Source organism: Lepisma saccharinum, chromosome 2 (assembly GCF_977018435.1).
Source record: "Lepisma saccharinum chromosome 2, izLepSacc3.1, whole genome shotgun sequence".
In the NCBI taxonomy this organism is placed as follows: Eukaryota; Metazoa; Arthropoda; class Insecta; order Zygentoma; family Lepismatidae; genus Lepisma; species Lepisma saccharinum.
In genome coordinates, this window is record NC_139230.1 from 98446976 (window position 1) to 98519064 (window position 72089).

At 38.2% G+C, this 72089-nt stretch overlaps 1 protein-coding gene across 1 annotated transcript; it reads right to left on the reverse strand.

The window, feature by feature from the left end:
* Positions 1 to 29810: 29810 nt before the first annotated feature.
* Positions 29811 to 32155, reverse strand: LOC145983352 (uncharacterized). Its single transcript, XM_083116493.1, has 2 exons — positions 32081 to 32155; positions 29811 to 30368 (listed from the first exon to the last, which is right to left on the reverse strand). Exons 1-2 carry the CDS (start codon positions 32153 to 32155, stop codon positions 29811 to 29813), a joined length of 633 nt encoding a protein of 210 aa, XP_082972619.1.
* Between the last annotated feature and the right edge of the window lie 39934 nt (positions 32156 to 72089).

A 72089-nucleotide genomic window follows, 5' to 3' on the forward strand; every position in this document is an offset into this window, starting at 1 on the left:
TCCAAATCAGGACTTGAAATTAATTAGGCGGAAGGGTGTATACCCATATGACTATGTTACAGATTTTTCTAAATTTAATGAGTGTTCTCTGCCACCACAACAAGAGTTCTACAGTAAACTCAGGGCATCTGGAATTACTGATGATGATTATCACCATGCCCAGTTGATGTGGAACAATTTAAAATGCCAGACATTTGGTGATTATCATAAGGCATATTTAAAACTTGATGTGACTCTCTTAGCTGATATACTTCAGGCATTTAGAAAATCATCGATGGAAAATTATAAACTGGATCCAATGTATTTCTACAGTGCACCAGGCCTAGCATGGTCTGCAATGTTTTTAAACACTAAAATGCAGTTGGATCTGATCCAAGATCAAGATATGTATCTGTTTATGGAACAATGTATAAGAGGAGGCATGGTGCAATGTTCTCAGAGATATGCCAGAGCCAACAACAAATATATTCCTGATTATGATCCAGCCCTGCCATCAAATTATATACTGTATGTAGATGCCACCCGCCTGTATGGTTATGCTATGATGGATAATTTGCCATATGCAGGGCTTGAGTGGGTTGAAGATTTCAATATTGAAGATCTTCAGACTTTTGATGACAGTAACTACGGCCTGTTCTTAGAGGTTGATCTGACAATTCCTGATGATTTACACAACACATTTTCTGATCTGCCCCCAATTCCTGAGGTTGAGTGTTCACCTGGCTCTAAACAGAAGAAGCTAATGATGACTCTAGAGCCAAAAAAAGGCTATGTCATATATTACAAAAACCTCCAGTTCCTAATGAATCATGGTGTTCAAGTGACCAAAGTTGGCAAAGTCTTAAGGTTCAGGCACTCAAGATGGTTGAAGCCATATATTGATACAAACACAGAGCTTCGAACATCTGCAATGAGCCAATTTGAGAAAACTTTGTTTAAATTGATGGTCAATTCAGTGTATGGCAAAACCATAGAAAATGTCAGAAAACATACTGATGTTAAATTAATTACTGACCCCAGCTTGAGCAAAAAATTGATTGCAAAGCCTAATTTCAATTATAGAAGAATTTATGATGAAAATATGGCACTTTTCAACATGAAAAAAACAAAGATTAAGTTTGATAAGCCTATTTATGTAGGGGCTGTGATATTGGAATTGGCCAAATTACACATGTTAAAGCTATATTATGATGTATTGAAGCCTTTTTATGATGATCGTGTAAAACTGATGTACATGGACACAGATAGTTTTATCCTTGATATTCAGACAGAAGATGTTTATCAAGATATGTCCCAGCCTGCATTGCTTGAATATTTTGATACCAGTGAACATACAAAGATTCAACCCCACAACAAAAAGGTGCCTGGCAAGTTAAAAGATGAGACACTTGGTGATGTTATTGTGGCATTTGCTGGGTTAAGGGCCAAGATGTACAGTTTTCAAACATGTAGTGGTGTTGTTGCCAAAAAGGCCAAGGGCATTGGCAGAGTAACTGTAGACAAAAAGCTTGAATTTGAAGATTACAAAAATTGTCTCAAAACCCAGAGTTTAATAAGAACATCAGAATGCAGAATTCAGAGTGAGGATCACTTGTTGACTACAAATGTTGTAAGAAAAGTGGCTCTGGACCCACATGATGATAAGAGATGCATTTTATCATGTGGCATACATACTCTACCATGGGGTCATTGTGATTTGAAAAGTGGCAAACAATGCCCAATTACAGAACATGATTTGAAATAAATAAACATGCCTATGAACTTATTTGGGTTCAAAAAACAGGCTATTATGGACCTCCCAACACCAGCAACCCCTTCTGATATACAATCTATAATAACTAAACTAAGTGCTTTGTTAATTATTCATCTGAACAGCATACTTACAGATGTTGATGATGAAACAGGTAAAACATTGTACATATTTAACAATAATTTAAATCATTACCAATTACCTGTAGGTGGTCAATTACAATTTATTACAACCCCCGAGGGTAATGTCAAGATTTCAATAGGGAGAAATATTTATAGAATTAAGCACTCAAACATGATTTCTGGCACAGTATATACTGTTTCTGCTGGTGACTGCTTATATATTGAGGTCCCGGGATCCTATGATAAGCTTATACCTTTTTATATAGAATTAAGAATTAGATATTCAATAATAAATAACCACTAAATCAAAATGCCTAATGATATATTTGGCCATACAAGGCATGAAGATCACAGTGATGAGATTCTGATGCTTGATGTCAGAGTTAATAAATTAAGAAGTGATTTACAAGCTTTACAAACCACACTCAATGCCAGTCTTCAACTAGAAATTACAAATTTACAATCACAATGCATGGACCTTCTTCTTAAAATTGATTCAGAACTCAAATTGCTGCTTCAAAAATATACTGACTTGGCAACATTAGATAATTTTCAAAATTTAGAGGAAGCTGTGGCAGATCTTCAAGCCAAATTTTAGACTCAGGCTACCAACTCGGAGCAATTGAAACAACAATTGGAAGAGCAGATTAATAATGTTCAGGCACAGCTCCAAACAATTGTCAAAAGCATAAAGTCACAAGAAGATTTTGATCTAGTGATTTCCACTCTAAAGGAACAGATTCAATCACTACAGATACCTAATCTGGACCCTCTGAACAATACCATAGCCGAGGTTAAAGAAAAAATTGAGACACTTGAAAATTTTATGAACAACTTGCCATCTTCTGATGCTCTGAGTGCTATAACTCGGAGTGTTGCCAACATCAAGCTGCAACTTGAGACATATGAAGATTTTGGAAAAATTCAAAGTACCATAACCCATCTTGAAGGTACCATAGCAGCAGTACAAAGTGATCTCACAAATGTACAAGAATCTCTAGAATCCCGCTTGCCTGGTATTGTAGACACCCTTGTCAGTGCCCAGCAACAGATCACAAAACTTGAAAACCTCAACACTGAATCTGAGCTATCTCATTTTCATCACTTGATCGATGATATCCAAACAAAGCTTGAAATTTTACAACAATCAACACCTACTCAGGCAGACATAACCCTGCTCCAAGATGCTATGCAAAGTGTGGCTGATGCTTCTGAATTAAATAATGTGAAATTGGCACTTGAATCTTTGCAGAATACTGTATCAAATCTGCCTACATCACAGGAACTTAAAAATATTAAGAGAGCTGTGAATCGTATATTGATATCAGAAGATATCAAGAATATCCAGACAGAGATCAAACAACTTACTCAGACAGTAGCCACTCTACCAACTAATCAACATATTAATGAACTGCATGCCTTGTTTGAGGATATCAGAAGACAAGTTCATGATCTTACAGCTCAAAATTCAAAATTGGCAGTTGTTGAAAATTTACAGCAAATTGTAGCTAATATCAAGCAACAGCTAGGAAGCATGGAATCCAACCAAGCAAATGCTTTGTCTGCTTTTGCCACCCAGCTACAAGAAATTGTGCAACAATACAAAAATCTTGTTGTGGACATAAAGATCAAGCAAGGCCATGATGATGTTGTTAGGACTATCAATGAGCACCTTGAATCTGTAACAAGTAGATTGCTTACAGCAGAAAAAGAAATAACTGGCCTAATCGAGAATCCTAAACATACAGTAATTCTTGAATTGTACAGTATCCCCAACAAAGAATATGATTCACCGTTTACACCAGGTGGAAAAATATATATGCTCTACCCTGCACAATTTAATTACCAGTTTTTTGTTGGGGGCACACTTAGACCAATCAAGATCAAATATTGGCTACAACCACAGGCACACCACTACCCTACCTTATCAATAACAAATGCTGACAACAAACCAAAAATCACCAGTGCAGAGTTAGAGGATTTTACAGACCCCGATACATTAGAAACATCTTATGTTCTCTGGAATTTAATATACAAATAGGGGACAAATTATATTTAGAAAATCCTCTAGTATCAGCTGCTGAACACTCTATAGTTGCAATATTCTTGTTTACATACTATGTCTAGACAAATTATTGTTGATGAATTACACAGACAAGCCAGACATAATTATAAGAGACTGCCAGTGGTTACAAAAGGCATAGATGATTTATGGCAGTGTGACTTGGTTGAGATGGCAAGTGGAGAGCTGAAAAACTTAGACAAGATCAACAAGGGCTACAAGTATCTACTCACTGTCATAGATACATTTTCAAAATTTGCCTGGGCTGTGCCACTCAAATCCAAGACTGGAAAATGTGTTACAGAAGCCTTCAGGACAATCATCAATCAGAGTGGAAGATCACCGTGCTATCTACAAACAGATAATGGCAAAGAATTCTATAATTCGGTGTTCCAACAATTTATTAAAAGCCAGTCAATACAACATTACTCGAGTTACAGTGATCTCAAGGCCTCTATTGTGGAAAGATTCAACAAAACCCTAAAAAATCATATGTATAAACAATTCACACTTCAAGGTAATTATAAATGACTCAGTATTCTACCAGAACTTCTACATCAATATAACAACTCGGTCCATTCCACAATCAACATGAAGCCCTCTGAGGTAACTTCATCTGATGAGCAAAAATTGATCAGTACTGTTTATTATCCTAGATACCAGCCAACAACAAGAAAGGCCAAATACAAGGTAGGTGATCAAGTAAGAATCAGCAAATATAAGCACTTATTCAAAAGAGGCTTTACCAGAAACTGGAGCACTGAATTATTTACAGTGGTTCAAGTTAAACCTGGGACCCGATACACATATATAACAAAAGACCACCGAGGAGAAATTCTCAAAGGCAGGTTTCATGAAGAAGAACTCAGCAAAACTAAGTAGCCTGACACATATCTCATAGAAAAAATCATCCGCAGAAAAGGCAACAAGATACTTGTGAAATGGCTAGGTCTCCCAGAACAGAGCTGGATCGAGGCAGACAAAGTGATACTATGAACACCTGGGATGTTATAAAGAGACTGCCAGAGCCTGAACAGCAGAATAAGAGAAATGGAAAGCTGCTGCCTGATAATATTAGATGTCTTATTGTTGGGCCATTGGCTTGTGGTAAAACTACACTAATGATTGATAATTTTTTATTGGCACCCAACTGGTTAGACTGCAAAAACAGGCACTTGTATGTCTTCTCTAAGAGCTTGGAACAATTAAAATATCAGCAGCTGATGAAGCTATATGATGGACTGGATATAGCCACTTTTGAACCAGATGTTAAGCCACTACATGAATGTCTTGATAACTCTGTTGTTGTGTTTGATGACATTATACTGGATAATCAAAACAAGGTTAGAATTTTTTTTACACAGGGGCGGCACAAAAACATAGATTGCTTCTACCTGGCACAGACTTTTTCTAAAATACCGAAGCAGCTGATCCGAGAACACAGCAATTTTATATGTGTGTTTCATCAAGATCATACCAACCTCCAACACATACATGATGAATATGTAGATGGGGACTTGAGCTACAATCATTTTTCCAAGTTTTCCAGTAGGTGCTGGAACCAGGACAGCTATGGGTTTGTCACAATTGATATGACAAGGAAACCCAATAGTGGCAAATACAGAAATAAAATCAACAATTTTCTAGACATTGAAACATATATAAATAACCATGAAAAGGCCAATCATTGATGATCTTAAATTAAGAGATTATCTTGTAAAAAGATTTAAGGGATGGAAATCAGAGAACCGAGGAATCTATGAACAACACAAGCAAACAGAACAACCTATTATTGATGCTATTAGTGAATTAGGTAAAAATATCAAAACTGTTACAGAGCAAAATCAAAATTTGATCACAGAGCTTGTACCTGTAGCTGCTAGGAACATATTAGATTATCAAATCACCCCACTTTCTAGTATTCATACACCTAGTCCTGTTGCTCCTCGAAGAATTGAAGCTACTCAGGATCCTATTGAATTGGGTCTTCTTGCTCAAAAATATTTAAGCACACCTAAAGACAAAAAAAGATGAGGTCTTTGGTTTATATGCTGACACAGAGCGTGATGGTAGAATCATACATAGAATTGGCAATTTCAGAGTAACATTTATGGGAGATGATCTGATTGTATATTCAGAATCTCATCTTGGAGAAAGAGGTGCTTTTGTTAAGTACCCTGGCACACCAGGATTGTGGGAACTGATGACTAGGAAGAGACCTGGCAGCTATAGAGATCAAGATTATGAGCATTACAAAGAAATATTAATAAAATCAGATGCTCTATACCAGAACAATGATCCCACACAAAAAAGAGTCAAGTCTAGCAGTGGAGCAAAATACAACTTAATCAAGCCCATTTGGTCACAGATCAAGACAGGTAGTGGAATCAAACAATACAACACCCTGCCTAAAGAATTTGTGTGGGTTGATGATGTCAGGAAACTTGTAGATAGGTTGCTGGTCATAGCTGGGGAAGAAAATGCTGGCAACCACAAATTTTTACAATGAAAAGGTTGGAATTATCGACATGATAAGCACCAAATTGTCTAATTTTATAGTGAATGACACTAAGGGGATTGGATATCTTATAAAAATTATTAATGCTCTACCACCTAAATTTTTGAATATCTCTGAGAGTCGGGGGCTGCTTAATGACACCATAAACAAGCTGCCATTTGAACTACACATTCCAGGCTATCAGTATTGTGGTCCCGGTACAAAATTGGACCATAGATTAAACAGAGGTGATCCTGGTGTTAATCCTCTAGATGCTGCTTGTAGAGACCATGACATAGCATACAACACACATTCTGATCTTGATAGGCGACATGTTGCAGACAAGAAATTAGAAGAGGCTGCATTTGGTAGATTTGTAAGCAAAGATGCTTCTTTAAGTGACACAATAGCAGCATTGGGGACCACCATAGCTATGAACACCAAACAAAAACTGGGGTGGGGGTTGTGATAGATTAAATAAATTTAAGCCACTTAATTAAACTATGTAATCCCAGAATATGTATATAATAAACCTAGGATGAAGGCCAAGGGTGTTATGTATCAGATACCTTATGCAGGTCTTAAATCTCTTAAAACTATTGATAGTCTTTTAACCAAAAGCAGCGCAAGAAAAAAAATTCTTGTCTTGCCAAGGGCCATGGTATGAAATTATTACTTAGTACCCCTCAATTAAAAAAATTACAGCAATCTAGAAAAAAATTGCATACAGGTGGCTTCATATTTACTATCCCGGCCATCTTAGCAGCTTTGGGGGCTGTTGGGAGCTTGGCTGGGGGATCAGCTGCTATAGCAAAAACAGTAATAGATGCTAAGAATAATAATGCAGAATTAGATGAATTGAAGCGCCATAATCTGGCTATGGAAAAACAAGGCAAAGGTGTTAAGAGAACCATGAATAAGTTTAAAAAAAACAAGAGCCGCTTACAAACCAAGATATTGAAGCTTTAATCAAGCCACTGGGCATCAAAAATTTTAGAGGTGTGTACATGTCTGATTCTTTACCAGAACAACCACTCAACAAAGAGTGTGGCATAGTTAATTTGGATAAGTACACAAATCAGGGCACTCACTGGATCTGTTATCTTAAATATTTAAAAGATGAGGCATTTGTGTTTGATTCATTTGGAGGTATTCCACCTGAAAATTTAGTAAAATATCTAAAATCAACTAATCTTTATTACAATAATGCCCGTGTTCATAACTTCAAAGATGTTAATTGTGGACATCTGTGTTTATCTGTTCTTAGATATCTGTCTCAAATAAATAAACCATCAATTGAAGATTTTCAAAAGGCCCTGTGGTATTTAAAACATAATGGGGGTATTCCATCTCACCAACCAAAATTCAATATTCAAACTCAGATTACATGATGATATAGTGTATCCCAAAACAATAGCTCTCAGAGCATTTTATGGCATGTACTTGGTCCCTAATATTACACACCACAACAACAAGATTGCAGTTGGTGATCAAAAAATGGTTATCACTCCAGGGCAATATAATCTGTCTACTCTAAATGCTCAGTTACCCAGAGGTATAGTGTTAACTCAAAATTCTGTCACTCACAGAGTAGAGATTGTGTCTGCTACAGAAACAGTGGATCTGGGTACTATAGGAGAGCTGTTAGGCTTTGAGAACAACACAAAACTTGAACCAGCCATTAAACACACTGCTATTAATATACCTAAATTCTTAGCCATACAAACTCTGAATATTCACTGTAATGTGGCCGAGGGTATGATCACCAAATCAAATGGCATAGGCACTCACAAACAAACTGGCATCATTGCAACATTCAAACCTAACTCTGAATTTATGGAGCCAATCATCTACACTCCATCCCCAACATTATATTTTCCTGTGTGCCATAATAGAATAGATAATGTTGAGTTGATGGTCACTAATGAAAAAGAAGAATTAGTTGATTTTGCTGGAGCCACAACAACTGTAATCATAGAAATTAATATTTAAATAAAAATACATACAAAAAAATGGAAAATATTGAGAGTTAAGAGCTACAATCATTCCCCCCAAACAGGAGGACATTTGTAAATTTAAATCAACCCAACACAGAGATTGAGGTTGATCTTGATGTAGGGGATGGCTTTATACACCCCCACAGAGCAGATCTATACATCAAATTTGATGTTGTATAGCTCGATGGTACAGATTATCCGGCAAATTCAAATATAAGATTGGTAGACAATTTTGTGCCACATCTGTTCTCTGAAATGGAGATCAGAAAACATGGTGTTGTTATAAACATAGTGGATTACCCTGGTATTACCTCTACAGCTTTGGCCACACTAAAATTATCCAAAACCGAGGCATCATACTACAAAATAGGTGGATTTGAGGCTGGTGATAAAATATTATCCAAGAGCCACACAGTATTGTTCTCCATGCGCCTGTTGCCAGGATTCTTCTCAGATTACAAAGATATTATGTGGAAGGGTGGTTTAAGAATCACATTTAGAAGAGCTGCCAATGATAATAATGCTTTGATGAGGTACAGTACATTAAACTCTACAGGGGAAGCTCTGCCTAATACGCTACCTGATGAGGGCAAGTGCCTTATTCAGACTATGGAGCTAAGAATGCCAGTAGTTGAATATGAAGCCAGCTATGCTCTTAAATACAAAGCAGATATCCTAAAAAATCCACAGGTGCCTTTACAATTTTATACATATCAATGTGTGCAGAAGCCTGCCACTGGAAGCTATTATGAATTTGATGCTACAAACTCATTCTCCAGTATACAATATGACATGCCAGATTTTGTGGTGGTACTGTTTCAGACTGGAAGACACAATAATCAAGAAAAAATTCAAGTAAATTTGATAACTGCAACATCAAGAACATATATCTTAAAAATGGCAGAAATGAGGTGTTCCCTAGAGAAAATTATAATTTAAACATGTCCAAGGATGATTTTCTCAAATTATATGAAGCATTTACAGCATACAAAAGGGTCACCACTGGCAATAGTGACATGTATTACTCACCAGATGAATTCCAAGCACAGAGACCCATGTTTGTAATCAACACCTCAAAAAGGAAACAAGTTGTGGTTAATGACAGGACAAACATTAAAATTATCTGTGAATTCCATGATACACTCCCTGATGACACTATATGTAGTGTTATTCTTATAGGTGAAAAATCATATGTTTATGATGTAAGAAATGAGAGAGTCACAGAGCAATGCTAGAAGGCCTCTGCACAATGCATTGTCTTAGTACTAGATAAGAAATTTGGGCCTGGTGTCCAATTAAAATATTGAGCATATTCCAGGTAACAAGTATTTAAGCATATATTACATTATACTACTGTGTAAGCAAAAGCTCTTATGAGCATTTTTGGCTTAGTTTTAAGTGTAGCCATAACAATATCAAGAGAGGCATATTTTTAACAAGCTTATGGACAACAATCTCACAGATGTAGCTTTTGTACACATGGCCAAATCAATCTGTTGAGGCTTCTTCATTTGTACACTAGGATTCAGGATTCTTGGGATTGAGAGCATATCACACTTGAGCAATTGGGGCATATGGGCATCTTGGCATAGTTTTAAGTGTAGCCAAATCGGGCTGTTTAATCAAATGACCTCTTCATTTGTACACTATGTGTGCGCCAATAATAGTACCAAATACACTACTCTTACTAGCTGACGACTGTGTAGGTGAGAGATTATTAATATTTGCAAGTTCCAGAGGGAAAGAAATGTTAAAACAACAAAAAAATATTTTTTTGGATGGAATATTTAAATGTTAGCAAACAGTTTGCTCAGTTGTATACAGTTCACGTAGATTTAGGAAACACTAGAGAAGAGACAAATGTTACGCCTGCAGTTTTTGCGTTGCTTCCTGACAAGAAAAGAGTTACCTACATTCGCCTATTTCAAGCTATCCTTAAAGTACACAGTCATTCAAGAAGAATACACGTATTACAAACCAGTATGCTGTTGAAACTACTTATCGGATTACAGTCCAGCGGCTCTGAACGGAAGGTAACATAGCGTAGTTTCGTTCCATTGCTGCTAGATTGCTGCCGAGTGCGGTAATTCTATGGAGCTGTTAAGCATTTTAAACATTCTAAATACAACTTAAAATATCCATGGATTATCCGTGCGGGTCCATGGGTCACTTATGACCCCCTGTCGTGCATGCCAAGTGCGAGGCTATACGGCAGGCCTACCTCTATTTTCATAGAGATGGACATGGACCTTATCTCACTGTAAACCTAAGCAATGAACAATAGGTTTTAATGCTTCATTAAACACTATTAGGATGATAGCCCTCGAACGAAACGCTACTCGGTCAGGTACCGTAAGCTACCTGTTCCTGGAATTCAGACGAAAGGCAACTCAGACGATACGCTACTCGGACGAAACGCTACGCCACGAAACTGTTGCGTGTAAATGGAAATTTCCTGAAAAAATGTCAGAAATGTGACACCATTTACAGCATCACTTGTGACAAGGTAAGTCCTTACTTTGATTGTAGTATTTGTAATTGTAATTGACTGTAACAGTATTTGTTCCAGGCATGAATTTGCAATAATTATCATAACATAGTAGGCCATTTACAGCAAAAATTGGCATCTCTGCGAATCCGATCTGCAACCTTCCAAAATCATTTTTTCTTTTCAATTATTATGGGTCGTGCCCTCCCGTCCCTACGCTATCCGGTAACTCTTTATGTCTTTCTCGATTTTATTTATGAGCGCCATTTGTTCTTGTTTGTAGAACGGTTGGCGCGTCCGCATGAATAGTTTCCATATCTTATTGCGAGGTCGAATGTTCTCTTTTCTGGGGGTCGGGAGCGGCGAATCAGGCCTCGCCGGCCTCAGAAGCGGGATGTGCTTGACCAGTGCACCTTTGACTTTTGACGTGATTGTGGCCACACGTTTCTCGGCTTGGGCTGCACTCGTTATTGGAGCTTGACGTTGTTCGTTCACATTTTGTTTCGAGATCTGTGTGTAGGGCTTCCCAGTTGGCTTTTCTGTAATCGTAGCGTTTCATCTGTGCCCTTCGCACCGGCTTGTTGAATAGCATAGCATGACCAATACCGGGTTGTGGTCAGACGAAAGAGCTGAGATCGATTCCTGGTCGGTAACTATTCGCGGTCCTTTTAGGATTACGATGTCGAATACGTCCGGTAGCTGATTAGGGTTATCAGTGTAGTAGTTAAGTGTTGTAGGCGCGTACAACAGTATTGGCTTGTTTTGGATATACTTGAGTAAAACGTTGCCACTGGGATTATGTACGCAACTGTACCACGCCGGATGTTTAGCATTGAGATCAGGCGCGTATATTCTAGGCTACCTAGGCTATCGCCGAAGCCCAGATTAAATACAGAAAATAATCTACTATCAAATGTGACTGATGCTTCACTCTCAAACAACGACCTTGGGGAAAAAATTATAACGGGTGTCCCACTAGCTTTCGAACCCGAAAAAAACCGTTATAATTTCCGAACAAACATACATAGGAAAATGTCACAATACACGTACCTTGTTTCATGCTGAACACGAGGCAGGGTTGAATATAAGCGCGCGCGTCAAAACAAAGACGGTAGGTGGCGCCAGGTGAAGTGCTGCTTGGAGTGGTGCGTGTGGGTTATTGCAGTGTTGCCACATGAAGGGAAATTTCCCTTTTTGAAGGGAAATTTGGAGCTAATTTTAAGGGAAAAGGGGAAATTCGATGAAAAATAGCTAATTTTCAGGGAAATTTTAAGACAGACTCAACATTAATTATATTAAACATTATAAGGGATTTCAGTTTTGAAAGTGAGAACTTCTTCTTTTTTTTATTTTGTCGTATAATTTGTTCTGAGAGGAAGGGTGGAATTTGGGTTGGTCCACATGTGGCTACAGTTTGGAGCCGGAGGTCATTGACCATTCACCCTTTGGGAGTGGGAGTCTGAGGGTATTGTTTATGTAAAGATTTGCGCGGTTCTCTGAAATTTGCCTCAAACACTGCACGTGCAAACCATAATGTTCCCTTTGTCGCAAACTATCTTTACTTCAGTCTGCATTGGAGTTGGTTTGATTTGGTTTGAGTTGCTGTTTTAAGTCCACTTTATGCACAGTAAGGCTAATCGGGACTGGACCTACAGTTTAAAGTGGGATCCGAACCACTTGTGCCTCCACCGGGTATCGAACCCGGGACCCTTGATTACAAGGCAATGACGCTACCACTGCGCCATGGGGGAGGCATAGTCTGCATTGGACACTGGGTTATTCGTGTGCGAGTGTTTGGTGGAAGGTTGTTCCCGTCTTGGACGATGGAAGATCAAGGGAAGCAAAGGAAACGATCTGCAGCTCCAGAATACGTTAGAAAACGTCGTGGGGAATTATCGGAAGAAAAAAAAACACCGCGGAAACAAGTTTAAAAATTCCGTGCGGAGTGGCAAGAAGATCCGCAATTCAAAGGTTGGCTTCAACCAGTGAAAAACGATGACTGCAAGTGTAAGTGCGTAGCATGTAATGTTGTGCTAAATTGTGAGAAAAGCGAATTACAAAAGCATGCTAAAGGACAGAAACATAGCAACAACGTGAAAATGTTCCGAAGTACACCCTCCATGAAATCTTTTGTAATAAAATCTAAGACTAGTGACCACGATAACGCGGTAAAGGAAGCGGAAATAAAAATTGCTACTTTTTTTGCCGAACATAACGTAGCGTTTCATGTTGTTGATCACTTAGTTCTGGTCTTGAAAGACGTGTTTCGCGACTCCAAAATTGCAGAAGATTTGTCTAAAAAAGGACGAAGTGCACGGCTCTAGTAAAAAATGTAGTGGCTCGCGTGGAAACGGAGGGACTTAAGGAAGTGTTAAAACAAGTTCCGTTTTCAGTTTTAGTAGATAAGAGCACGGACATTTCATCTGGGAAGACAATATGTGTCATGGCCCAATATGTGTCTCCTATCAATGGCCGTGTTAGGACACAGTTGTTAGAATTAGTACAACTAGACGCGAAGAATTGTTCCGCTGAACAAATATACACTGCGTTCAGGAACTGCCTGAAGCAAAATGATATTCCTGTAAAGAATGTCATTGGTCTAGCATGTGATGGAGCGAGTGTCATGGTCGGATCGAAAAAATCATTCTCGACTCTGCTTGAAAAGGACTGCAATAAATTAATTCTCATGCGTTGCATTTGCCATTCTTCGGCGATTGTGGCAAGCAAAGCATTTGAAAAGCTTCCGCGAACTCCAGAAGATCTTCTTCGTGCCATAGCGTCATACTTTTCTCATAGTGCGAAACGTTGCGCAGAACTTGTTGCATTTCAAGAATATATGGACTCTGAAAAGAAAAAATCTTGAAATTGTCTGGAACGCGGTGGCTTTCCTTGCAACAATGTGTTACTAGAATTTTAGAAAACTGGACTGTTCTGCAGAGCTACTTTCGTGTTGCAGTTTTCGAAGATAAGCTTAAATCGGCTGAATTTATTTCAGCAGAACTAAACAATCAATACACTAAAGCGTATTTGTTGTTTCTAAAACATGTCTTAAACTATTTCAACACGTTCAATGCCCTTTTCCAATCTAGAAAAGTCCTTATTCCACTCCTTGCTGAAAATTCGAGACAACTTTTCCGCACTCTTACTCAGAACTTTTTGCAGTCGAAATTCAGTAGTGATTACGATGGCAATGCTTCGGATCCAAGACATTTTCTGCCGCTGAATGAAGTTTTTCTGGGCCAAGAATGCGAAGATTTTTTACTACATCTTCCTGATGAGGGAACCAAGCAAATTCGGGTGCGTTTCTTGGATTACCACATCGTGGCAGCTACAGAAATTCAGACCCGTCTTCCAATAACAAATCCTCTCTTCCAAGAAATGCAGTTTCTCCATCCAAGTGTCGCTCTCGGTGCTAAAAGAAGTGCACAAGATTTGAACCAGCTACGTAATCACTTTCGTGATTACATTGACACATGCGAAGTGATCTCTGAATGGAGAAATCTTCCTCATTCCCTCAGCGAAGAAGAAAAAAGTAAGATAAGTGCAATGGAAGTTGATGAAATGTGGCATTATATATCCCAGCTGAAGACTTTTGAAGATAAAGTGCAGTTTCCCAACCTTGTAAAATTATCATCTCTGGTACTCAGCCTGCCTCATTCTAATGCTGAGGCCTAGAGGATTTTCAGCCTAGTGACAGACGTGAAAAACAAGAAGAGAAACCGCATTGGAACCGAGGCTTTGTCTGCAGTGGCAATTGTTCGATCATCTTTCCAGGCTAAAGGTGTGAATTGCACAAACTTTAAAGTTACGCCAGAACATTTGAAGATAAACATGTACAGCAGAACGGAGTCGTGATGTGCTGCGCTTTGTTTAAAGTAATGTACGTATATAGACAACTACAATGCATTTTAAGCGAGGTTTGTGTGTGTGCGTGTGTGTATATAAAACTTAGTTTCGTAATAGTGTTATGTGAGATGTTATGGGAAACATTGTGCAAGTGACCAACAATTCCTCTCAGACTCAATGGATTAAATTTTAATAATAGACTTGCTGTGTTTTATAATTTTCCACATAATATTTGAAATTTACCAGAATGGAAATAGGATACAGAGTGGAACATTTGCTCAGGTATGTACTATATATATATATATTTTTTTTTAAAAAAAAATAAAACTTGTATACATATGCGCCGAATTTAAAAATTTTGATGGGATGGCAAAAAGTGTGATTTCCACACCAACTCTTCATATTTAAAGGAAATGACGTTTCATCTGCGTCTTACTAGAACAGCATTTTGTGTGCAATATTTTTCATTTTCTTCTGATGGTGTGGTGAAGACAAGGTGCATTGTCCTCCCTAAATCCAATCTCTGTTCATGTGTTTTGCCTTTTACTGAAGAAAAACCTCAGTTGTCAGCTTTAATGTAATGTTCTAGCTTTCATCGCAAAACGAAAAAATTGGCTTGGTTTAGCCCAAAAAAAAGGAACATTTAAAAGTTATTGACTTTATTGTTCATTGATTTGGTTTATTTTACATCGCTTTTCTGCCACTTTTGGCTAATTGCGAAGATGGGGATGAGTGAATTTATGATAAAATTGATGAATTGACACTCACAAACAGCCATGTCCAGGCCGGGATTCGAACCCGGGACCCCCTGCTGTTAAATTGTTTAACATTTTTGTACATACATACGAACATAGGTAAACGATATTTTATTATTATTATTAATAATAATAATAATAATAATAATAATTCTTTAGATGAAGGGGAAAATGGGCGAAAAAGGGGAAATTTTACCCCTTGCAAAGTGAAATTGGGCTTACAGATTGTGGCAACACTGGGTTAGTGTGACGCGAGTCCCTGCATCGCGAGGATGGATCGGTACACCGTACCAGAACGCGTGTTCATTGTAAAGAAATATTGGATATCGGGATCGTATCAGACCGTTCAATGTGAATTTTGCCGTGAATTTGGACGTCGTAAAGGACCATCGAAATCATCAATACATCATTTGGCGCACAAGTTCAAAACAACAGGAACGTTGCTTACGGGACATGGAGGCGCGCGTCCACGGATGTCCAAGGCGACAATACAGAATGTGCGGCAACGTCTTTTGCAGTATCCTAAGAAGAGCCGCAGGAGGCAGGGATGTCAAAGTCAACTATGCAAAGAGTCGCCAAAAGAGCCAAGCTGTATCCCTATCGCGTTACAGTCGTCCAGGAGTTGAAGGCTACAGATTAGGAAAGCGCGTGACGTATTGTCGTTGGATGCAAGCTTTGCTGCATGACAATCCAGAAATTTTAGACTATACTTGGTTCATTGATGAAGCTTGTTTCCATCTCTCCGGGTATGTGAACTCGCAATATACCCGGGTGTGGACCGCCGAAAATCCGCATGTGTACCACAAGACTCCACTTCATCCCTTGAAGGTGGGAGTTTGTTGTGCAATTTCCCGACAGCGTATCATTGAACACATCTTCTTTGAAGATACAATAAACACACAAGTTTACTTACACATCTTCAGTGTATTTGTGAAACAAGCTGGACGATGAAGAACTGCGTCGCGGTTATTTCCAACAAGACGGAGGGACATGCCATACTTCCAACGTGGCCATTGCAGAAATTGAGTCTTTTTTTGGTGACAGAATCATCTCCAAAGGATTGTGGCCTCCAAGATCCTCAGATTTGCCACCTCCGGGTTTCTTTTTATGGGGGTTTCCTTAAAGGTTGTGTCTACAGAAACAAACCACGATCACTGCAAGAGTTGCGAAACAACATCGAGAATGCGATTCACGAGATCACAGCGGAGACACTACATCGGACTTTTCACAATATGGAACGCCATGTACAAACATGTCTGGACGTCCAGGGAAGAAACTTGCAGCACCTGCTGTGACGATCATGTATTCAGCATGAAACAAGGTACTCTTCGCAACATCTTAATTGACCGCCCTGAAAAAATTCAAAGTCCTGAATTCGTAAATTTGGCAACATAGCGCTTCAGAGTCCAAAAATAGTATCAAACTTAGCAACAGTTTTTCTTTCTAAACGAAAACGCTCTTGTGAATTTCTTTCATTCTTTCACATTCCATGAAGTTAGAAACCCTAAACCAGTAATATAATACGTAATTAAACAAAAATCGTAAATTGGAAATAGAAATGTTGATTTTTTTAAAGACTATTCGTTCTGAAATAGAAAATAGGGGAATTTATGTGCAGTTGGAAACACTGAACTCGTTCTCCACCACCTGGAGAGAATTGAAATCACATATCAATGCAATGAAGCAAATTTCTCTCGATTTTAGGCAAAATTACAGTAAAGAAAAATTGCACAATACCGGATGATTCTACAAAGAGCGTCTTTTCACTGATCTGTGGCGAAACATGGTTCGGAACTCCGGCAAAATGTTATTTCAACTTAGATCAAATTGTTTTACAGGCTTTCACGTTAGCAATCACCTGGAGCAGTTGGATAAGCAATCGCCTCGTTTTGCATTTTTGGCAAGAACGAAACATCGTAGATTCAAATCTCACCCACTCATGATTATTTTTTTATTGTTATTTACGTAGTACGAAGTGTTGTAATAATGTAATATAAGATGACATTAAATCACTGTAAATATTTATGCAATGCATACCTCGGAAATGTTTCTACTCATCTTCTTGATTTTTCAGTGATTGGCAGGATTTTTGGCAAGACCTTTCTTTTTATTTATCTGTCAAAAGCTATGTTAACACACATTAAGAATTAATATATCATAAATACATGTTCTTAAACAGCATGTTGTAATCAATTTGTCCCCATTTTAATATCAGGTGGAGGCTCATTGCACAGTGGTTCGGATCCCACTTTAAACTGTAGGTCCAGTCCCGATTAGCTTTACTGTGCATAAAGTTGACTTAAAACACCAAATAAACCCAATACATCTCCTTTCAGAGTGGGCCTTCTACGATACTGTAGTCGGCCAATATCCGAAAATACAGTTCTGCTTCGCGTACACCAGAGTATAATTTCATTTATTATTGTGACTAACTTTACTTTAAAACCACAGATTAAAGCGATAATAGTGTCCAGAACAAGAACCTCAAAGTAGTCTTCACACAAAGTATTCTAATCCATTGCCAAACATTTCATTTAAGAATATTATGCTTTTCCATTGACAGTATTTTCGATTCATAGTGAATTTGCTAAAAGGACCATGTCAAGAAATCTAAATATGTAAGTTTTACTAGTAAATGCATTTAAAATGCACGAAACAACAGGGGAGGAGAAAAATAAACCTCAAAAATAAGTAGAAAATGCAACAAAAACTGTTAAGAATACTGACAAATAAACTAAAAGCCAAAAAAAAGGCTCTAAAATGCAAAAATATTGTAAAATAGAAAGTGTTTTCAGGCTGTAACTGAAGGGAAACGGACATGATATCAGCTTTGACATTGTTTTTAAGAGTCAGAAAAAAAAGTTGATTTTTCCTCAACATCCAGACCCTAATTACTAATTATGACCATTGAAAAAGTTGGAGGGAGGGTGTCGGCTTACTTAATTTTTTCTTGCTGGGGGATCGTATCATCCCATATCTCCACTTTCTAATACAGAAAAAAATCAAGTTCATATTTCAAAAATGACTTGGAGTTTTCCACCACGAAAATATGTTTTCATAGTTTGAAGTTCGTTAATATTACCTTGCAGGGTTTGCATTGTTTTATTTTCACACAAATTTTATATTTCAGACGTTGAATATCCCTTTCCTCTCTCTTTTCATACAGTCTTTGGAAAAAAGCTGAAGTTTCTTGGCAACCGGGTTCTCGTTCAAATTACTCCTTTTCGCTCTCCTGTTCCTACCTTAAACAAATAACAAAAGACTTCGTAACTAAACAATTGCTTGTTCAAAACACGGAATTTTTACACAATTTACAAAATATGACAAAACACCAATAGACATGTTCATCAACTTTCCCTTTCATCGTTTCTCGATATTTTTTGAATTCCTTTCCTCATGAAATTTGCCATGAGGAAATTATAGACATGACATTATGTGTGAATTGGTTTCTTCAAACTGTAGCTAATCATATCATGACCTACCTGGAGGAAAGGTAGCGTGCTTGATTTTCACGAGGGAGGTCCTAGGTTCGATTCTCCACCCAGGCAGGATTTTTATCAGTATCGTTGGATGTAAAGTTTATCCACAATACTAAGAAGTTAACATTGGTCTCTGTATTTCACGAGCTGAAAGGAAATAGTAAGAGAAAGTTGTTTCGATGATAGGAGGAAGTCACATGCCACGTACAATGCGCAGAATCAAGTTACGTAGAGCTAAGTCTGTAATGGTGGTATTGAATATTGCAAAGTTAGTGGGGAAAGTTTGTTATATCTGATACTCGTACTTTCTGTTCAAAGAAGACAAACATTTTAGATACAAAGGAATGAGGAATTAACGATCATTATAAGGTTTTGAATTTTTTGTTTGTCACTCACTATATAAATACTTTTTAGTAGTTTCTTATCGAATCGGCCTCCGTCGCAATAACCATTTACTTATGTTAATTGGCGATTTACTATTATTTTTAGACGCATGGTAAGATGGTGGTGAGGGGATTGACAACAGTCATTACGAAGGAACGGACATTAAATTACCAATCTTAGCAATTTGAACTCATTAAACGCTCTCCTTCCTTACAGTAATGCACTACATCACTACTTAACATAACTGTATATGTTTGTTTTAGTATATCGAAATAAAATAATCAATATTTTAGGTGTCAGTAAAGAACAAGCAATACATAACTTAAATAACCTTACATTTTGCATCCTGAATATATATATATGTGATTTGTAAATTAATCATGATGAGTGTGTTAACATAACATATGAACAATAACTAAAAAAAATAACTTTAAAAACTGGAAATATGCAACTTCTAAGGGGAAATATGCGCAGACGTCCTTCAAGAGTGCATCGGATTCATTTTTAAAATATTCTAATATCAACGGTCTCTGTTCAGCAAAAAAAAATATGAGGAGAGGGTGGGATTTGAACCCGCGACCTTTCACGCTTGACGAAAATAAGCAAAGCAGGATGTAACCAACTGCTCTACGTTAACTTAATGACGTAATACCCTTCAAAACATGTTGACGTTTATGAAGACTCGCACCTTCGTATGTTCCAAGCACATTTTCTCGACATGTCGTGAAAAATATTATTTTTTGAGAACTGTTCGATATTATGCAAGCCATTGTAAATAAAATGTCGCATATACTCCTCACAAATTTGCTTCCTTCTGCACAAATTTTATGGCGATATTCTCCAGGTGGAGATAAACTGTATTCAGTGTTTCAAACCAGTCTAATTTCAAGTAGAGCAAGCTGAATCGTAAAAATTCCTCAAGGTTCTTTTTCCAATTTATTATTTCTGTTTGATCGTGTGTTATAATAGCAGTTTATAGTTTCTATGTTCATGGAAAGTGCGAAATTGAAAACCTCTCACCGCAGCGTTTTTCGTCTAGAGGAAGGACCAGTTCAAAGTTGGCTACTCTCACTTGGAGCCGAAGTGCAATGTTTGCTAAGTTTACGAATTCGGGACTTAGAATTCTTTCGGGCGGTCAAATAAGATGTTGCGAAGTGTACGTGTATTGTGAATTTCATTTTCCTATGTAGGTTTGTTCGGAAGTTATAACGTTTTTTTCGGGTTCGAAAGCTAGTGGGACACCCTGTAGTATAAAACCCGCGACTCATGTGCACCGTACTCCCGCGAGGAGAGGAGGAGGGGGAGATTGGACCATGCTTCCTTATGGCCCGAGCTGAAGGGAAGAAAAGGCTGCGGGGTATTTTTCGTCCAAGGTTTGTTTTCCTTGTGCTCGCTCTATACATGGGGGTGGACTCTTTTCCTTTAAAACTACCACAATACTTCAGCGGTTAAATTCTTCCCCGACCAGCGCCTGGAGGCGGTCGGTGACGTATTTGTAGTGGCTTCTTAGACAGGGAACTCTTCGTTTTACAACGGTGGTAAAACCTCACAGCGATGCCAATGCGCTAACCTGCATGGGATTTTCCCAGGTAAGGGAAATTTTGAAACTAAACTACTATTACAGGAACGGGAAAAGAGTGGCTGGCATGTGATAGGGAATTTGTCCTCTAGGCCAAAACAACACTGTCCCATCGAACACATGCAGAACTCACAGGCCGCTGACCTTCAACCAATCACGCTTTACGATGTTTTCTTTCAACCCCTCTGCTGCTTTTTTGTGACTGGCTGGGGTAGACTGACTGGCCGGTGATGGCAAAGGGCATTTTGCGAGTGGAAATCGCAAGGAAGTTTAAGAAAATTAGGTTTCTTACTGTGTGGATTTTCTTAAATGTATTAAGTGAGTGAATTACGTATATATGTTTTGATTGATCTGTGCTGCGTCGTGTAGTGAACGAAAATGAATGACATAATTAACGAACTATTGCAGAAACAATTTACTCTCCTTTTGCATGAGGATAAACTTCAAATCGTGAAGATATGCAGGCCTCTGGCATCGCAAAGAAGAGAAGAATGGATCTGATTTGTTATTTTGCGTTGCTCTTCTGCCACTTTAGCTAATCGCGACGATGAGAATGAGTGACAATACGATGAAATTCATGAAGGGTCATTCACAAAGAATACCCATGTCCATGCCTGGATTTGAGCCTGGGACCCCTGGCGTCGTAGTGCGCTGTGCTAATAACCATTTTACCACAGAGGTTGCCTAAGAGAAGAATTGAGTTCCTGTCCAAATTAAATATTCAAGGTAAGAAGTTTATTATACGCGTATATTTTATTCTCGCACGTAGGCCTACATAAATATTTCACAATATCGGCCTCTATATTTTATAAATAACCATGAAATATTTGAAATGTTTTCCTTATTGTTTTTATATTAATGAAAGTGATATTTTTATAATTATTAGTAAATTGTAATGTATGTATTTTAATCGCAATGTCACATCACCTTAAAATCCAAAAAAATGAACAAAAAAGAGCCTCCCATTGAACATTTTGATAAAAAGAGATAGCCCAGGTTTTAAACCCAGCATTCGCCACTGATTGAGATCCCCACCTATTAGGACTGAGGGTCCTAGCTGGAGAAGTCTTGCAATGTGCTCAGGATCTACTTTATTGTCATTCCGGGGGGTTCGGTAGGCGGATACGAATATGATTGCGCGTGATGCTATCCGTGCCTTGACTGCGACCGCCTCTATTGTTCTGAGTTGCGGTATTGGAATGCGGGAGTGCACTATATCGTTTTTTATTAATAGTGCTGCTCCTACTGCGGCTATATTTCGATCTTCCCTGTATACAACGTAGCCAAGGAAGTTGACCGTGTCGGTCGGCTTAAGATGTGTTTCGGATAGTAGCGCTATTTCTGGCTGCTTTCGGGCAGCCAGGGATAGATCTCAGTCATTCGTTTAAGGAGACCTCTGGCGTTCCAGTGAATCAGGTGTGGAATAGCGCGCTGGTTATGGGTGTCTGCCATAAACAGGAAATGCTACCACACTTGTTATTTGCGCACAGATGTTAATCATGTGCTGCATGTTCTGATTCATAGCAGCTTGCATTGCTTACATTTGCTGCACGGTTGCGTGTAAAGCCTGAAACACTCGGGAGGTGTTTAGTGTCCTCGCAGTAGCAACCAGGGAACAAACTACCTACTCTAAGCTTTTCCCGTTGGAGAAAGAAACTTCGGAGTAGTCTCGTCCGGCAGGCAAACGGGAACGTACAGACGGGATCAAATGAAATGTACTTCCCTTTTCCTACCAACTCAGAAGCGAGTTAGAAACTCTTCATTGCTCCTGGATAGATAAGAAAGTGGGGGAGGGCAGTAGCAGACAAGCCAACACGCAAACTTGTTTCCAGCAAGCTTTCTGTTGGAGTATTGGCAGTTTGTGGAAGGATTTTGTGTTCCTATCCCCCCGCCTCTATCTCTCTCTCTCCCTCTCTCTACTTGTGTTTGTGTGTGTATGCGTGTGTGTGCGCGCACGCCGACACCTGTTTCATTTTAAGTTTGACGTATTTTTATTTCATGGACTAATTGCTGTCATGACTGGGAATGAACCAGATTAATAATGAAGGATCAAATATACAAAAATTGCTGGCATGAGTAGTTAGTAGTAGTAAAGGTAAGGTAAAGTTCGTCGTGCGTATAGCATCTTGTAATGAAGGTACATTTAGTGGATGTGGCAGTAGAGCCCCGCATATTCTCGAGTTCGGCCGTTTTAGAGGTCATATGATCAGCACCACGCTCCAGCCGTTTTTACACCCCAGGGATGTAGTAGAAACGAGAAAATAATAATGTTTTACATTCTGCGAATGTAACAGTATTCTTTGGATATTGTCCTGGAAGTATCTGTTAACATCCTAACCCGCAATTTTGTTTAAGGATAAAACTAGTTGAAGGCCGCGAGTGTTGCTGAGAAGTAATGAGCATATCACATAATGCGCAATAGTTTAGCTCGCGTTTTTCGAAAATAATAATAATAATAATGATATACCAATCAATTCTACGAATGCTTACGTCATTGTGCCCATGGAGAGCATTTTGCACACTAACGAGGATGTGGCATCTAGACATAAGGCCAATATAATGGTCTGTGGGGTTTGGACTGTGTCCTACGTATCCATCTACGTTTATAGTTGTCCTTTCACAAATTTCATCTTAACACACCTTTGATCCTTATCTTTGTGATTGCACGAAAGTGGAAGAAAAGCCAAATAAAATAAATCAATCAATCGGATATTGTGTTTCTGCGTTTTTCAATTCTTCTTCATGACCGAAAATTAATGTTTCACTGATGTAATGCATCACTATAATCATGTGAATTATTTTTCGTCATTATCGTGTGCTTAATCATTCCTTAAAGCATACGCGTAGACTCTAACGCTGTTGTCCTTAGTGTAATTGATCTTATTGTGTGGAAGTTTTGATGTAGGCAAAATAATGGTTAAGAATAAATCTCAATTGATTGTTCGAATTTTAAAATATAATAACTCCGAGGTGACGCATATTAACTGTTCTTAGATGTCAAAGAACGATTTCTCCTATACATTAAAAAGGATTCCGGCCTCCGTGGTAGAGTGGTTAGCACAGCGTGCTTCAACACTGGCCTTGGCATTGTGTTCATTCGGTGTTCATTGTGAGTGTCCCTTCATTAATTTCATCATTTCATAGACCATCCTCATCGTCGCGTTTAGCCAAAAGTGGCACAAGAAGCGAATTAAAATAAAGCAAATCAGTCAATTAATAGAACATAGGGTCTCCGATCTCATAGAGCAGTATGCAATGCACTCGGTCATGGAGGACCTCAAAATTGAAATATATGTTTTTCTTCCGAGAAACGCGAGCTAAACTATTGCGCATTATGTGATATGCTCATTACATCTCAGCAACACTCGCGATCTTCAACTTGTTTATCCTTAAACAAAATTGCGGGTTAAGATGTTAACAGATACTTCCAAGAAAATATCCAAAAAGTACTGTCACATACGCGAAATGTAAAACATTTTTATTTTCTCGTTTCTACTACATCCCTGGGATGTAAAAACGGCTGGAGCGTGGTGCTGATCATATGACCTCTAAAACGGCCGAACTCGAGAATATGCGGGGCTCTACTGTCACATCCACTAAATGTACCTTCATTACAAGATGCTATATGCACGACGAACTTTACCTTACCTTTACTACTACTAACTACTCATGCCAGCAATTTTTGTATATTTGATCCTTCATTATGTCTTCATTGCTAATCTGGTTCATTCCCAGTCATGACAGCAATTAGTCCATGAAATAAAAATACGTCAAACTTAAAATGAAACAGGTGTCGGCGTGCGCTCGCACACACGCATACACACACAAACACAAGTAGAGAGAGAGAGAGAGAGAGATAGTGGCGGGGGGATAGGAACACAAAATCCTTCCACAAACTGCCAATACTCCAACAGAAAGCTTGCTGGAAACAAGTTTGCGTGTTGGCCTTGTCTGCTACTGCCCTCCCCCACTTTCTTATCTATACAGGAGCAATGAAGAGTTTCCAACTCGCTTCTGAGTTGGTAGGAAAAGGGAAGTACACTTCGCAACATCTTATTTGACCGCCCTGAAAAATTTCAAAGTCCGGAATTCGTAAATTTGGCAGCATAGCGCTTCAGAGCCAACTAAGAGTAGCCAACTTTGCAACATTTCTTCTTCCTGAATGTAAACGCTCGTGATTTTTTTTTCATTCTTTCACATTCCATAAAGTAAAGATACCCTAAAGCAGTAATAAAATATATGAGTAGACAAAAAAATGTTAAGTAGAAATACGAATGTTGAAAATATTTCAAGGTTCTTCGTTCTGAATTTGAAAATAGGGAAATTTATGTGCATTGTGAAACACTGAACAGCTTCTCATCCACCTGGAAAGAATTGCGGTCACCTTTGAATGCAAGAAGGCAAATTATGATGATTTTATGCGAATATTTAGTAAAGATACCTTGCACAACACCCAACGATTCCGCAAAGTGTGTCTTTTTCTTGGTTCTTGGCGAAAAATGGTTCGAAACTCAGGCACAATGTTGCTTCAACTGAGATTAACGTGTTTTAGTGAGCTTTCGGTTGGCAATCTTCTGGAGTAGTTGGTTAGATGACAGCACATTCTCTTTTTTTCTGTTTTCGTCAAGATCGAAACATCGTAGGTTCAAATCCCACCGTTTCCTTATTATTTTTTCCTTTTTATTTACCGAGTACGAAGTGTTCTAATAACGTAATATTATATTATATGATATTACTGTAAATATTTATGCGATGCATGCTCAGTGGCGGCGATTGGGTTTCAAAACTGATGGGGCAAGGTGGGAGGAGTGGGGAGGGCAAGAACAGTTTCTTTCCCTTGGTAGATAATGTTTAGCATAGTGCTGGGTCATCTGCCCCTCCACACTCCATAATCGTCGCCACTGTGCATGCCTCAAGTAATGCTTCTACTAATGTTTTTAATCTTTCAGTGATTGGCAGGATTTTAGGAAATACTTTTCGTTTCATTCAGCTGTTATAAGTTAACACATGTTAAGAACTTACATGTCAACTTTCTCCATCCGGAAATGCTGAACAGAAATCGCATAAATATCAACGGAAATATCCAAGAAACGTAGATAAGCATTCTCGTCCAAAGCCGTTTAATTCCCGAAAAAGATTTTAGGTTTGAACCCATGACCTTCCATTCCATAAGCAAACGATCCCCCTACACCACACGGTTCACGTTATTTTATGCACTCGGTTCGGATCCCACTTTAAACTGTAGGTCCAGTCCCGATTAGCCTTACTATGCATAAAGTTGACTTAAAACACCAAATCTACCAATTCATCTCCTTCTATGATACTGTAGTCGGCCAGCATCCGAAAATACAGTTCTGCTTCGTGTATACCAGAGTGTAATTGCATTTAAAATTGTGACTAATTTTACTTTAAAACTACAGATTAAAGCGATAATAGTGTCCAGAAAAAGAACCTCAAAGTAGATATTCACACAAAGTATTTTAATCCATTGCCAAACATTTCAGTTAAGAATAACATTATGCTTTTCCATTGACCGTATTTTCGATTCATGGTGAATTTGCTAAAAGGACCATGTCGAGAAATCTAAATATGTTAGTTTTACTAGTAAATGCATTTAAAATGCACTAAACAACAGGGGAGGAGAAAAATAAACCTCAAAAATGAAGTAAAAATGCAACAAAAACTGTTAAAAATACTGACAAATAAACTAAAAGCCAAAAAAGGCCGAAAAATGAAAAAAAAATGTAAAATAGAAAGTGTTTTCCGGCTCTCACTGAAGGAAAACGGACATGATATCAGGTTTAGCATTGTTTTTAAGGGTCGGAAAAAAAGTTGATATTTCATCAACTTCCGGACCCTAATTAGTAATTATGACCATTGAAAATGTTGAAGGTAGCTTACTTGAAATTTTCTTGCAGAGGGATCGTATCGTCCCATATCTCCACTTCATAATATAGAAAAACATCAAGTTCATATTTCGAAAATGACTTGGAGTTTTCCACCACAAAAATATGTTTTTCATAGTTTGACGTTCGTTAGTATTATATTTCAAGGTTTCCATTGTTTTAATTTCACACATATTTTATATTTCATACGTTCCTCTCTCTTTTCATACAGTCTTTGGAAAAAAGCTGAAGTTTCTTGTCAAACGGGGTCTGGTTCAAATGACTCCTTTTCGCTCTCCTGTTCCTACTTTAAACAAACAACAAAATACTTCTCAAAACACGGAATTTTTACACAATTTACAAAATTTGACAAAACGACAATAGATATGTTCATCATTTTTTCCTTTCAGCGTTTCTCGATTTTATCTGAATTCGTTTCCTCATGAAAATTGCCATGAGGAAATTATAGATATGACATTATGTGTGAATTGGTTTCTTCAAACTGGTAACAAATTTTAACATGGGCTACCTGGAGAAGCGGTAACATGCTTGATTCTTACGAGGGAGGTCGTAGGTTCGATTCCCCACCTAGGCAGGATTTTTTTCAGGAGTATATCGTTGGGTGTAAAGTTTATCCACCGTGCTAAGAAGTTAACATTGGTCTCTGTATTTCACGAGGTGAAAGGAAATAGTAAGAGAAAGTTATTTCGATGATAGGATGCCACATGGAATGCACAGAATGAAGTTACATAGAGCTAAGTCTGTAATGGTGGTTTCGAATATTGCAAAGTTAGTGCGGAAAGTTTGTTATATCTGATACAAGGTAGACAAACATTTTAGATACAAAGGAATGAGGAATTAACGATCATTATGAGGTTTTGAATTTTTTGTTTGTCACTCACTATATAAATACTTATTAGTAGTTTCTTATCGAATCGGCCTTCGTCGCAATAACAATTTATTTATGTTAATTAGTAATGACAACAGTCATTACGAAGGAACGACGGACATAAAATTACCAATCTTAGCAATTTGAACTCATTAAACGCTCTCTTTCGTTACAGTACTGCACTACATCACTACTTAACATAACTGTATATCTTTTTTTAGTATATCGAAATCAAATAATCAATATTTTAGGTGTCAGTGAAGAACAAACAATACATAACTTAAATAACATTACATTTTGCATCCTGAATACATATATGTGATTTGTGAATTAATCATGATGTGTGTGTTAATACAACATATGAACAATAACTAAAAAAGAAAAGTTTTAACTTTAAATCCTGGAAATCTCAAACTTCTAACGGGAAATATGCGCAGAAGGGACGTCCCTCAAGTGTGCATCCGATTCATTTTTTAAATATTCTAATATGAACGGTATCTGCTCTTGTAAAAAAAAAAAAAAAAAAAAAGAATGAGGAGAGGGTGGGATTTGAACCCGTGACCTTTCACGCTTGATGAAAAGTAAGGAAAGCAGCGCCTAACCAACAGCTCTACGTTAACTTAATGACGTATACCCTTAAAAACATCTTGACGTTTATGAAGACTCCCACCTTCCTGTGTTTCAAGCACATTTTCTCGACAAGTCGTGCAAAATATATGTTTTTGAGAACTGTTCGATATTATGCAAGGTATTGTAAATAAAATGTCGCATAAACTCCTCACAAATTTGCTTCTTTCTGCACGAACGTGATGGCAATTTCCTCCAGGTGGAGAAAAACTCTATTCAGTGTTTCAAACCCACCCAAATTTCAAGTCGAGCAAGAGAATCGTAAATATCCTTCAAGGTTATTTTTACAATTTATTATTTCTGTTTCATTGCGTATTATAATGGCGGTTTATAGTTTCTAAGTTCATGGAAAGTGTTAAATTGAAAACCTATCACTGCAGCATTTTTCGTCTAGTGGAAGGACTTACTCAAAGTTGGCTACTCTCACCTAGAGCTGAAGTGCAATGTTGCTAAGTTTACGATTTCGGGACTTAGAATTCTTTCGGGGCGGTCAAATAAGATGTTGCGAAGTGTACATTTCATTTGATCCGGTCTGTACGTCCAGGTACGTGAGTCGTGCGTCGAGCTGTGCGCTTTGTTGTGACCGTTAGGTATCCACGCACGCGCTCCCCCCTCCCCCTTGGTTCACTGTGTGGATCGAAGTGGCCGCCGAATTCCCATGATGTTCGCCGACAACTGCCACCACTCATATCCTGGAAAATCGTCCAAGCTGGGTCCAGTTTGAGCCCCTTGTCGCGATTAAGATTATATTTTTCCTAATGAATAGATATTGCTTGATAATGCAGTCCCAGTAGTTTGAAGATTTGGCTATGATTTCTGTGTTGCTGAAATCTGGTTCATGATCCTCGTTGATTGAATGTTCTGCTAGTCCAGATTTTCAGGCTTCTGATCTTCGGAGGTGGTTTGTGAATTGTTTTTATGTTATGTTTCTTGAGAATTCGGCTTATAACACCGGAGATATCTCTGGTGTAAGGAAGGATGGCTATATTTTGATCAGCTTTCTCCAGGTCCCCTGATGTGTCCGGATTTCCCGATGTGTCCGGATTCCCCGATGTGTCCAGATTCCCCGATGTATCCGGATTCCCTGATGTCCTGGTCTTCTTGGATAGTCCTTGTTTTAATGATTTGTTGATGTTGTGTTCCGAGTACCAGTTCTGTTTGAAAGCCGTGCGAAGATGCTGTATTTCTTCTCCGCTTCGCTCATGGAGATGGCCCGGTGAAATAAAGTAGGGAGTGCTGTGGCTCGTTGAGACGGGTAGTGAGAACTGCTGGCACTAAGGTATAAATCGGTGTGAGTCGGTTTCCGGTATACACTGTGTCCCAAGGGTCCGTCTGTCTTGCGTTTGATGAGAATATCCAGGAACGGCAGGCTGTAAATCTTCTCAATCTCCATGGTGAACTTGATATTTCGGTGTTGATTGTTTAGGAGGTGTAAGAATGGCTGGAGAATTTATTTACCGTGAAGCCAGACGACGAAGGTGTCGTCGACGTATCTGTAGAAGGCGGCGGGTTTCAACGGAGCTGTGCGCAGCGCTTCGTGCTGAAAGTTTTTTATGAAAAAAATGGCTATGGCAAGAGAGAGTTGGGAGCCCATTGCCACACCGTCTGTTTGTTCGTAGTACTGTCCACCGTAGCTGAAGTAGGTAGAGGTCAGTGTGTGTTTGAACGGACTGGTGATTTCTGGCCCGAAGTGGCATTCTAGTAATTCCAGTGAATCTTGAAGTGGCACTTTGGTAAAGAGTGACACTACGTCGAAGCTGACTAAGATGTCATCTGGTGATGTTCTGATCTGCTGCAACGTCTTGATGACTTCAGCGGAGTTTTTCACATTGTGTTCACATTTCCCTATGAGTGGTTGAAGCTGGGCTGTCAAGAATTTGGTGAGTCTATACGTTGGGTATCCAATGACGCTGACGGTTGGTCTTAATGGTACTGCGGTCTTATGTATTTTGGGGAGTCCGTATAGTCGTGGCGGTATTGTTCCGTCCGGTGTTAATTTGTCCACAATCTTTTTTGAAAAGATGTTTCTTATTTTCAAGAGCGCTCTGGTCTTCCTCTTAACTGCTGCTGTGGGATCTCGGGTGAGTTTCCTGTATGTGGAGTCTGCTAAAAGTTCTGAAATGTTTTGTTGTAATATGCGGCCTGGAGAATTACTGATGCGTTCCCTTTGTCTGCTGGTAATATGAGGATGTCCATGTCTTCTTTTAGTGCCATGAGTGTTGCTTTATCTGCTGGTGAAATGATGGGTCTCGGTGCAACGGCCCTTTTTAGAGTCACATATGTTTCTCGGCGTATTTCTTGAGAGGTCTCGTTGGGAAGACCTTTTACAGTCTGTTCGATACTGCTGATTATGTCCCTGAGGCGAATACATCTTGGTGCAGCAGCGTAGTTTAAAGCTATCGAAAGGATAAATATTGTGGCCTCGTCAAATGTCCTGTCCGTTAGGTTGACAACGGTCTGGCTTGTGTTCTAGCTGGCTGGCATGGCTGTTGGTAGGCTGGCTGCTTCCAGATGGCTGAATTTTCTTGTTTGCTTTGCTGTAGTCTAGTTCGTTTGTAGTTCCATGCGGGCTCTAGTTGTGGAGTCGATCCATTCCCAGTCCATCGGACATACAGAAGATGCAATTTCCGGGTGGATGCCTAATAGATTCCTGTCGGCGTGCTCACGTTCCCGGCGTGTGGAGTGTATCTTTTCTCTTACCAGCGCCATGCTGGTGCGTCTTAAAATCCTACTGGTAGCGATGTTTTTGACGGGGTATTTTAATGTAGCTAAGATCGGGATGACGTTCTTGTCTCTGCATCGAAGTACGAAAGCTAAGCTTGAGAGTAGTTTCGCTTTCTTGATCCGTAAGTTCTCGAATCTACGGGTGTGATGTAGCATTTCCTCCCCGTAGAAGTACTTGAAGTAAGACTTGAAGCTTTCCTGGCGACGAATGATAAAAGCTGGTAAAGCTTCAATTGAAGTGATGTGTTGGAGCTGGTTTATTGGTCTGTATTCTATCTATTCTTGAACCTGCTTTATTCTTAAAGTGTAAATTATATCCGATCTTTTCTCCATCCACACGTCTTTTAATTGCAGTTCACTAATTAAGTTTGATAATGTCGGGCTATTCTAAAATTTTCCAACACAATCACAAGGTCTAAATACTTGGTTAAAGTTACCCCCTAGAATTATACAAGTGTCACTTCCTCCCCGTAGAAGTACTTGAAGTAAGACTTGAAGCTTTCCTGGCGACGAATGATGAAAGCTGGTAAAGCTTCAATTGAAGTGATGTGTTGGAGCTGGTTTATTGGTCTGTATTCTATCTATTCTTGAACCTGCTTTATTCTTAAAGTGTAAATTATATCCGATCTTTTCTCCATCCACACGTCTTTTAATTGCAGTTCACTAATTAAGTTTGATAATGTCGGGCTATTCTAAAATTTTCCAACACAATCACAAGGTCGAAATACTTGGTTAAAGTTACCCCCTAGAATTATGCAAGTGTCACTAAATCGGACTGATAAAACTGATAACGATGCTGTCTATTTTGATGTCCAGATGATAACAAAAGTAGGTATAGTTTTGACTTTGATAACAAATACCCCCCACTTTTTTTATCTTTTACATTTCGTATTTATATTCCAGTTTTAACCAAATTGCCGTTCATCGTCCATGGGTGTCTAAATTTACAATGTTGTTATCGTAACCGAACATGAAGTAAACATCTGGTATACATACCTCTTGCAAGAATAAGACGGCCGCTGAATTCACACGTGCAAAATATTGAAGCACTTTACACTTGACTGGTGTCATTATACCATTTATATTCACGGTGCATACACGTGTGCTACAAATCATACACAAACATACACTAGAAAAGAAAATAAGTAGTAGTCCCTTGAGACTTGTGGATCACAACAATATGTTAGGGTGGTTTAACTCACAAGACAAATAATTTCATGCACTACACTAAGGGAAGTCACTCCTTTCTTTCTTCTGGTGTTGCGGGTACTCGTGGATGTTGACTCATGGATACCCCGGGTCTTTTCTTTTTTCTTGTTACGGTACGAATCGTGAACTGGGTAATTTGTGTCTTGTCGAGCGTCTTTGTCCTTTATCGTTGTTGATCGCTGGAAATTCATCCTCTGTTTTCGATTCATCCCCGGATCTGTCTTCTGTGGCGGTATCTACATTCTTCAATTCTGTCTTCTTGTCAGCTTCGTTCCCGAGTTGTGAGATATTTTCTGAAGTGTGTCGCTTCTTTTCAGGCCTGTCTGGTATTGTTAAAGGGGTTGAAAGGGAGCTGGAAGGTTTGCTTCTTTCTTCTTTTCCTCCTTCATTTTCACCTTGCTGTTCATCCTGTTGCTTGCCTTCATCGGTGCTCTTCCTTTGGCTTGGGGCTTTTGGCATTGACTGTGGTTAAAACTCTGGTTCAGTGGCGTGTCTCTCTGTTGTTTCATCTGTGAAATTGGGGTGGATCTATGGTCGATTACCTCTAATCTTGGGGTTGTATTCGTGATTTGGAGTTATGTCGGTATTTGAAGTACTGTAGGTTGAGATAACACAGGGCTCGTTTCAGAGGTCAAATTAACAGGTCCTCTTTTCGCTCGATTCACTTGGGGTCTTTGCAAGGGACATTCTGAGAATTTCTGCCCTTCCAAATCACACCAGCTGCACGTACGCACCTGGGCAGAGTAACTTATCCAGTATCTATCTCCTTGTATTGTAATGTATGAAGGGATTGTTTTCCGCAGGGCCATTTTAATCCGAGTTCTGCAAATGTGTTCTTCTGAATACTTCTCTTCTTTCACTTTGAGCACTTCACCGTATTCACAAATTACAGCTATGTTATTTCAGTTACGGTAAGGGGCTGCACCCCGTATCATGTGACGGGTGCAAAATAGCCTAAGTTCTGACGCACCCAAATGTTTAAATTCAAACGTTTACGTACTACGAAACAGTTCTCCTCGATTCATTTGAGACTATTTTACCTTACCTAATGCCTGCCACACGGAATCAGCAAACGCGAAAACTCGATCTGCAGGCGTCGGAGGGTTCAGCTAGACTTGGAAAATATCCCGATTCTCCCCCGCGGATCTCTCGCATTGAAATCAAATACCCTAAACGACTTTTTTGTATTTTTTAAAAAAGGAATACCCTTATGCTGTAGTATCCCCCGACAAACACAAACATCCATGCCCTAACCGGTATTCGAAACCTTCACCCCTGGCGTCGTAGCGCGCTGAGTTAACCACACCGCCACGGAGGCCGACGAACGACTGAGCTACTGCGGCAGATATGGTATTGTAATTAAGACAATAATTATTTTATCGTTTCTTTCAACGATTTTAGGTGAATCAATTTCGGACATATAAAGTGTAGCTCTTGTCGGTTCTGCGACTTGGCTTTGCGAACAGGCTATTTTCTGAAGACCAACATTCCACCTAACAAGTCACGTGACTTTCCTACGTTTACTGTGTCTTTTGGCTTTTGAATGAAAGACGAGTTGCTCTTGAGACAGACAGAATCACCCGATCACCGAAAAGTGCAATGTGTGTTGCCTGCATTTCTACACTATTTACTGCCATTGAAGTCTTATGGCGAAGAACTTTTTTCCACCACTGCACACCGTGCCCACAAATTAACGTTCTACAAAGCATTTATTAGGCCGTTACTTGAATACTGTTCCTCTGTACTTTATGGGATTAGCAGAAAATAACACCATGAAACAAAAGAAAATGCAAAATTGGGCTATTCTTAGCATAAGAAATACGGCGCACACGATTTCACGTGCAATTAAAGAAGAGCTCCAACTACCCATGCTTAAATCCAGGCGAAAATATTCATTTCAACAAAAAAAATAACGGCAATAACACACACAACCACTTATTAAGCCAAAAAGTAATGGTATCTATTAATATACATTATCCCTGTCTACGATCCAATAACACCAATAGTATCTGAGTACCGAAATGTAACAAGGCAAGATACGGATCATAATCCATGTCATCTCTGGCAAGTCAAGCATGGAATCAACTAACCTGTAAATTGCAGAAAGGAGAAAAATTTGACAAAATTTAAATTACAGAGTAGGACATTAATCTATGAATACTGACAACGTGCATCATCTACCTTATTGCCTCCTTCACATAACGCAGTTGCAGAAAAGTTTATTTTCTTTTATTTCGTATATTTTTCAAATATAAATTTATAATATTCCATATTATGCATACTTATAAACAAATAGTATGTATATTAAATCATGTATGACAAAAAGCTGTTTGTAATAGTTACAGAATCAATGTAAAGTAAATTGTAAGCTTAAGTGTAACACTACTTTAATAATAAATAATAATAATAATCATAATAATAATAACATTACATCTTTTTCTTATAAGAACATGTAATTAAAATCATGATAATCAAATACACTGCTCAACTCCTAATTATTTCATTTTAAGTCCATTTACCCGCCACTAACCAATGTGAACCAAACTGTAGCGACCTTGATTATATTTACTCAGAGATATGGCTACATAGCACTCCGTCGCCATGACAATGCTTCTGTAATCTGTTATCGAATTGTGACACAAAATTGCCTTTATAACAGTCTTAGGTAACGTTCAAACCAATGATACACAGACTTTAAGTGTAGATTTTTTGAAGTATAAAAAGAAATAAAGGAAATAAACGCAATCAATATGAACAAGTAAAGCGCACATTTCTTTTCATCAGTTCTAATTGATCCACAGAATAATACTAAATGGTGTGAGCAATTTCATGCTTTAAGATAAATTGTTCATTCATGCAATTGCATCGTTTGTATGGGTGTAGCGTTGCGATAAATTAGAATAGGACCCAATTAACATTTGCATACAATGTGCATTAAAGCAGAAAAACCCTTCATATTTTCCATCTTAGTAAATCCTATGGTAAATGACTGAGGCGTACATACATTGTTAGGGCTAGCGCGTACTAGAGCACTAGTTGGGCGATCTTTTAATCACTGATAAATATTTGATCGTACTTTTATGAAGCTCACACAAGAGATAAAATATTTGCACGATTTGGGAATTACGCTCTTTTACTAGTAAATGTCTGCGTTCTCCATGCCGTTATTTTTCTTTTCAAACTGAAGTACAGTCCGCACCAAAATTATAAGACCAGCATATTTTATCATATAAATAAATCCCGACCGAAAGATTTTGATACAAATATGGAGTAAAATTGTATGGAATAATATGGTGTGTGAGGCATATATTGACGAAAAAATATTGGTATACGTCTTGTAGTTCTTGAGATACGAAAGTGGAAAATCAAATTTCTTAACTAAAAAATCCAGCATTTTGAAGTACAGATGAATGTGTATTCACGTAACCGACGTCGTTATGACAGTAATGATTTTTTTCCAGTATTGTGGAACATGAACGAAGGTTTTTGGCGCAGAAAAATTCCAAGTAAATGTTCTCCTGTTTTATATTTTTTTTTCTAAAATTTGCAAAATAAAAAAAATACAGCGAAAACTGAGTGGTCTTCAGATAACAATATCTTCCTCAGCAACTGCGCTGGAGTGAACAAATTTTATCAGTCATTATTTGAAATGTGTGTCAATATATGGCGTAGAAAGACATATCTCGAGTAGCAGCATTGTGCAAGTATAAACCTGTTTTCGATACCCTTGATAATAAACAGGCTGTTTGAATCGCAAGCTACGTGATAATGGAGAAAAATTCTGTGCCCGTGGCCGTGAAATGGCAAATAATTGGTATGTACAGATTCAATAGGTCTCATAGAGAAATTGCAGTCCAATTGAATGTGAGTAAAACCTGCATGGCGAACACAATAAACAAATTCAAACAGCAAGGTACAGTGGTTGATAAACCACGCTGCGGCCACCCCAAGGTTACGTCTGTACGCGAGCACCGGATTATCGCGAGAGTGGCAAAGAATAACCGTAAAGCCCCTCTTCCAGCGATAATGAGGGATTTTGAGATTCATTCATGGCTCCATGGATTCACGAGAATACATCGAAACAATGAAACATAACATGCTTCCGTCCGCCCAGAAGCTCCACAACGGGTACTTCGTCTTCCAGCAGGACAACGCGACTTGCCACACGTCAGCAGCAACAATAGCTTGTATTCAAGCGAGGAAAATCTCATTGTTGCTTTGGCCAACACAAAGTCCGGACCTGAATCCTATAGCAAACCTATGGACTACCATTGGTTAGCCAGACGCCAGCCAAGGAATGTTCAGGAACTTCGTGAACAGATCTCCAAAGTATGGAATGAGATTACGCCCAAGAATGCCAGAAATTGGTCCGCAGCATGAGAAAACGTGTGCAAATGTGCTTGAAACTTAAAGGTGGACCTATTGACTATTAAAATTTCACACTTCATTCATCTAATTTCAGAGGAAATGTTTGTTTCCAAGTATATTTTCAAAGTTCAGATTTAATGATTTTACAAATTGTACCTTTAGTTGCATCTGTTAGTTATAGTGTGCGCAACTCTTACGTTCTACTACGGTGATAAAAAAGTTGCTCAACCAGAGTGATTTTTAATCGCTAGTGAGCGCTAGGTCAAATGTAAAATATTTTTGATGTGTATATTTGTATGAGATCAAATGTTGGAGGTTCCTGCTTGGAATCCCGGCCTGGGTATGTGTGTCCTTTTATCAATTTATTCATATATCCCTCATCCACATTGTAGCGATTAGCTCAATGCGGCAGAAATCTGACACTAAATAACAACAAGTAAGACTTGAAGCTCTTCTGGCGACGAATGATGAATAGATTCTCTCGGGCTATCGACCAGGTGAGTTGTGGAAAATATTCCAAACTTTCGAGAGTTAACGTCATTCTCATCTTCAGTGTTGAAGATGAGAGTGACGTTAGCTCTCGAAAACTTGGAATGTTTTCCACAACTCACCTGGTCTATAGCCCGATAGAATCTATTCATAAATAACAACAGTTAAATAGAATGCACAATGCTTTTTTGGTGAAAAAGAAGTGTATTATTTGTGTATATTTCCCATAGTTATAGCTCTGAATAAAATAAAAAAGAAGTGCAGGATACTATAGATATGAATCGTGTAATTACAAGCCTGGACAAATTTAAATGTGGGTTTACATTACGACGTTGAATATTTCCTGTCCAATATTTTATTACATAGGACTGATTTGTATATATTTGTGGCTGATTCGATTTCCTCGAATGAACCTTCTGTAAGATGTTCATGTCAACATACATAAGGAGAACGTGGAAAACCGAACCGTACTTCCTCAAAGTCCACAGCAACAACACGATTTCTCGATTTTACTTCTTCTCTATCTTTCTTCTTTCTTGGGGGGATTGTGATTTCTTGTTGCCGTCTAACTCAGAGTAAATCTCGGCTATCCTTGCCGTCAGCAAAACGATGACGCAAGCTTGTTACGAATAAACAATGTTGGTGTCTACGGAGAGTTACCAGTATCGTTTATCTTGTTCGATGGCTGCAATGAAGACTTCTTCTCTTCCATTCTTTTCTCTTCTTTGCACCTTTCAATATCAGGGAAGATGGGGCGGAGGAAAGTACTAAGGAAGAAAAGCTCTGTTACCATGGTGATAGCGATTAGAGGAGATGACTCTCTAACTAACCTTTCGCCGGGTCTTCTTGCCTTCTAATGAAGAATCAGATCTTGTGTCTCAAGAAAGACGAAAAAAAAACAGTTTCAAGAAACTGAGCTCAGGCACGGGATTGGTGGAACTCATAACGTAATTAGAAAGAGATGGAGGTGCGTCTGATGGGGTCTGAATCTTGTTTTATCTCCCACCCTCCCTTGGGATGCCGCTGGTCCTCTACGATCCCTTTCCCTTTAGAAGACCTTACACGTAATAGGCTAAACAAAGTACTTTGAAAGTTCTTTCAGATATTAGGAACATTCCATAATTGAAATTCTTACTATTGCACTGCTCCTATTGATTCACAAATACATAATCTTAAAAACAAGTTTTTCTTATCTCCCTAGAATGTCATGCAAGAAAGAACATCAACATAATGTTATTCATGGAAAGGATAGCCAGCTGAAATATGGAAATGATGGTGGGTAATGATAATGGTCGTAATATTAATAAAAACGATTAATAAGGGTACCGATAGTATCCAAAGGCCAACAGCTGTGAAATACGATATCTCACAAGCACATTTCAAGAGGCGTTCAATTAGAAGGTACAGTACCTTTGCCTACAATGGATAAATGACTATACATCTCTATAATTAATGTGCCTGAAAATTATAAGGTTCAACTATAAACATAGACTGACTTATTAATCGAAGTGCTAGGTGTTGGGTATTGAAAATGTATATGTCTTACACTTTTAGAACAGCTTATGAAGGGTTAAAAATGAAACCAAAATATATAGATTTTATAAAATATTTGACAATTTTTTATATATTTTAACCATGAATTATAACATTTTTATTTGAAGCTATGTTTCTATGAACAGCATTGTAACATTAACAAAATGTTGAATTAATTGTGAATATATCAAATAAATAAATATATAAATTGGAATCTTTTCTTGTATATTAGCTCAAGTTTTACTACTACGACTGCATCTAATTAGTATGAAACAGTGATGAAACATTTTACATGATGCCCTTCAATATAAAGTGATGAATACCACTTTAATTCTACTTCTGTAAATGTACACTGAATGTGTGTCTGGAAAAATATTAATCTAGTAGAAAATATCCACAAAATATTCGATGGAACAAACAATTGACGACTGTACAATCCAGTTACTACTGATAGATATATGACTTTCATTAAGGAAAATCATAATTAACAATTAGTTACAACATGTGCAGAATGCAGCTTCTATTGATATTTTCAATTATGTTTGATTAGATGAGCCTTGGATGATTGGATGCATTTGTTTTTAAGTTCACTTTATGCACTCAACTGGTAATAGGGATTGAACCTACATTTTGAACTGGTATCCAAACCTTCCACCCGGTGCCTCTGCCGGGCCTCGAACCGGGGGCGTCTTGTGATGAATCCTCAAGTTTATATAAGTCCAATAATATAATACAGAGCGTTCGAAAAGTACCCGCACTCAAAGTTTGAGAATGTGTTTCTTATAATTTATTGAACTTTTCAACGTAATGAATACATACATTTGCTAACTATATTTTGAAATACACACAAAGAAAAATGTAAACTAAATGTGAGTAATACTGCAATCCCTGATGTCGGTAACACGCTGTCAAGACGGCAAACCATTTTCCGCGCGTTGAAATACACAAAAAGAATATTGAAACTAAATTTGAAAAAAATCATCCACTGCGGTTTTAGCTGGTGCCGGATCATCGGGATATAGACTTCTCCATTTCTCCACACATCTTTCATATGACATACTAAAAATTTGCTTTCAACATAGCGATTCGCTGTGTGCGCATGAAGCTTGACGCCCACCGAGACGCGGAGGTACGCGGCAACAGAACGCAAGCAACTGACGCGTTTCCGCCATCTCAAAGAGCGATAACCTTTAAGATAACCTGCAGACTTCTTGCACGGAAATTCTGCTTCGGTTCTGCGTGTTTCCCTGTAGTGTGCTTTACACCACTTGATTTCAACAAAAGCAGACAACAGAAGTTCTGTTGCCGAATTTCTCCGCGTTTCCCCGAATCTCAGTAACGATGTGCTTAAAAGGCATCGTTGACAAACTGTGATTGTACGTCTCTCACCGAGAACTGTAACAGTGGCACCTTCTAAATATAACACAAACTCGTTCTTTAAGGTCCAATTCGTACTGGCAGGCTTGCCAACCCTTTGAGATGAATGCCTTAATAGCGTTTTTTAAAAGTTTGAGTGCGGGGACTTTTCGAAGGTACAGAAGTATATTATATAGAAGTATATAAGTTTAGATTAGAAGAGTTTCAGGATTATAATCTCTACAAACATTGACTGTGAACGTTATAAGCTTGTTGTACAATTGGCCGATACCTACGCTAGGCCAGTGACACGTTCTTTTCCGTTGGGCATCTCTATAACTTAGCATGTGATTGCTATGTTGTTCAGTAATTTGGTCTATTTTTGTGTATGTCAGGGAATAGTTACTTGCTGTGTATGTTCACATCTCCAAACGTTATCTGACCGACCGGAAATATTTCATAGTCCACAAATCGTAAGGAGCGCCACCAGAGTATAGCCTTTTATTAGACATAAAGGAGAGTTGTAAAAGATTTACATTTTTGCTATACATATACAGGGTAAGTCAAAATGATGGACCCGATTTCAGACATTTATTCTGTGAAATATAATAAACAAATGTTATTGTGAGACATGTGCTAAGAAAGGTAAACTGTCAAAGTTTTTTTCAAACAAATCACAAGTGCTTTATGTGAGCACCTCGCGTAACACGGCACACATCAAGCCGATAGTCTATCTCCTGCCAAACCTTGTGTAGCATGTTGCGGTCAATATCAGCAATGGCTGCTGTGATGCGGGCAAGCAGGTCATCCAATGTTGTTGGAAGTGGTGGTATGTAAACATGATCCTTGACAAAACCCCACTTGAAGAAATCACATGGGGACAAATCGGGTGAACGAGGTGGCCAATGAAGGAGAGGTCGATCCTCCGGAGATGCACGGCCTATCCAAAGCTGTTCCAATGCCCCTTTGAGGGTCCCGAACGCTGCCATGGTAATTCGCAGGGGCACCATCCAATTGGAGAATGAAATCTGCGCTATCCTCTGCAAGCTGTGGAAGGAGCCATAGTTGCAGCATATCAAGGAAAATATGTCCTGTGACAGTACGTTCATGGAAGAAACAGGGCCCATAAATTTTTCATGGGAAATGGCACAAAAGGCATTCACTTTGGGAGAATCGCGTTCCCCAAATCCTTACGTTGTGTCTATTCACTTTCTCTGAAAGGTGAAAAGTTGCTTCATCACTGTAAATTAACCTCTCAGAGAACCCATCCGTTTCCATTAATGCGAGGAAATCAGCACAGAAGGACGCGCGCAAAGCATAATCATAATCTTTTAAGGCTTGAACTATTTGCAAGCGCTAGGGTTTCATTTGTAAACGTTTCCGCAGAACCCGCCAGACAGTTTTCTGTGGAAGTTGAAGTTCTCTCGCTGCCCGGTAGGTGGACTTCTGTGGACTCCGCACGAAACATGTGCGCACTCGTTCCACTGTCTCTTCCCCAGTCGACGGACGGCCAGTCGATTTTCGTTTACAGATGCAGCCCGAATCTCTGAAATGTTCATACCACTTACGAATGGCCTTCCCCGTAGGTGGTTCTCTCCGATATTTGGTACTGAAATGCCGCTGCATACTAATCACAGACTTGTTCACATGATAATCAAGCACACAGAAAGATCTCTGTTCTCCAGTCAACGCCATTTTCCTGCTTGCTGCGGACTCCTAGCGGTAGAAAGTGGTAACACTGCGTGGAAACTAAACTTTGAAAGTTAACCTTTCGAAGCGCATGTCTCACAATAATATATGTTTATTAGATTTCACAGAATAAATTTCTGTAATCGGGTGCATCATTTTGACTTACCCTGTATTCTTGACTTACATTATTGCGATAAACATGTAGTCAGAAACTATATTCATCCAATATATTAATATATAGAACAAAACGTATAACCACAGATGAGTGTATATACCCTCATTTGTGATATATCTTAAGTATGAGCACTTTGCGCTTCTTAGAAAGGCCAAGTCTCTTCTCGTCTGCGAAGAGAAAAAAATCAAATTGTTCAACTTCAGCAAAATAATTTATTGAAGCGATGGTAATTTGGGACAAGGAAATGATCATGCTCAAATTATATTCTCGTAAATATATATCCTGTGAGAATTGACTGGATTCGTAGAAAAGTGATTCCATTTTACAAATGTTTTCAAATAATTGCCGATAAACCACTTTAAAGATATTTATAAAAACAATGCTTGATATAGACAATGTCAAAAATTCTCGCCGTTGCAGTGTTAAAAGTCACTATATTCAAGCATGCACAGTCACGGACACTTCTGGCCTTTAACGACACTATTGAAAGAACATTGAAGTAAGCCCTCGATATCTGACCAGCAAGCACCTTGTGTATAGAAAACCCATCCAACATTGTATTCTGCTACTTGTATACAAATCACAGGTATACATCTCAGTAAATTCTTCAGTGATGCCAAAGATAAATACGAGATGAAAATTGTAGGACGTAATGTCTCCTGGTCTCGACATGGCATAATACTTGGCCCAATTAATGTTCATTTATGTAATGCTGTTTTGAATCGATCCTGACGGACTTCGTTTACATTTTCACTCCTTGCATTATTGTAAATTATTTATTTTACAATTATGTTAATCCATTGGATGTTAATAATACTTAGAAGAACATCAAACACACGAGCACGCCACTCTTCTTACACACACGCACGTGAAAACAAACACACAAAGCTAAGTTTTAATCTCCAAGTGAATGTCTCTGCAACATTAAATGGAGAAACACATGTGAAAAGGAATTTTTCACAGAGAGAACACATTTATTTTTCATATACGTGGATTTTCGTATTAGACAATGAAACGACTATTATAGAAATTAAGATGCATTTTCGTCTTCGGGTTTTGAGAAAGAAAACAGACCGACTAAAAAATGAAAATGTAGTGTAGAGTAGAGTGTTGTTAGGGTAGAGAGCTTTCATCAGCGATACCTAAGTTCGATCACGACCAAGAGCAAAAAAACATCTTTTCTATCAGTGGAGAAGTGTGTAATATTGATTTCCAGGCATTTTGACAAAGGACACACATCAAATCTGATCATTTCGTCTGTCCTTTCATTCTTCTGATAGGTTCTCTAACAAAAGAGGATATAGAGGTTCTGTATCGAAGCGAAGGGTATCTTCTCAATGGTTTCATGGCTTCGATTTTCCACTCCCTTCCACCTGTCTGATATATTTATTTTGTTTGTTCAAACCAACTCACGAAATACCATGAATATATCGAAAATATACAGAGGTGGTAAGAACAAGAAACACACCTCACACAGCAGGTTACAGGTTCGAGTTCTGGCCTTTTTCGAGGGTGTTTATTTGTGTGTATCTATTCATCATATTCATTTAAACAACATTTTTAACATTAAGTCAAAGAATAGAATGAAGTTTAATATATTACAAAATGTGCAGGTAAGAAATAACTCGGATCACATTTCTGTCTTTCCTGGACTCGGTGATCCATCGGTTCCGGAATAAGCAGGTACAAAATAATAAATAAATCATTCACGTCTGTATTTCATGTAAATATTCTCCCTACTTTGTTACCTTTTATGTTTGTGGAGACAATAAAGAAAAATGTACAAACCATGCCAACGTCGGTACACGAAATGAAATCCTTAAATTGCCACATCGTGAGTTGACTCATGTTGGGCCGCCTGGGCGGAGTGTGTTGCCTCGGAATGCTTACAAGTAATGAATAAATATTTTGCTTATTCACGCATCACGTTCAAACTCGGTGATGATGCTTCTGATACAGAGGTAATACCTCTTGTACTTGCAATGCAACTCCTGAAGTGTTCAAACACAAAGGAAATATTGACATAGAAAGCGAGCAAATAGCCTCTTCAATGGCCATTATGCAAGCTAATTGAATTTACAATGTGCTTACAATGTCAACAGTATGCGCAGATCATTTACAACTATATGAAGCAGAAGTTAATTGAAGAGCCAAGATCAAATTTGGATGCGAATATGCATTGTTGTTATTGTTACAAAATTTTAAAACAATAGTTTAGAAGATTGAAATATTTTTAGTTTGATTGAATATTTTCGCTATTTCTTTATTGAGCGCCATAACTTACACTGAGTTAACTTATTTTGCATTTCTAATTATGTGTTCTGATCTATGACTGATATAAAACTTTATAAGCCTTTTATATTATTTAACACCAATTCAACACATTGGCCAGTTTCTGTGGTGGCGTGGTCAGCATAACACGCTACTGAGCAAAATGTCCAAGGTTCAAACTTTCGTTTACCCGGCAGAGGTCGCGTTATGTTTTTGAACGCGAGAATTCGCGCTGTGTGTTTTCGACCAGTTTAGTTTTAATTGTGTATTTATATAATTTATTAATTTATTTTCTTGTTCTATTTCTTGGGATATTTTTGGGTCTATTTTAGTTCTTTTACTTCATTTTATACTTTTTTATACATTCTGTTTAACTTTATTTTCATTTTTTATTCAGTAGAGTGAAACGTAAATAACATTATACATAGTATAATTTATTAAATATTACTAATTATTGTAACACAACCTGATATTGAACCTAATCACTAGACGAGTAAAAAATGTTAAAAATATGTTTACAATATTACAAGATAAGAAAGTATTGGAAATAATCATAACATAATTTCAACAACCTTATTCGTCTTCGTTAGTGCCTGCCCTACTACATTCCAAACAATATTAAGCTGATTGTAATTTGTAGATGTATGACTGACATTCGGGACAATGCGTCCTTTTTTTTCTGGGTTTTCGACAGTCGCAGTGGGAGCAACGACCAGTTGTTGTATGTTGTTTGGCTTGTCTAGGTAGTCCACCATCCGCCTCCCTTTTTCTCCTATGTTGCTTTATTTTATGATGCTGCGTATTCTCATTTTCATTTCCCTGGATCAGCAGTAAACTGATTCTATATATTGAATATATTGCCGTTTTTCCTTTTCAAATTTCCCCCACAGCTTCAAAATCCTCTCGTCCTCAGCAGGGTCCATTGTAAAATGTCAAACAAGTCAGGTCTCGTGTGGTTAAAAAGACCGGGAAATATAAAACACGGTAGGTCGCACTGGGTGGATAAGACCAAGCCCAAAGGAAAACTAGTTCTCACTAGGTCTGGAGCAGAACTAACAATTGATGAGTGAGTGAGGTGTGTAAAACCTTCCCCTTGGATAGAACAAAGCATGTGAACGGAGGTTGGATATTGAAACGAGATTGCTAACTTCAATAATACAAATCTGCGACCTCTCCCGGGTTACGAAGGTGGTTATGTTTGTGGTGCAACCATGCATTTCTTCAGTGCACAATTCACCAGCATCGTTGCGTTTAATCCAAGAGTAGAGGAGTGTCGCAAACTAACAGAAGTAGAAATAAAACATTCTGTACATTATGAGAAGGGTAAATATGAATGTATACGAGCTACGGAAAACGTATATATATATATATATTATTTACCTTACATGCGGGTTTGATTAAGGAACGGAATTAATTTTATGCTTAAAGATACGCTAGGGCCACTGAATTCGTACTTCTTGTATTCAAATCCACATAATTCATATTAGTGAAACTAGAATTACAGTGTTCGTGTTGCATAGGTATAGTTTGTGCTTTTAAGGCGATTCTCAGCAACATACACAACCTTGTCCCTAGGTTCAAAACTTGCAGTACCTGAAGTTCTGTGGATGCTAGTTTAGGCAATAGACAGGTACTTCTTCAAATTATAACTTAACGCCCATTTATTTTTAAATATAATCCCGTCGGTTCACATAGCAAGGAAAGAAAGCTCGCCCAACCGCTCCCCTTAGAGACCTCTTACATCCCTGTACTCCGGCAAACATCTGACACCCAATGCTCCCCTGCCCTTCCTATTTATAGGCCCGCTAATGACTTAACTCGTTATTGGAAACTTACCGCTGATCGGCTGTCTAGCGACACATCTACCTACTCCAACGGCCAAGAACTCAAACGTACAGGAATACATAGACATACACAATTTATAACATAAAAAAGGATCCAGTAATGATCGCATCATTACAGTGTCTAATACACTCATACGTCAAATGAACGTTTCCCTGATACTATGTTTTTCAAAAAACACCCTTGACTACATATTTCTCCAATAAATATTTCCCCAGCTTCCCTATCAGAAGTTAGGCAAGATTAACGAATTAGGCAAAACATGGCGGAAGAAAGATTCTTTCTTACTACTAAGGACTTCAAGACATACTATTTAATATGATACCTCTCAATAGTGTAGTAACGCAAGGGAAATTTATATTTGTGCTAAAAAGTTTACGCTACACAGATTATAAAAACAAAAGTGCGCAGTGGGTGCCCATGGAACAGGCAAAAAGAGGGTAGTCGGAGGCACAAATTAGGAAATGGGATGATGGCAGTTTGATTTGTTGAATTGGTATTATCTGTAGTAATAGCCCGGTCTTTGTGTTTCCATCAGAAAAAAAAGAAGTCAAAACCCATTTAAAAAATGTAAATACAAACAGGGACTCGTGGCATATTGGACCAAGTTTTGGAAGAAACATTCTGATCTGGTTGAATCAATCCATAAAGCATATAAAAAATTCTGTTTTGTAGCAATTTATAGATTGCCACACAAGCAACCAGAAGAACTAGGCTACTATTTGCTACACTAGGTCCAATAATATGTACATCATCAGCATTCCAAAACATACGGTTCATAAGATCCAGCCCTTCGATTGGTTCTTTATATCGTTATCAGTCACACCCGGAAACCTATCTTCAACATCATTGCCCAACTCCCGAGTGCACTGTAAAAGAGGTAAGCAACCTGCCTAGGGAGGAGAACACACGGGGACCGCCAGAAGCCGGCAAGTATGCCAGGATATTTACGTCTAACCTCCGGTTGCGGAGAGCAAAGAGTCCACTACAGAACCATCAGAGCCGTGAGGTCCAAGCTAGGGCCTGCCTGGAGGCAAGACACTCCAGGACCAGCACCGAGGTTCGACTCAGAGACCTGCCCCATTCCTGTATTTACAAACCCTAGAGTGCTGCAGAACCAGAGGTATATAACTTTTTCTTATTGACTGTGCACACCGAAAGTGTTTATGTTCCGTGTCCGGTTGTTCCTTGCTTGTTTGTTTACAGTATAAGTATGAACAAATCAGACATGTTATTATTTAGTAATAGAGTTTGTAATCAAATTGTCGTTATTATTTAGTAATAAAGTTTGTAATCAAATTGTCGAAATTATGGTAAGAAATATATATTTATGTAGAGAAACTGTTTATATAATGATTTTGAATCATCTTCTGGTCATAAGAATCAATATGAAGCCATCGAAAAATAATAATACTGATTATCTCTGAAAGCATTTGTAACGTATTTGAAGTAATAACTGCATTGTCGGAGAAATTGCATATCTTGAAATACACTAAATAATTCGATTTCTGTATTATCACCCATGGACGTGACATAGTAAATATGCAATAGGAGCGTAATTATGACGGGTGCTTTGAAAGAATACACGTGAAGATGATTTTTATGAAATTTTATTTTCTAATCTTAAGGGGAAGGTGGGATTTTTTAATACAGGAAATATATAACAAAAAAGATGTTGAACGAACCCAAATGTATGGCAAATTTTGCAAATTAAGGAATAAATATCACAAAAATGTAGATTAACATTGAAAAATTTGAAATTTAGAAAAGGGCGTTATCAAATGATAATACTGAAAATATGGGAAAGCTGTGTCGCCTGGCGATAAGTAAATATGCTTGTAAACAGCCTTATTATTACGAGTACAAATCTTATGGTTTTTGAATGTAGATTTTTCACACTGTTCGTAAACACAACTTTGAACCCTTAAGTATTTGTTATGTTATATGAGGGAGCCAGTAGTTTATATTTACACTAATAAAATACCTACAACTGGTGTCGGCTTATCATGGCCCTTGGGCATTTACAAATTATAATCTGCCAAAAATTAAAAATTTGTGGTGATGCGAGAAAATTGAGCAGATTAGTTGTGTTCTTCATCTGAAAGGCAGCGAAATGGAACAATTGTGTATGACAGATATCATGTATTAATTATGTAATTGCCCTTGAGTAGAGAAAATACAATGGGAGAAATCACAGTCGTAGTCTGATGTGTTTGTTGAAATTATGTGACAAATAACACAGTAAACTATAAACTCCCGAAAATTAAAAGTAACCTACATTGTGAGCAAATTATACAAGAAAAACGTTTCCTATCCTTGTGGGGACACCAGTACCCACAAGGCCTGTGAAATCAGTTGGCCTCGGGTCCCCACAAGGTCCAATAGATTCATGAAAATTTGCACATACACTCCATACACACGATTGATTCTGTACAGACGCTGTGGGGACCGATGTGTAAATAAGTTTGAAAATGCTACTCTGTTGGTACTTGAAAATAAAAGAGAGGAAATACTTTTAGTGTCTGTAAATTTTTCCAGTTTTTGTCGTTTATGATATTTTTCATAAACAAAATCGTAAATACTTGTCCTGCAGAGAATAAATCACTGGAAAAGAGAAACAGATGTTACATGAAGTAGGAGAGATCTGACGGTGGATGTAATTAAATGACTGACAAATAAAGTTAGCAAAATATTTATACTAACGAGTGTTGTGCTATTTTGGGTAGAAATGCAAACTTCTGTGTTTTAACATGAAGACAAAATGTAAATAGCTACATAGCACGCGGATTACAAATAATAATGATGATAATAATAATAATAATAATAATAATAATAATAATAATATAATAATAATAATACCATCTGATATGATGTGGAAATCTTGCAGAGGGATATAGGACTTGAAATTGATTCAATGAAGTTCTGAGTTCGATTATATTCTTCCAGTGTCCCTTCATCAATTTTATCTCATCGTCACGATTAACCAAAAAAGCCAGAAAGAAACGATGCAAAATGTGATATATGCAAAGTATCTTTCATTGTTCTCACAAACTATTTGTGTTTAATTTATATACATATCGAATCATGCTTTGTTTTAAGTTAAATGTTAATTTGTATCGAAATTCAATTAAACATTACAATGCTGACCAACGCATGAAACAAGGCTCAACAGTGATACTAAATTAAATGAATCAATAATTTAAAAAGTGCTTTTACAATAGATATAACTTCTTATGGAAAATCGAGTAGTGTCCCTACAACGTTGTTATCTTCCATTGAAGAAATATATAGTGCGCTCAAGGGTATACAAGCGCTTAGAAATTTTCCAAGCGGAAGGGGGAAGGGTGTATCATGGGCAAAGTCAATATATTTTTCAAGGAAGCTAAAGTGTAACTTTACACGTCATGAAAATACTAACAGTAACTGTTACTATTATTATTGATATATGTATATTTCTAATTTATGATAATATATTATTCTTTAATGCATTATTTACATCTCACAAATTCAATCAATTTACTTTATGTGCTCGCATGCTTTGAAATAAGGAAATCATGGCTTCAATTCGCGATAGAAATTCGATATACGTTTAAGAAACTTTTCGCTCCACAAGTTTAACTTTTTGTTGTTGAAGTGTATTATGTGCTCACAAGGTATATTACTGCCGATACAAAGTGAGTAGTGTCCCCACAAGGATGATATCTTCTGTTGAAGAAGTGTTTGATATCCTCACAAGGTTTATTACTTATGATGGCAAAGTGGGTAGTGTCCCCACAAGGTTGTTATCTTCTGTTGAAGAAGTGTATGATGTCCTCATAAGGCTTATTACTTCCGATACAAAGTGAGTAGTGTCCCCAAAAGGGTACTATCTTCTGTTGAAGAAATGTATGATATCCTCACAAGGTTTATTACTTCCGATGCAAAGTGAGTAGTGTCCCCACAAGGTTACTTTCTTCTGTTGAAGAAGTGTATGATGTCCTCACAAGGTTTATTACTTCTGATGCAAAGTGAGTACTGTCCCCACAAGGTTACTTTCTTCTGTTGAAAAAATGTATGATGTCCTCACAAGGTTCATTACTTCTGATGCAAAGTGAGTAGTGTCCCCACAAGGTTACTGTCTTCTGTTGAAGAAGTGTATGATGTCCTCACAAGGTTTATTAAAGTGAGTAGTGTCCCCACAATGTTACTATCTTCTGTTGAAGAAGTGTATGATGTACTCACAAGGTGTATTACTTCTGATGCAAAGTTAGTAGTGTCCCCACAAGGTTACTTTCTTCTGTTGAAGAAGTGTATGATGTCCTCACAAGGTTTATTACTTCCGATGAAAAGTGAGTAGTGTCCCCACAAGGTTACTTTCTTGTGTTGAAGAAGTGTATGATGTCCTCACAAGGTTTATTACTTCTGACACAAAGTGAGTAGTGTCCCCACAAGGTTATTATCTTATGTTGAAGAAGTGTATGATGTCCTCACAAGGCTTATTACTTCTGGTGCACAAGTGAGTAGGGGCCTTACAATGTTGTTATCTTATGTTGAGGAAGAGTATGATGACCTCAAAAAGTATAGGGGGTCTAAAACTTTTCCAAGGAAGGAGGGGCGACATAACGCATGGGTAAAATCAATATTTTAGTCAAAGAAACTAAAATGTGACTTTACATATCAAAATAATATTAATTGTGACATTTAGCGCATATAACTTATTTATGATTAAATTATTGATTTAGTTTATTTTACTTCGCTTTTCTGCCAGTTTTGGCTAAATGCGAAGATGGAGGTGAGTGATGATATGATAATATATTATTATTGTTGAATGCATTATTTACTTCTCACTAATTTAATCAATTTACACCAAGCGAACGGGAACATGTCTCTGCGCAAGTGGTGACGCTAGACAATGAATCGGTGAGAGGAAATGGCTTTGCGTGAAGAGGGAACACCGATTGCAGTTACCAGTCTTCACAGCAGAGTGTACTGCTTCGTTCTGCCCACTCGATTTCTTCCTTTCTGACGCTAGGCGCAGTTTTGCTCCACTTCCATCATGTGATGTACTTCGGGGCTTCTCTTACGATAATCAAAAATTATATTAACCAATTGCATCAAATGTGAATCTGATTCTTAATAAAATAATAAATAAAATACACTTGAGGCGTTCTGGTGCATCAATAGATATGACGTATTTAGTTTTCTGTGTGTAGCCTTTTTCACAATGGCCTCCCCCAAGGCGCAGTGGCAGCGTTGTCGCCTTGTAATCAAGGGGTTCCAGGTTCGATATCCGGTGGAGAGGCACATAGTGGTTTGGATCCCACTTTAAACTGTAGGTCCAGTCCAAATTTGCTTTACTGTGCATAAAGTGGACTTAACACACCAACTCAATCAATCAATCAATTTTTCCATATTTCAAGATTCCACTATGTCAGTGTTATATCTAAGGAGGAGGCCACCGTGAATTCATTATGGCGGGGAAACAAATATGTTTTTTTTTTCGGTTTGAAACATTCCTTCCACTGCAACTGCTTGCTCATGATATTCGATTAACTGTAAACATGTTGAAGGAAAAGAACGGCGCCACATATCATGGAAGAAGAAGAAGGAAGTGCAGGCACAGTGAATGATCCAGTGGGTAACCCACGCAGGTCATAATGATTTTTTGTAATGCGAGTATAATGTTTGTCTTCGGTGCGTCCTTTCGGCGGTACGAACGTTCAAAAGTGTCCGATTTTATGACATGGCTCTCTGTGGGGTGCAAGGAACACATATTCTGACCATAGTAACGTCATCAAATCACCAAGCCTTAGGTTGTCAGAACCGACATTTCAATTGATTTAAGTACTGTTCGGCGATATATCGTCCAGACGATATATCGCGATATCGAGAAACAATCGTCCAGGCGATATTAACTAGACGATATATCGTCGCGATATTTTTGTGATATACATATATCGTGGAGAGGGAGACGATATATCACCCATATCACGATACGGAAATAATATCGTATCGTATCGTCTGCGACGATATCTTCTTGACGATATATCGAGATATCAAATTTCCGATGTTGTACATCCCTAGATTCAAGTCCAACTTATATACAGATGTTAATCAGCCCACCTCTGCGTCGGATACGATACGATGTTTGTTTATTAAAGTTTACGTATTCTGGTTATTTCACGTCATTCGAAGTTGCGGTTTAGTTATAACGATGAGGATGACTGACGAACTCAGGAACATTCTGATTGAACAAACACAATGACGAGGGTTCGAACCTGGGACCTCTGACATACTATCAAGGAAAACGTCCGGTAACCCAACGGAAAGCAGACTTCACTTTGCGGGATCCAGAAGTCCTGTCCCGGGAATCTTCGGGAAATTATATCCTTACTTTCGGGATTTCCGATAGGTCAGGAATTTAGAATGATCGCGAAATAAGAATTCTGGATATACTTAATTATCGGAAGGGAAATCTTCTCGAAATGGCATCAAAATACCGAAAATAATTTGTTTGGGGGACAAAATGTGCGTGGAACTCAATAATTTCAGTAGTGTTAGGAAATTCTGAACATAACCCATCCATAAAATTTTCTGAACTAGTCGGGAAATACGTGAAATTTTCTGTCCTGAAGATCGGGATAGTTTTATATACCGTATCGATCCCGTTACGGACTCATAAACTCCGATCACTCACACCCTTTAAGTAAAAGAAACAGTGGGAAAAAGAATAAAGTATCCAAAAGAAATTGTGCAAACTGAGGAATAAAGTTTTTGATTGATTCATTGGGTGTTTTAAGTCCACTTTATGCACAGTAAGGCTAATCGGGACTGGACCTACAGTTTAAAGTGGGATCCGAACCACTATGTGCCTCCACCGGGTATCGAACCCAGGACCCCTTGATTACATGGAGACGACGCTACCACTGTGCCATTTTTTTTAACCACTCTTTTTTTTTTTATTGTCTCATTCCGATATACAAGTTATGGAATTACATTGTTTTTGACATAAGTGTATTACTGCTATTACAAAATTGTATTTTATCTGGTTAACCTTTACATTTTTGTTTGACCTAAATTAAGTATAAAGCACTAATAAGAAATTTGCATACCATTTCTTCCTTGCTTGGAGAGGAATTTTTTCGTATTGTTCTTGCAAGAATATACTGAATTGTTTCTGAAAACTGCTCTCGTCATTGTGAAATATATATAATAAGTATTCAGTTATCAACCATTGTACTGCTCGTTGTTTTGTTGGTGGAAAAAAATTGAAATCAGGAAAAATTATATCTGTATCGTAAACTTTGTTAATGAGGTGCGGCATATACGACTGAGCATCGTTCGCAATTTGTTCCATGCCGTGGAGGAGTTTCGACACTTCGTTATCCTGTGGGCTAAAGAGTCAGGCACGTTGCATGATATACAGTTAGGAGAATCACTGATTCCATATTGGTATGTCCTATCTCTTGTCACTACAACACGATGAACCACTTTGTACCATATTGATTGGCCCGCTTTTGAAAGGTGTTTGGCGGAGATATTTTCCCATTTTTGTGGCCAATTATGTGTATTGAAATCCCTGACTATTCGTGGTACTGCGTGCTTGAAACTATTGATTTCTCTATATAACTTTTTAACAGATGGTGTAATTGTCTCATGTCGTAATAACTGGTAGCATACCTGTAAAGCAATGTCCTTATAAAACAAAAACCTTTTGGGGATACTTTGGATATCGATGGGAGCTTCTAATGGAATGTTCCGTATTATCGTCTGTATACATGCCTGGGTCGTTGACTCGTGCAGTGAGAAAGCTGTTTGAAGGCCAGTCTGTACACACACTGCTCTTGCTTGTGTGTTCACGTGTATTAGTCCCAACCCACCTGTCTTCTCTGATAACGTGACCTCATTTATTGCCACCCGGAAAATTGTATCGTGCCACAAAAAGCAGCCAACAGCTTTGTTGACCTTGGCTAAGTGCTGTGGTTTGAAGGGCAGGATTTTTGCTACATACCAAAGTTTAGAGAGAGCAAAAACGTTGATAAATTTTACTCGTGCTTTTAAACTCAGAGAGCACATCTTGTTCACTCTGAGGACGTAGATTGCCCTCTCGCACGTCAGTTTACTATTGGCTTCGATCGTTTCATCGATATTTGCATAGAAGTTTATACCTAAAACTTTTATTTTCTTGTCTACAGGGATCTCCGTATTGTTTGTGAAAGGATTCTCCTTGCCAAGGGGCATCAGCAATGATTTTCGATTGTTTAGTTTTGCTCCTGATGTGAGCTCAAAAGTATGTATTTGGCTTTTAACACTGTACAGATCTCTTTCATCCTTAAGAAAAATCGTGACGTCGTCCATGAAACTGCCAACTTGTATTGTGGTGGAAGCCATAGAAATGCCCTGTAAATGATGCTGGATACTAAACAAAAAGGGGGCTATTGTGAGGACGTACAATGTGCTACTCAAGGGACTACCTTGTAGTACACCTCGTCGCATTTTAAAACTTGTTGTCAAGAAACCATTTATTTTGAGTTTTAGCAGCATATGATTATATAATGTTTTTATCCAATTAAGAAAAGTGTCTCCGAAGTCATATGCTTCTAAGACTTTGTACAGATATTCGTGGCTCACTCTGTCATATGCTTGAGAAAAATGTAAAGATAGAATTGCCTCTGATGCATTCTTATTTTGTTTGGTAATAATTACGTCTCTTATCGTTTGCAGCAAGTGATGTATACTTTGGGACGTATTACAAGCGAACTGTAAATTGCCAATAAGTTTAACCATATATTTTTTTAAACGCTGATTTATGCACCTACTTATAAGTTTGATGTCACTGCTCAATATGGAAATTGGCCTAAAATCTGTGACGAATTTTGGATTTGCCTTTTTGGGAACTAACACTATAACTCCCGTGCTACTGGTCTTCCCTATTGTCCCTGTTGTCAACACTTCGTTGACCCATTCCGTTAATTCGTCTCCTATTAGATCCCAGAAACATTGATAGAATTCTGATGGTAATCCATCTTCGGCTGTAGTTTTATTCCTCGGAGCTTTGAATACTGCATCATGAACCTCCTTTTTACTAAACGGTTGTGTGAGCTCAGTTCTTTCATTTTCCTTCAGTGATGCAGGGAGGTAGTTCAAAAAATTACATTGCGTTTCTGTTGGATTAAAGGCTTGACCAAGAAGATTTTTATAGTATTGCAAAAACCTGCCGTGTATACTATGAGGGCTGGTGACAACTTTACCGGAATCTAAAGTTAATTTATGAATAACGTGACCAGGCACGTATCCAGAGGGGGGGCTCAGGGGGCTCGAGCCCCCTCCGAAATTTTTCGATTTACACTAGATAAAATGAGGTTTTTGGCTTGTGTGTGTGAAATGAAATATTGTGATTATAATTTAAAGAGAGATATAATTATCGAGGAAAAGCGGAGAATGTTCTAGAACCCTGAAAAATAACCCTGTTATTGATAATATTGTATGTAAACTTTTCTTGCTCTTTCGGTGTTGTCGCAACGAACTTGAGCATTATTTAAAGATTTGTCAGCATTTGGAAGTTGCAAACAAAGCACTGTTGAAGGCAGCGCCCGGAGTCGGGCGATTCGTTGGATTATCGAGAGGGAACGTTCTTGAATAGGAGGTGGAGTCGAACTACAAAACATTTTATGTGCGGAACATTCCAGAATATAATATGGATATAAATACGCGGATTCAATTTCACGGTTGGTCTGTACAACAGAATCATTCAATAAGACTTCAGGAGTAAGTGTGACGGTCGATTAGTGATTAGTCAGTGTCCATTGACAGTTTTATAAGATGTAGAGATTAGGGGGGGGGGGGAGAACTAGTGACACATTTTGCTGGAAAGTGCTGAAGTCTACCACTATTACAAGTTCGGGTCCAAAGCTGGAGACATTGCCGACAGTGTAGTGCTAGTTTCGGGTCATGATCCGAAAAGATCGAAGGTCTCTAAAGTAAATATTTTAGCAATAATGGGCATTGGAGCATCATTTTTTTTTTAAAAAAAAAAAAAGGAAATAAGCTGCACAGATCGACTGAAATCTAAGTTTTGAGTGACGATTTATTAGTGACCGGACTAAGTTTACTGTATGCAGTCAGAGAGTTTCATGGGTTAAAAAAGGACTTTTAAGTCAACTGTTTTGGAAAAACACTCAAACACTAACTACCACAAAGGGGCAGCCATGAAGGCCGAAAATTTAATGAATGTCGAGAAGAGAAAGCAAGAAGATGTTGTATATGTGGAATTTTAGTGGGAAAAGCAAGCTCGACCATGACTCGAAAACCAGGGTCTCTGGCATATACCGTGCCATTCTTTGTTCTACCAAGTGAGCTACCGAGTCACCCTTGGCTTCGCTTGATATTTTGCTGTCGCTGTAGAGCAATGGCACGGTATGCCTGGTGGAGCCTGCATTTACCGCTAAAATTTATGCATGGCACATCTCTTGTGTATGCCCAACCGTAAGATGTTGCCTGTTTAATTAACAAGCACAGAAAAAGGAGATAGAATAAAACTAAGGGACATTCCCATCGGTTGACAAGATATTTTTCTTCTGTGGTCAACACGAGCTGCCGTTTCAAGGTGACAATGAGATTGACCCACCAAGTTTCACACCGAAGCTACAAGCTATACATGTCGCTTGAGGATTTCACAAATCGAACACAGGTTTGTGCAGCCTGTCGTGCCGCTACGGTGTGAAAAGTTTCTGTTGATTGGGTCACTCATTGCAAACGACGTGTGTGTGCCTTCGGTCTGAATTCTTCCTAAATCTTGAAGATCCAAGTCACAAGGATGGAAAATTAGGATTTTTGTTAAGGTTATGTTTCGAAGGCAGGCGACAACACCATAAAGGATCATATCCAAACCTGGGAGAACACATTCGAATGGGCCGGACCCTGTGGCTGAGTGGTTATCGCGATGCGACGCCAAGGGTCCCGGGTTCGAATCCCGCTCGGGCATGATTGTTTCTGAATGTCCTTGATCAATTTAATCATTTCATCACTCATCCCCATCTTCGCAAATTAGCCAAGAAGCACAAAACCCGAAGTAAAATAAAATCAATCTAATCAAATCAAAACATTCGAATGGATTGTCCATTGCATAACAGCTTCGTGGAACGGACACATTCACATACCGAGATCGTTTCGGCACAAACACAACGTTTGTACATTGTAACAGAGGAGTCGAGTGATAAAAAATGTCCCGATATCACGTCCTGGAAAAAAAAACAGCAGCTTAAACAGTGGCAGATTTAGGAGACAGTTGCTCTCCATTTTTGTCCCCGCACTATGGCTTTTTCATGAACATTTGTCTACCAAGAGAAAGTAAACTTTTCTTGCCCCCTCCCCCCCACCATTTTGGAACTGAATCGCCACCATCGACCTTAAACCTTGCGAGGTTCTATCTATGCCCCTGTAAAAAATGATGTTTAGCCCCCCCCGAAAAGAATTTCTGGATACGTGCCTGAACGTGACTCCTGGCGTGTTTATGTTCTTGAAGAATGTGACTTAGTGTGGCTTGCTCCTCAGGGTCTATAGGAAGAATCTTGCTCTTTATTATTGCTGCAGATTTTCGTTTCCTATGTATAGCAAGTAATTACGCTTTTATTTCATTTGCATAGGGACGATCGAAATTACCTTGCAGTGCTAAACGATGGAGATCATTCAAGACTGCATACAAAAAATTGTATTTGTTTCTTTGATCTCTACTAACTTCTGCACTGAAGAATTTACTGACCTGACGAAATTCAGGCTTAACTCGAGTTTCCCACCACTCGATTAGGGTCTTTTGCACTGGCCGAAAGGCCTTGAGTTCGTTCCACGTTTCCCTGATTAGCTGGACATAACTACCATTGCGTAATAAGCCAGTATCCGCTACCTTGTCGGGGTTTGATCAAATCTAAATTTATTTTGAGAATTGGGACACTATGGTCACTAAAGCATACTGGAAAATTTTGAACACTAATTATATATTCCTGAAATCTTGGTGCGACATAAAACCTATCGATCCTTGACGCACTATTGGAAGTGATATGTGTGTAACCTTGACTTTCGCCGTTCGCGTGTATCCAAGCGTCACGTAGTTGTAACCTCTGCGTTAATTCATGGAGCGCACGTGAGAAGTTGTATCCTGGATTTTGATCTTGTGAACGAATGACGCAGTTAAAATCTCCCACTAGTATAGTGTCTAGTGTGTGGGATGTCAACTCGGGCCCTACAACTGTTGAAAAAAAATCTTCTCTTTCCCGTCTGTTTTGGCTTCCTGACGGAGCATACACATTACAGAGAAACACTGAGCCTAATTTGGCACTTATTTGTCTGCCCGTCGGATGGGGCACTACATTACGTAAATCCAAGTGTCGCCTACATGCTATGGCAGTCCCTTGTGCAAAGGGAGTAAAATTGTTGTATACTTTAAACATGCTCAGTACAGTAAAATCGTCTATGGCGACCTCTTGTAAGAGGGCCACATCAATAGACGATTTAATGAGAAAGTCATTGAGAGCAATTATTTTGGTCTTACTTTGCATTTGATTCAAATTTATAGATGCCAAGGTAAATGTTTGCATGATTATAACTGTCCACAAAAGAAAACTAAACTTACTTACATTCTTCAACATTACTGATCTCTAATTTCTGCCTATAATGCATTAACTATGCTTTCCACTAAATAAATCTGGGGTAAGTTTGTTACTCGTCGAAGGTTTCTCTTTAGTTACATTTGCTGAGTTACTTGTTAAACTAACCTTTGAAACATCTTGGTTTGGGGTACCAGGTTCTACTCTAAATTCGTTATGAACTATTGTGGAACTTACGCATTCATTATTTTTCTTCTTCTTTCTACGTAGCACCATGGACTCTTCCGCCACTGACCGTAACCTTGATACCGATCTTGACCGTGATTTCCTAGGAGAGGTAACTACGGGGAATTCTGCCTCCGGGAACAAAGCACTTGGGGGTGGGGGCGGGGGTATGTGATGCATCTCCTCTGAAGTGGTCAATGTTGGCTGCTCCATCTCTTCCCTTCCTGTTGGTGCATTCTTCACACTAACTTCGTGTCTGGTACCTGTCTCCTCTTCGGTGATTCTGGGGCTATCCGTGGTCCCTCCATTATCATCTCCTGACGCAGGGACTTCTGCAACTGATGGAGCGGAATCTCTTGGTTTAGACCATACGGGTAGCACAGTTGGTTCATATACCTTCGGTACATTGTCAGCGGGTATATTAACCGGCCCCCTGCGGGGCTGGTTCGCAGTGGATCGACGCTTAGGACACTCAGCCACTACGTGACCCTCCCCCGAACACGCAAGGCACGTACGCACCTGCCCAGGGTATGTTACCCAATAGGAGTCTCCATTCATTATTACATATGAGGGTATGGGTTTACGTAGTATCATTTTGATCAAGACACGTCCAGTTTGAATAGGGTAAATGTGATCTGCAGAGTATGTCTCGTCTTCAATTTTTAACACTTCCCCATAAGACCTCATGCACTTAATTCAACTGGGACTACATGGATTCTGACAATTACATGTCGCTGGTGGGCCCATTCTACTTCAACTTTATGATCACCATCTACGTCACTATAGATTACCTCAGCACCAAAATCATTTAGTAACCGTTCTCCTACCACTTTTGTCGCAAATTTCACGTACAAACACTTACGAAAGTAATCTATTTCATAACTGAGCACTTGGTTCGTAGGCACTTGGTAGACATCATGAAACCATCGATGAAAATCCAATGACGTAGGTCGCGTTTTGACATCAATGAAAACAAATTTCAAGGTGTTTTCTCTTTCTGTATTCATCGTGAACTATTTCATCGTATCTTCACTGGCTCACGGTAATTGTAGTCAAAACCTCGCTTGCACTTCAAAGGAAAAAATAATTAACACAACACTAGCAACCGTATACGGTCCTAGCTAACTCGGACAGTTCGATCACTAAGCCTTCTCACGCGAAGAGCGGAGCTCGCTACGAACTGCTTCCTGCACAAACTACAGGCAGACTGATGCCATCGGATAGATCTGAGGCATAAGGAAAAGAAACGAAACATAGCTTTCTTCCTGTAAGTGTTAATTTAGTTTATCTAACTTGTAGACCGATTTCATTTGATGCTTTTTGGTCTTTCCATTAATTTACAGTGAACTAAAATATTCTCTAAATAATTTGAAAAATGTAATTAGTTTGGTCAGTGGCGTACGCAGGGGAGGGGGTTAAGGGGTTTAAACCCCCCCTTGAGCTTGTGAAATGTTATGAAAAATGCTGTGGAAAAAAAATAATTAAATGGCCAACTTACCACAGTCAAAGATCTAGGACAATACTATTACTACTACTACTAATAATAATAATAAAATTAATAATAACTTGAATTATTATTTCCATGCAGCAACGGAGAAAAGCACAGCATTCCAAACACATGCGTCTTTCAGAGAGAAAGCCTTGAAAATTAACAAGTATTCTTGAAAACAAAATATGAGGGCAACTATGATTTAAAAGAGAGAAAACTTGTTTTGTATCTCAGTTGCAACAATGTTCAATACACTGGCGTATGCAGGATTTTTTTTTTCGGGTTGGGCTGGAATAGTAAATGTGGATAACACATGCCTTCGTTTTGGAGAGCAGGATGCATAATAAAATATTTCGTATTTTTCGAGCTTTTCAGTCTATTAAAATTGTATTCAAAGACAAAAATGGTAATCGGGACTCACTTTAAAAGAGGTTTTGCATTTACACATTTTGATTTTTTAAAGTTCTTAACGGATTTTTATTTGAAAATTCTGATTTTCTCAAAATTTCGGTAGGGGCTGTAACCCCATCAGCCACCCCTCTACGTACGCCAGTGTTCAATGAACATGTATTTTTTTGTGTGAACAATGAGAATTAACTAAAGAAAGTTCTTGGTTCGTTGTAAGCTGCTAATGTATAGACAAAGGCTCGGCGGACAAGAACAGTCACCAGTCCGCCTTCCCATTGTTTACCGCAGCATGTTTGAATGTCTCTCTTAAAATGTCTCACCTTGTTGACAAGACATGTATTCAAACGACAATAAGCTTAACTATTGTAAAATGTTTTGTTGGTAAGAACAGAGAGACAATCCAGATGTGAATTATCGGGGACATTTGTGAGGGGAAGAAGCCGGAAAAATTCCAACCAATTCCGGGAATCGAACCCGGATCTCCCGCGTGGTTGTCAGACGCTCTATCAACCAGACCACCGCAGCTCCTTGGATGAGTTCCATACTTTGATTATTTTAATTTATTTTAATATATTTTCTTGTTTTTATGGATTTTCTTCACACTTAAAATGTCTCACCTCGTTGACCAGACAATTATTTCGTCACAAAGAAACAAAAAAATGCACCCAGAATTTGATAAAAATCGAATGACTAGAAAGTGATATTGTTCTATTGCTTTCGTAAATACTATATTTATGTAGATCTCTAGTACTTAATAGTAGTAGTGGTATTAGTAGTAATTCAGCTAATTAATTAATTATAAGTATTATTAATTAATTGTGATGATTATTATTTAATTAAAGTATAATAAACAATGGTAATGTGAATTTGGAGAAAGTTTTAGAAATAAACCCCTCCTTGATAAAATCCTGCGTACGCTACTGAGTTTGGTCGTCTTCTGTGGCAGAGAAGTAAGTGTAGTGCCAGAATTCCTGGATTCGAATCTTTGTCAAGGCATAATGTGTTTTTGTCTTTCCATCTATTTCAAAATTTTATCCTTGTCGTCGCGATTAGCTAAATTGTCAGAAAAGCGAAGTAAAAATACAGATGAAATTAGTTTGATATTTTCTCAAATAGCACATTTGCAAGGGTCATTCAGGGTTGACCGACCAAGACTACAAGTCCTACAAGGACAAAACGATGAGAGTTTTTTAAAGGAATCTCCCTGAGCATACAGGCATAGCTCCTATCACTGTGTCAGTTCCGTAAGTTCTTTGGCGTTGAAGAAAATAGACTGCTCTCGTAGCTAATGTAGGATATCTTGATATCTTGTCAGTGCTTCATCTGTCTAAAATTTCTTCTCTCTCATAGTATCTTTAAGCGGCTCAAATAAATCTGATATTCACTAAGAGCTAAGCCCGGAGCGTAAGAACATGAAGCAAAACCCTTTCGGTGAGTTATTGCTGTCAAATTGACCACTTGGGCATGTTATGGTGAAGGATAACATTTGCAGGCAACATCAACGTCTTTTTTATACAAATGTCATTATACGGCACCCTTCATCAACGTGCAGGAATACTGGGCATAAATCATGACCCTTTCCCCAAAAATTCACATAAAGAACACCTTGCATGTCCCAGTCGGACAAATGTGTCCACGCGGTTCATTCGTGAGAAACTAGCGTTCTTCTCCAAGCTGTTCAGATCATTCGTACACTCTTGCCCATTCTCCGGCAGTTTTATCGTTCTCCGATTTATCATTGCACATTACACTATACCGAACGTCACCGGTAGATGAATTTGATTAGTTTGATTGATTGATTTGTTGTTTTAAGTCCACTTTTTGAACGGAGAGGCTAATCTGAACTGGAGCTACAGTTTAAAGTGGTATCCGAATCACTGTGCCATGTGCCTTCACCGGATATCGAACCCGGGACATGATTACGAGGCGACAACGTTACCACTACGCCACCGGTAAGGCCCAGAATTTGCTTAGTGTCTCGTACAGTCGCTAACTAGTCAACCGATCATCCCTCACAAAAATGCGGCGCAGAAAATGAAAAACTGTAGCAGAGGGAAGTTTATAATCGCAAAACGTTGATCCCCGTAACTAGCAACAGTCACTTGAAAAAAGAATCATCTGAAGCGTCGCCACGAGTACTGTTTGCTACATGTAAGATGTTAGGGAGGAGATCTCTCGTTTTATGACATCTGTAGAGGAAATTGCAAATTAGTCTCATAATATGTGATTTTTTGTAAATTTTAGACATCTTGGGGATGGGATCGTCCATTCGAACTCATACCTCCTTTAAAAACAATGAGATATCAATATTATTCATCGTGCAAGAAATTCCGGATCTCGGTATTTAAAATTTAAAACCGGGTAGTCCCTGTTGTACTTTGTGAGTGACATATTTTTTTCATATTTTCGCACATAAATGTTGTGTTTTTCTTCGCAGCAAACAAGAGAAATATATTGTCTCGACACAGCCTGTAAGTTAATCATATCAATACACGTTTACTTTTTTCAAGCCCCTAGAGAGGGATAGGAAAGGGGGACTAGGGAGCAATCCACAGAAGGCTCTTCTTGAAATTTTTTCCCCTCAAAGTAGTAGCAATATGGCGTTTTAAGAGACATAACTGAAATTAGTGGCGCAACCATAGGGGGCAGGGGCATTGCCCCCAACCTTGGACGGAAATACATTCTAGGGTCGGGGCGAAAGGGGGGTCAAACATTGAAGTAGAAGAATAGCAAGACTGGCAGACTCTAAGAGTAGCATGACAAAGGGATACTGAAGATGAAATTAGTTTTCACGTTTTTCTTGCATTTTTTCTTCTAGACGGCCAAGGCACCTGCAGCGGGGGCGAAGAAGGGCAACTACGCCCCTTTATATCAAATTTTATACAAATAGAAATACATTTCGTATTTTTCTTGCTCGCAATGCCTAATTTTCTTACAGTCTCATCAAGTTCAGAGCCGTAGGTAGCTAGAGGGCCGGCGGGAGTCAGCCATAGGAGCCGAACGATCCAAATGAAAAAAAAATGTAAAAGAGAATGCCATTGCGCCCTCTTAAATTTATATTATTTTCAGTTTTCACAATTTTGGTTCTAAAAATTTTCTTGCTCACTTCGCTCGCCATAAAAATTATATTCGTTATGCATTCTCTGTCGTTCAAAAATGCAGTTTGTGTGCTTGTTTTCCATTATTAGCTAATGAAATTGAACGTGTTGAAAAAATATTTCAAATAGTTTGATCCAACACTATTGCTTCGGCGCCTACTTCTAACCCCCCCTTATTGCGTGAATAATAATGTGTTTGGTACTACTACTATTAATAATAATAAAAATAGTAATATTAATTACAATCGTGTTGTTGTTATTATTATTATTATTGATACGTTCATCCTAGTGGTTGCCTCCCAAACAAAAATTCGTGGTTGCGTCTCTGACTGAAATAGTCTTAAATATGCTAAAACTTTTGTTAAAAACAGAAATGCAAAGCACGAATCTTTAAATATAACCCATATTATTTTTAATGAGCTTTTATTTCTTTCCTTACTCCAAAATTTGTAGGATGTAAGCATTCGCGCTCGTATTGGGGAAGGGGGGGGGGCAGTGAAGCACTTGACCTGCCTGAGTGAAATTGTTGCTTGAAAACATGGACAAGGTGTGTCGTGTAAGAAATCAGACTTAGTGGTCTCTGATATTTGAGTTTTTGTTTTTAAGTCCACTTTATGCACAGATAGGCTAATTGGGACTTGAGCGACTGTTTTAAGTGGGATCCGAAGTTTTGGTTGCCTACTACCGAACTCGGAACCCCTTCATTACAAGGCCAGGCCATTAATACTACGCCATCGGGTTGACCCTAGTCTCTGATATACACATCGTGAAGAAATACGAAAAGACACTGAACTGTTCCTAAAAGAATGATAATGTTTATGGAAAGGAAGCAAGTCGAATCCAGTTTCTATTTAAATAGTGAACTCAAGTCTGAACTTAGCAACAACGCCACGGTATTTTCAATGCAATTCAATTTTATGATTTGTAAAACAACGACAACAATAATGGTAATAATAATATGACTGAAGGGTATGATATGAAATATTACCCTGCCCCCAAGTGCTCGAAGTGAAAATCCTTGCCCAGTTTGGGAAATGATATCGGGATGCCTGTAGTTGTATGGATCAATTTTGAGAAAATGCGGTAGGTGAAGGAATGCCTATGCAAATTATCCTTGTCGTGGATGCTTTGTTAGAATTTTCTTAACTGGGGGATATCATTACTGTGGCATAAGAAGAAAATATCGAAGGACGTATGTAAAATGTCGGTGCTTGGGGGAGGGTAACCGTGGGAGAAGTATAATTGATGATACTATTGGCGCGATAAATGATGAACCCCCCTCAGGCAGATTTGGCTACACTTAAAACTTGCTCAACATGCCCATATGAGCTTTTTGCTCAAGTGTGGTACTCCGTCTAATCCAAGATTTTTGTAAAAATGCCCTCGGGAAGTTCCTGTGAAATGATGAGCCCCCTCAGATTGATTTGTCCACACTTACAAAAGGCACTTCTGTCAGACTGTCAGATTGTTGTCTATAAATTTGTTAAAAATATGCCCCTCTTGATATTTTTTTCAATACACTTAAAACTAAGCCAAGATACACACACACACACACCTACACACACACACACACACACACACACACAAACACACAAAGCACATTGTTGAACCCAACTGATATTTTTTATTAAGTATAGAGTTTTGATTTGAACCCCAAGAAATTTTATATAAATACCAAAGCCAAAAATATTCACACACATACACACACACACACACTAAATATACAAAACACACTGCTGAACCCAACTGATATTTTTTTATTAAGCATAGAATTTTTATTTGAACCCAAAGAAATTTTATATAATAAACCAACAAAATTCTAATATTTATTTTTGTTTAACAGGTACAACAAGTTTTGAGCACATAAGCAGTTTCTGAGGAATACAAGGCAGCAGCAGCAGCAAGCAAATAACTTATAGAAGGCAGTGTGTATCCTATCTAATTGCATGGATAATCTTGACACAGGATTTTTTGAGAGAAGATGTATTTCAAAATACATAAAATCTAAGTCACTTGTTGATGATTTAAAGCTTAGATTCTTTGGCCTGTCCGAGTATGACCTGTTTACAGTGCAAAATGAAACTGAAATGCAGTGGGTGCTTGCCAGTGACAGGCCATTCCAATGCCTATTTCTCAATTTTATCAGCAAGTTTGAAAGGCTTGTATACAGCAGGTTCAGGAGAATTGTTGGATTGTTTGTTAATTTTTATACAGACAGGTGCCATTATAATTTAAGGTTGAAATTGTTTGACAATTATTGGTTCAACAACTTCTATGAGCATTGTTTTGAGTATAGGATGCCCATGATTGCATCTCAGAGTTTAAATTGGAGACATTATAAATATTCAAATAAAATTATTAACAAGATATGTAAAAATAAGAAATTTTGAATTTGTTACAACTGATAATGGGAATTTGTACAGTGGTGAAGTTTTCAATCCAGAGTTTGTATCATATTCCAACTATATATATTTGAATGAGCTTGTCATGTATTTTATAAGGCAAAAATTTAGAGATTGCACTTATGATTGTATTGTTGAGGCACTGGGGCAGAATAATTTGCATGACATATGCAACTGTGGGAGAGTTTTGTCCAGCCTCTCAGTGAGATCTCAGGCACAGGAATCTGGCAGTTGGGAATCAACTCGCAGCAGGCAGTCCTGATTATTTCAGCAGAGACAGCAATCAAAATAAATAAATATTTGCTGCAAGTGTAAATCCCTGCCCATCATAGCCAGGCTCGGGTCTGTATGCAGGAAGAGGCAAGATATTTGTTTGAAATCTGCTTGGGTATAATTTTCTGAATCCTGTACCTAATAATAGCATCACAGCATAACTCTGGTAGAGATAGGGACATTGAGTATCAATATTCAGAACAAACCTCTGTAAGATATGACAACCTGCAACAATCTGGATGTATGAGATGTTTTATTGATTCTCTATTTTTCAGGCTCTCTTGTTACAATCTTGTTTCTCTCTATTGCCATCAATATAATAATATCTGCCACATGTTCTATGATTATATGCTGTATAGGATCTTCTCATCAGTGTAATAAATTTCCTGTCTTGTTTCACATGCAGTTCCAAATCCCTGCCCATCACAGCCAGGCTCGGGTCTGTATGCAGGAAGAGGCAAGATATTTGTTTGAAATCTGCTTGTGTATAATTTTCTGAAGCCTGTACCTAATAATAGCATCACAGCATAACTCTGATAGAGATAGGGACATTGAGTGTCAATAAAATATTCAGAACAAACCTCTATAAGATATCACAACCTGCAACAATCTGGATGTATGAGATGTTTTATTAATTCTGTATTTTTCAGGCTCTCTTGTTACAATCTTGTTTCTCTCTGCAATATTGCCATCACTATAACAATATCTGCCACATATTCTATGATTATATGCTCTAACAACATAAACCTGAAAACATATCTGTAATCAATAACTTGTCAGTAATCAATTCTAACAAGTTTAATTTTTAATAGGCTCTTCCTGTCTTGTTTCACATTTCCAAATCCCTGCCCATCAGTGCTGTAGAAATATCAGCCAGGCTCGGGTTTATGTGTAGGAAGAGGCAAGATATTTGTTTGAAATCTGCTTGGGTATAATTTTCTGAAGCCTGTACCTAATAATAGCATCACAGCATAGATCTGTCAGAGATAGGAACATATTTTTCAGGCTCTCTTGTTACAATCTTGTTTCTCTCTGCATCACTATAATAATATCTGCCACATGTTCTATGATTATATGCTCTAACAACTTCAATGAAAACATATTTGTAATCAATAATAATTATTCTTGTCAGTAATCAATTCTAACAAGTTTAATTCATAATAGGCTCTTCTCCTCATCAGTGTAACAAATTTCCTGTCTTGTTTCACATGCAGTTCCATCCCTGCCCATCAGTGCTGTAGAAATATCAGCCAGGCTCGGGTCTGTGTGTAGGAACAGGCAAGATATTTGTAGTTGAAATTTGCATGCAATAATCTGGATGTATGAGATGTTTTATTGATTTTATGTTTCTGTATTTTTCAGGCTCTCTTGTTACAATCTTGTTTCTCTCTGCAACATTGCCACCACTATAATAATATCTGCCACATGTTCTATGCTAACAACTTCATAATCTAAACCTGAAAACATATCTGTAATCAATAACAGTAATCAATTCTAACAAGTTTAATTTTTAATAGGCTCTTCTCCTGTCTTGTTTTGCATGTAGTTCCAAATCCCTGCTCATCAGTGCTGTAGAAATATCAGTCAGGCTCAGGTCTGTATGTAGGAAGAGGCATAGTTGAAATCTGCTTGGGTATAATTTTCTGAAGCCTGTACCTAATAATAACATCACAGCTTAACTCTGATAAAGAAGCGGCTATTAATGCAGATATTTTTGAAAACATTGACAGGCAAGACAGTGACCCTGGAGGTAAATCCAGAGGACACTGTTGCTGCTATAAAGCAGAAAATACAGGATAAGAAGGGAATCCCTCCCGATCAACAGAGGCTTATATTTGCATGCAAGCAGCTTGAGGATGACAGGGTGCTTTCAGATTACAACATACAGAAGGAATCAATAAAATATAGTTATATTCAGAACAAAACCTCTATAAGATATGACAACCTGCAACAATCTGGATGTATGAGATGTTATGTTTCTGTATTTTTCAGGCTCTCTTGTTATAATCTTGTTTCTCTCTGCACCATCACTATAACAATATCTGCCACATGTTCTATGCTAACAACTTCATAATCGATGCATGAAAACATATCTGTAATCAATAATTGTCAGTAATCAATTCTAACAAGTTTAATTCTTAATAGGCTCTTCTCCTTATTAGTGCAAAAAATTTCCTGTCTTGTTTCACATGCAGTTCCATCCCTGCCCATCAGTGCTGTAGAAATATCAGCCAGGCTCGGGTCTGTGTGCAGGAAGAGGCATGATACCTGCAGTGGTACATAAAATTTTGAAATCTGCTTGGGTGTAATTTTCTGAAGCCTGTACCTCATCACAGCACATCTCTGTCAGAGATAGGGATATTGAGTATAAACTTAATTGAAAACATATCTGTAATCAATAAGTCACTAACAAGTTTAATTCTTAATAGGCTCTTCTCTGTGTTGTTTCACATGCAGTTCCATCCCTGCCCATCAGTGCTGTAGAAATATCAGCCAGGCTCGGGGGGTCTGTATGCAGGAACAGGCATAGTTGAAATCTGCTTGGGTATAATTTTCTGAAGCCTGTACCTAATAATAACATCACAGCACAGCTCTGTCAGAGACAGGGACATTGAATATAAACTTTATTGTGAAAACATATCTGTAATCAATAATCATTATTCTTGTCAGTAATCAATTTCTTCTCATCAGTGTAACAAATTTCCTGTCTTGTTTCACTTGCAGTTCCATCCCTGCCCATCAGTGCTGTAGAAATATCAGCCAGGCTCGGGGGGTCTGTATGCAGGAACAGGCATAGTTGAAATCTGCTTGGGTATAATTTTCTGAAGCCTGTACCTAATAATAACATCACAGCACAGCTCTGTCAGAGACAGGGACATTGAGTATAAACCTCTATAAGATATGACAACCTGCAACAATCTGGATGTATGAGATGTTTTATTGTTTTTATGTTTCTGTATTTTTCAGGTTCTCTCTTGTTACAATCTCATTGCCCTGCCACATGTTCTATGATTCTATGCTCTAACAACTTATCTGTAATCAATAATAATTTTTCTTGTCAGTAGCTCTTCTCATCAGTGTAACAAATTTCCTGTCTCGTTTTGCATGCAGTTCCAAATCCCTACCCATCAGTGCTCAGCCAGGCTCGGGTCTGTATGTAGGAAGAGGCAAGATATTTGTTTGAAATCTGCTCTGAAGCCTGTACCTAATAACAGCATCACAGCATAACTCTGTCAGAGATAGGGACATTGAGTATAAATTTAATTGAAAACATATCTGTAATCAATAAGTCAGTAATCAATTCTAACAAGTTTAATTTTCTTCTCATCAGTGTAACAAATTTCCTCTCTTGTTTCACATTTCCAAATCCCTTCACATCAGTGCTCAGCCAGGCTCCGATCTGTATGCAGGAAGAGGCAAGATATTTGTTTGAAATATGCTCTGAAGCCTGTACCTCAAAACAGCACAGCTCTGTCAGAGATAGGGACATTGAGTATAAATTTAATTATATTCAGAACAAACCTCTATAAGATATGACAACCTGCAACAATCTGGATGTATGAGATGTTTTGTTTCTGTATTTTTCAGGCTCTCTTGTTACAATCTTGTTTCTCTCTGCAACATTGCCATCACTATAATAATAACTGCCACATGTTCTATCTAACAACTTCATAATCGATGCAAAAAAATAAACCTGAAAACATATCTGTAATCAATAATAATCTTGTCAGTAATTAATTCTAACTCATCAGTGTAACAAATTTCCTGTCTTGTTTCACATTTCCAAATCCCTGCCCATCAGTGCTGTAGAAATATCAGCCAGGCTCGGGTCTGTGTGCAGGAAGAGGCAAGATATTTGTTTGAAATCTGCTTGGGTATAATTTTCTGAAGCCTGTACCTAATAATAGCATCACAGCATAGCTCTGATAGAGAAGCAGCCATTATAAATATACATATAATGCAGATATTTGTGAAAATATTGACAGGCAAGACAGTGACCCTGGAGGTAAATCCAGAAGACACTGTTGCTGCTTTATAGCTGCTGCTGATAATCTGATTCTGATATTTTCCACCATTGTTCCTATATAAACGTTTCAACGTATGTTTCAACAGGCTTAGGTACAGGTATTACCTAAGGTATTAGGTACAGGCTTCAGAAAATTATACCCAAGCAGATTTCAAACAAATATCTTGCCTCTTCCTGCACACAGACCCGAGCCTGGCTGATATTTCTACAGCACTGATGGGCAGGGATTTGGAAATGTGAAACAAGACAGGAAATTTGTTACACTGATGAGTTAGAATTAATTACTGACAAGATTATTATTGATTACAGATATGTTTTCAGGTTTATTTTTTTGCATCGATTATGAAGTTGTTAGATAGAACATGTGGCAGTTATTATTATAGTGATGGCAATGTTGCAGAGAGAAACAAGATTGTAACAAGAGAGCCTGAAAAATACAGAAACAAAACATCTCATACATCCAGATTGTTGCAGGTTGTCATATCTTATAGAGGTTTGTTCTGAATATAATTAAATTTATACTCAATGTCCCTATCTCTGACAGAGCTGTGCTGTGATGAGGTACAGGCTTCAGAGCATATTTCAAACAAATATCTTGCCTCTTCCTGCATACCGTATCGTACCCAAGGTATTGGGTAAGAAGTATAAAGTCTTAGGATAGCAGGAAGCAGAGAAAGGAATGCAGAATAAGCAATTAGGCAAACGTGAGGTGAGTGTTGGGATTGTCAGGAGGTGTGAGCAGTTGGCGAGAATAGGAGAGAGAGTAAGGACTACGGATTGTGAGAGAGGAGCAAAGTGGGGAACGACTATTGGACGATGGTGTGTGACAAGAGACAAGTGATAGTTGAGAGGACAAGCTAGGAACAATCTCCATATATTTGTAAGGCAAGTAATATCCTTTCCTTAACCAATCCATATCGGTTCAGTCACGGAGAGTATAAAACCCATATCTAATCTAAGTTAATTTCTATCGCCATTCCTTTAAAAGGTAACCTCTTGCATTTGTCACATTTAGGCCAAGCGAGTGATAACCATCTGAGAGATGAATAACAAATAACTACATCACCCAATTAAATCTAGAGGTTCTAGGTTCGATCCCAAACGCAGCATGGGAGTTGCGTTACGTGGTGGAGGTGCGGGGCATTCAAATTCAATAAACACCATACCATAGGGAACATTGTACTGGTCATTTATAATATGCCACCCATTACATGCCAAAATTGGGATTTATTTTATAATTATTACAATTTCAGATAAAAGTGGATAAAGGGTGAATTTGCAACTGACTGTTATTCCTTCTTTTTTAACAGAAAGGACAGTAGGAAGGTAAAGTCACAACCATATGAACTAAAAACTAATATCTACTGTCTTCATAAACTAAGGTTTATAAAGAGTTAATCAGGTCACATCACCAGTTCATAGCTTCCAAAGATTTACTGCAGTTCTCGTAGGTTATCTCAAAAGGAACATCTAAACTTGTGTATATTTTTTGTGAAGTACAAAGTTCTGTGCAGACGTTTGGAATGCTAGGTTGGCCAAGAATAAACTTATATGTTAAATCTAAACCAGT

Excerpts from the sequence above, each read along its gene's own strand:
- LOC145983352 (XM_083116493.1), bottom strand. The coding sequence starts at position 32,155 with ATGACACCAGTCAAGTGTAAAGTGCTTCAATATTTTGCACGTGTGAAT. Across the intron at positions 30,369-32,080 it reads CCGTCTTATTCTTGCAAGAG|ATTGTGGACAAATTAACACC; the intron begins GTATGTATACCA and ends TTTTCAAAAAAG.